The 72,089-nt window shown below is 39.5% G+C and overlaps 3 long non-coding RNA genes across 4 annotated transcripts; 1 reads left to right on the top strand and 2 right to left on the bottom strand.

Annotated features, from left to right (window-relative positions):
• Positions 1-38,515: 38,515 nt before the first annotated feature.
• On the bottom strand, positions 38,516-50,142 carry LOC138885769 (uncharacterized). The gene is made up of 3 exons (XR_011404922.1): positions 49,429-50,142; positions 41,968-42,029; positions 38,516-38,561 (listed from the first exon to the last, which is right to left on the bottom strand). It is a non-coding gene; the product is annotated as an uncharacterized lncRNA (long non-coding RNA).
• LOC104247245 (uncharacterized) lies at positions 45,394-71,459 on the top strand. Of its 2 annotated transcripts, none has more exons than XR_011404921.1 (3): positions 45,394-45,686; positions 46,457-46,502; positions 71,152-71,459. It is a non-coding gene; the product is annotated as an uncharacterized lncRNA (long non-coding RNA). The 2 variants fall into 2 exon arrangements; XR_716152.2 differs by lacking the exon at positions 71,152-71,459 and adding an exon at positions 63,386-63,688 and having other exon boundaries at positions 45,400-45,686.
• Positions 50,702-59,420, bottom strand: LOC104247247 (uncharacterized). The gene is made up of 2 exons (XR_716154.2): positions 58,923-59,420; positions 50,702-51,124 (listed from the first exon to the last, which is right to left on the bottom strand). It is a non-coding gene; the product is annotated as an uncharacterized lncRNA (long non-coding RNA).
• Positions 71,460-72,089: the final 630 nt, after the last annotated feature.

Below are 72,089 nucleotides of genomic sequence, written 5' to 3'. Positions count from 1 at the left end.
GCTCCTAAGTTCCAAATCACCTCTTGAAGCTATCCAACCATCAAAACTCACATCCGAGCCTTTTGACACATAAGTCAACATCTGGTTAACTTTTCCAACTTAAACTTCCTCAAAAGAGACTAAGTGTCTCAAACCTTACCAAAATCTCTCTGAACCCGAGCCAACCAACGCGATAACACAAAATACAGCTGAACAAGGAAATAAAAAGCAGAAATGGGGGAAACGGAGCGATAACTCATGAAACGACTGGCCGGGTCGTTACAATTACGAATTGTTTTTAAAAAAAGTGACATACACAGACAAAAAGTGAACAATAATCAAATGGAAAGTCAAATAGTATTTGGTTCAAAGTCCATACAATTAGGTTGTCGATTTTTGGTAAAATCTTATTTGATTTTGAAATTTTAATTTTTTGACCTTTTTACATTGTTTAAATAAGAAAGCACTTAATAATCAAAATTTTGGTATATTTTAAACTCCTAAGAATTCATTAGGAAAAATAATTAAATGACAATTGTGTCCCATTTAAAATCTAACTTTTGAGGGTAAAAAAAAGTGAACGATATTTCGTAAGGAGCTTCGTGCTTTTAATATAACTAGTTACTATGTACGTGAAAGAACAATTTGGTAAGAACTTATTTACAAGATGATATAATCATTGTAACGTAATTAACGTGAAAAAAATACAACAATCATTTAAACGCTAAAAATTAATGTTATTACATAGATAGAATACTTGAATTCAAAATTATATCGCCTTAACCTACAAAGATGATCAATTTAGTTAAGTTAAATGATATTCTATTTATGGTGTATAAATATTCAGTGTGGTAGTATCATATCTAATACTTCTTTATAGAGGACGTTTTTGGTGTATGTTTCCTTCTATAACTTTGGCTTATCCATCTCAAAAGTAAAATATAAAGTTGTCCATCTTTGAATCACCTCCAAAAAGGATTACTTTTTCACTATTGTACTTTGACATATTTGTGAGCGTTGTCTCAATTATTTATAAAATTATGTCAAATTTAAGTTATGTCGTATATAACCCGAGTAAACTTATTACTACTTTATCACATTCAAAGCAATAAAATATTAATCATAAACGTGTTTTGATAAATCAAGTCCATGATTAGTTAAGATTTTAGAGAAATATAAATATTTTTAACTGTTGCAAAAAATAATAGCAGATAATTTTTTTCCGTATATATGTGTATTATATATAGTATACATATTTTACATACTTTTTAGGAGAAATATACATTTTTTTTACCAAGTTATGGCACATGAGCATCTAATGAAAATAAACCAATTAAAGAAAAAAATTGTTAAACTTCGATATATTGGAAACTTGGACGAACTTGTTTTAGGAAGCCTAATATAGACTAACATCAATCGATTTTCGTTGAGAAATTGCTAAAGGAATCGATTACTCATACTGAAGTAAAAATAAATAAATTAAAGATCACAATCTCACCACTTTTTTATCATGTAAAATAAAAATATTCATCTAACCTATTATTTTAACACTTTAAAATTAGATTTATATTTTAAAAAATTATCATTTAATTATTTTCTTATTATTTAATATTTTAAAAATTAACTCAATTTGTTTGAAATATGTAGTAACTCCTAATATTTAGGTAAAAGATACAAACTTAATTTAGTTGTAGCTTTATATGTATTAAATAAAAATTAAGATTTTAAAGAATAGTAAGAATTTCAACTTTGTTAAAAATTTTATAGATGTTTTTTGTATGTAGTACTAAAATTTTCTTTATCACGTAATTTTCTTTATCACATGCCTTGTTATAAAAGAATTATAGTTAGGAACAATACTTTTCGAATTCAAGTAGGATCAACATTGTAGGGTCGGGTATATGTATAGTTTAAATAGAAGAATTCTATCATTAGGTAATTAACAATTAGATCCTTAAACTATACAAATATTTAAGGATATAAAAGTTGATCAATATTTCAAGGATATTTTATTCATTCAACATTTAGCATAAATTATTCGTGCTTTTATAATAACTAGTTACTATAACGTGTAACGACCCGACTGGTCGTTTTGAGCTTTTGTACTTTGATCGCCAGTTCTCGGGCATGACTAGCCCCATGTGATGTATTATGATTTATGTAAATTATCGTTTTTGGTTTTCAGGGTAATCGGAATGAATTTGAAAGAACAGTTCTCAGTTTGAAGCTTAAAATTTGAAAGGTTTGACCAAATTTTGAATTGTTAGTATATGATCTCGGATTTGAAATTTTGGTTATTTGGTTAGCTCCGTTAGGTGATTTGGGACTTAGGAGAGTAATCGGAATGTATTTTGGAGGTCCGTGGAAGGTTTAGGCTTTAATTGGCGAAATTGGAATTTTGGCGTTTTCCGGTTGATAGGTGAGATTTTGATATAGGGGTCGAAATAGAATTTTGAAAGTTGGAGTAGGTCCGTTATTTTATTTGTGATGTGTGTGCAAAATTTCAGGTCATTTGGACGAAGTTTGATAGACTTTTTATCGAAAGCGGGATTTGAAGGTTTTTGAAATTCTTAAGCTTGAATCCGATGTGATTTTGGTGTTTTGATATTGTTTTGAGCGTTTCGAAGGTTGGAACAAGTTTGAATAAGGTTATAGGATATGTTAGCATGTTTGGTTGAGGTCCTGAGGGCCTCGAGTTTAGGGTGGTTGAACGGATCATTTCATGTTGATGGAAGTTGTAGAAAAACTGTTGTTGGAGTTGCAGGTTTTTGACCTTCGCGCTCGCGATGGATGTCCTGCGATCGCGAAAGGTTAGGAGGTGAGGCAGTTCAATTTGGCCTTCGCAATCGTGAAGGTGGTCCTACATTCGCGAAGTTTGAGGCTCGTGGTCATCGCATTCGCGTGGGTTTAGCCGCTTTCGCGTAGAGGAACGGTGAGCAGCTGGGTCCGGGTCAGTTTATTTTTCGCGTTCGCGAGTGGGTGGTCGTGTTCGCGGTGTGTTGTGAAGCTAAGGGCTCGCGTTCGCGATGAAGGGAAATGGTCAACTTAAGTTTGTGCTTCGCGAACGCGAGGCGTTGACCGCATTCGCGAAGAAGGATTTTGATAAGCTGGGCAGAATGATTTAAAGGGCCATATCCGCGATTTTTAGTCCAAGTTTCACCATTGTTGGGCGATTTTTGAGATTTTTGAGGAAGATTGAAGAAGGAATCAAGAAGAAACACTTGGAGGTAAGATTTATGGACTCAATACTCAATCCTAATGTGATTTCTTCCTAATTAATCATGGAATTTATGGAAATTAAGCTTAAAAATTGGAGGTTAGGGCTTGGAAATTGGAGACCTAAATCTAAAGATTTGAGGGGTCATTTGTGGTCAGATTTTGATATATTTGATATGTATGAACTTCTAAGAGTGTAGGGATTCTAGTTTTGTGATTTTTATCGGAATCTGAGACGTGGGCCCGGGGGTCGGGTTGGGCAAATTTTGGATTTGTGATGTAAATTGGTTATTTTCGAGTGGGCTTATTTTTCTTAGCATATTTTATGGTATAAATCTATTTTCGGATAGATTTGGAGCATCCGGAGGGCTGATTCGTGAGGCAAAGGCATCGCGGGCTAGAGTTTAGATCGGATAGAAGTAAGTAACGATTTTAAATGTATGTCCTGAGGCTATGAAACCCCGGACTTCACATCGTGCTGCTACTTAACGTGACGCACACACTAGATGACGAGCGTGGGGTCATGCACTATTGGGGATTGTGACTTAGTCCGTCCCGAATGGCTATTTTACCGCGTATTTGATTGAAAATTATTTGCTATCATCATGTTTTGGGTTGAATGCCATATTTGGGCCTCGTGCCAACTGTTTTGGACCCTTAGGGGATTTTTACTACTATTTGTCACTGTTTTGACTTTATACTTGTACTCAATCATGCCATATTCTACTGTTTTCATAATCCAACCATGTTTACTCTATTTTGGCATCTTAAATGATATTATGAGCTGAGCATCATATTTTACTGTTCCCGAGTGGATTTTAGAGATTTTTGACTGAGTAGGGTCAAGGGCCTGGGCTGTGAGGTTATTATGGGATCGGGCTGCATGTCGCAGCGGTATTAAAATGATTCATGATTATGAGGTCGAGGGCCTGAGTTGTACGCCATAAGGTGTCTTGATATGAGGCCGAGAGCCTGTTTGATTATGCCACGAGATGGCTTGTCATTGCACTTGGGCCGTAAGGGGCCCCTCCCTGAGTCTGTACCCCCTAATGAGTGCGGGTACCCAGTGTGAGATGTGATATAGCCCGAGAGGCTGATGTTGTTCCATGTTATTGCCTGAGGGGCGGTTCTTGATTTATGTTGTGCTCGAGGGGCTGATTACGAGTGATTGTGAGGTAGCCCTAGGGGCTGGTTCTGTTAATATTATGCCCGAGGGGCGGTTTATGGTACATGTTTTGCCCGAGGGACTGTTTACATTTCTATCTTGTTTACTCACTATTTTATCACTCGTTTGAAACTATTGAAAAATTGTTTTAAAATGTTTTACCGATACTGAGCATGATTTACGAAGTAAATGATTTCTGTACTGTGTTGGAAATATCCTACATTTGTTGTAGCGTTTTGAAGAGGCTTACGTATTTTTTTACTGCTCAACTTTCATTTACTTTATTTACTTACTGAGTTGACGTACTCACATTACTCCCGGCACCTTGTGTGCAAATTTAGGAAATTCTGAACCCGGTAGCGGGTATTGATTGTTCAGTGGTAGAGTCATCGGAGTTAGCAAGGTAGTTGTCCGACGTTCGCAGCATTGCCTTTCTCCCTCTTGTCTTCCTTGCATTGTATTTAGGATATTTTTGGACTCTTTGTTGTATTCAGACCTTAGTAGATGCTCGTGACTTGTGACACCCTGATGTCGGGCTTGTGTATTTATTCTGCACTATTCATTTAGACTTCCATTATGAGATATTTGATTAATTAAAGACTTAAAGATGACTTTTATTGATAAATGGTTAATTCGAGAGTTGTGTCGGCTGGCCTAGTTTCACGATAGGCGCCATCATGATCGGGTCGGTTTTAAGGTCGTGACAAATTGGTATTAGAACCTAGGTTACATAGGTTTCATGAGTCATGAGTAGGTTTAGTAGAGTCTCACGGATCGGTACGGAGACGTCTGTACTTATCCTCGGAAGGGTGCATAACCTTTATGAAAAACTTCACATTCTTTAATTTTTATCGTACGTCCTTGATTCAACTTGGAATATAACTCATTGGATTCCTTCCATGCATTCGTATGTGCGCATAAGCGCTCCGTATCAGATATGCATTAATGGTTTGTGATTCCCTGATCGAGGGGCAAGATGTGATATTTGTGTGTTGATGTTGGGCCAGTCTGGAGGACTTGAGGCTGGTTTTTACCTATAGCTTGAGCACAGAGGTGTTGATTGTTTGAGCACTTGCTTTTGGATTTGTATGTATGATAGTGTCCCTATTAGTGGGAGTGATGACTAGGTAGCTATGTGATGATGTGTGATGTGACTGTAAGATGTGTTCATATGAATTGAATGAGACGAGAAGGGTTTGCTTAAGGACAGAAAGAACTATTTGGTACTTGATTTCCATTTTGATTCGATGTATGGCACTGAGTTATGGGAGTGTGAAGAATATTTTCATGTTTTTTATTGGGGAGTGAATTAAATTTCATGTTGCGATATGAGTTTGGACTCAGGAAGATTAAGTTGTTGCGTAATGTTTATGATGGTGGAAGGGTATAAGGAGATGTTAGCTGAGGCGAAGCAGGTGGGTTATCTCCTGTGGAGTGTTCTAAAGTTTATGTGACCCTTATGTTGTTTGTTGGAAGATCTTTGTTAACCAGTGAAAAATGTATGTTGTAATTTGAATTTGGGTCGCTTAAGAGAGTGAGCTTGACTGTTACGAGGGTGAATGCGAGATTTGCAGAAGAATTGAAGTACTAGATGGTTTGTGTTGCACGAGCTTATGAAGGATTGAGTTTAATCTCACTATGGTATTATAGCAGTAATAGAGCATACGCATTGTGAGTTATTATGTGTTTTGATCTGTGGTGTCGAGCCAAGTGGGGGAGTTTGCTATTGACTAGTTGATTGCACATTTGTGTACTATATTGGTTCCAGTTTGGAGCGTATTGGCAAATTAGTTATGGCTTACGGAGAATGAGGCCAAGGATGGCTCGAGTAAAAGAAGTTTCAATAAAGGTTATGTTATGCTTTATGGGCGTATGAGAATCACAGATTTACTTGAGTTGTTATTGGTAAAGGATGTACGATGCAAAGAATAGGAAGTTGCTTGGTTGCATTAAGGTGAGGTTACATTATGCGGTGTCGGAGTGCCAATGGAGCATAGGTCGTCCGGTTCGTTTGATCGGTCTAATTGTGGTTTGAGTAGAGTGGATGACTCTCGAGAATGGTTCTAATGGGCTCAAGATTTTACGTGTAATAATTGGAGAATTTCAAGTTGTATATTTGGCTAGCAACTGAGATTTGCATTAGAGGGTGTCGAGACTTATGGCATTTCTATAAAAATTATGGTATAATATATATCAATATCAGGAAGGTGGAGGTAATGGCTTCGGATTCGCAGGAAGTCTCTTCGGGGTAAAAATTTTGAATGTGGTGCTTTTGGAAACATTTAAAAGAGTATTCAGCAGCTTGTGATCCTTAGACAATGTGGTTTTGTGCCTGGGTGTTACAACCTATATCCACACATGTTAGTTCATGCCATATATTAGTTAACATAAATCTAAGAAGGAATTACCTTTGAGATGATAAGAAGTTAATCTTATTGGTCTTAAGTGATACAAGGGTGTATAAGGGTGATTAACAAGTATAAGAAGTTAAACGAATCAAGGATATTGTAACTCGTATTTTCAGGTAAATCTAGCGGTGCTTAATACACTCAAGAGGTCATGTATTAAGGTATTTTAATCATATAATATCTGTATCATAAGTCTTGAAGTCAAACGAGTTATGAAACAAAAGTCGACAAACGTTGTCGCAACTTAGGTTCATAATTTTACTTAAACATTAGGTTAAATATTTCTAAGTTTTTCTCCTAATTTATAAGGAATTACGGGGTGTTCTACGCGCCAAATTAAAGATCTATGAGTCTAGTTTCCAACTCATTAAACCGTTTTTCAATACGATCTTGGACTATAGAGATATTCATATTTTCACAAGCCTGCGCAGATTGGTAGATGACAAGTAGGTGCATCACCTACTTGCCAAAATGATAGGACAAAATTAAAAGACCTAAGTCTGCCAAGAGAGGACTTTTAAGGGGTTATTAACTCAGTTATTTCATCCATTTTTCAGACCCTCAAAACCAAAGTTAACCCCTGCAACTCCTCCCCAAAAATCCCACACAAACCCTAATCGATTTTCCCTCTCTTTCAAGTTCTATTTGAAGGTAAAACCTAGAGTTTGAAGAACCAAGGGAAGGGCTGAGTTATCCAACAAGTAAGGTAAGTTACTGCCATCTTTCATACATTTTTCTCTGCTGTGAATTCATGGTAATTCGTTCTATACATGTAAGAACTCACGGGACGGTGATCGGAAGCCGTGAGTTCGAGTTATTCACTTGTAGCGGACTGTTTTGTGGACTGTTTTGTGTTGCTATTGGGCTGCGTGTTTTACTACTATTTTGTGGAGTTTTGGAGGTGGAAGGGTGTGGAGAAACACCATATATATGTAGGGTTGTGGGCTGATAGTTATTCATAACATTTCCGGGTCGTTTGACACGACTACGGTGGCCGTCGTATGTATGATGTAATTAGGTTGTGCGTGGACTATTTTGGGAGGCTCAATATGTTTATTATTGATGTTGTTTGGGCTGTTTGGTGATTGTTTTGAATGGTGTGAAGTCATATATATAGGGGAGGTGTTGTCCGTTTCAACGTAAAATAGGTTGTGGTCGATACATAATAGTTATGACGCTTAAATGAAAACGATAGTATCGTTTCTTCTATTGTAGACTAAGGAGTTGTGACAATTGCATAGCTTGTGATTGGGGCAGTATATACAAGGTATGTGAGGCTATCCCTTTTCTTCTTTTGCACGACTCTGATTGTACATAATGTAATGAACGAGCTTCCAAAGATACTCTACTCTTAGAAGCTAGCAGTACTTACATTGCTTTCCCTCTTATGGAACGATTGATGTTAATGTTGCTTCTCTTATTCTTATGTTATCAATGTTGTTGGTACTTCATGATTCTTATAAGGTTCGTAATGAAGAGTTGGTCCTAATAATGTGTACAGAAGATACCGACCTTACGTCACTCCGAAAGGTTTAGAATGTGATTCCATGAATTGAGCATGCATTATATATATGTATCTATTTTACTCTACTAAGCCGCGCTATAGTCGGCCAGGTACGGCACCTATTGTGCAACCACTGATCAGTTGGGTTTTACCGAGCTCCACGTGGCCGGGTACGATTCTACTGAGCCTTATTACGGTCGTGTACGTTTTTACCGAGCCTATTATGGTTGGGTACGATATGATGATGATGATGCTCACATAGGCATATGTTTTAAAAGTTTATGTATACATACATATGTATCATGCATTTCATGTTAGTAGCCCTCAGAGGTACTCAGATGTTCCAGGTTGTATATTCTCTATCCCTTCTTACATTACTGTTCGTATTTATGGTTCCCTGCCTTACATACTCAGTACTTTATTCGTACTGACATCCTTTTGTTTGTGGACGCTGCATGTCGTGCTGTAGGCCCTAATAGACAAGCAGGTGCAGCTCCCCTACTACAGTAGGTTGTCCAGTTCATCAGTGATTGGCGAGATCCCTTCTCCGGACTTGCCGTGGTCTTGGTATGTATTTTGTTATAGACATTATGGGTATGTCGGGGCCCTGTTCCGGCTATGTTGCAGCACTTATGTTCATTTATAGGCTCATAGACAAGTGTCGACTCATGTATAGTCTGGTATGCCTTGTCGACTGGTTTTTGTTGTATAGTCTTTCATGGTAGCGTGGTAGCTCGTACCTTATATGTAGTTTCTTGATTGTTTGGACATCCCCTGCTATGTATATGCATGCCATCATATTTAATTGTTGGTTATCCATGATCCATGTCTACCATTTATATTGATCTCGTCAACCCTAAAAGATAATAAAAAAAAAAGTTAGATAAAATGTATGTTGGTGCTCGGCAAGTATGGTCGGGTGCTAGTCATGGCCCTCCAGTTTGGGTCGTGACAAACTTGGTATCAGAGCAAGTCTGTCCTAGGGATTGTCTATGAGTCGTGTCTAGTAGAGTCTTTATTATGGATATGTAGTGTGCCACATTTATAATCAGGAGGCTACATGACATCTAGGGTTGTTACCTTCTTCCTGAATCTAGATCGTGCGCAGAGTTGAGTCGTAAGTGTTCGTCTCTAATATTCACCTTGTTTTCTTTCAGCGATGCCTTCGACTAGGAAGCAAACAATTAGTAGACGGTTTGATACAGCTGCGGGAGAGGGTACCAGTCAGGTGCCCCAAGCTAGAGCAGGTCAAAGTGAGGCTTAGAGTGAGATGTCGTCTCATACCTCATCTACCCCGTCTCCTCCAGAGGATATTAGAAGGCACCCAGCACCTCCAGTTCCTCTGTCTGGCACTGCAGACCAGGATATGTGGAGTGCTTTGCAGTTATTGACTAGCTTGGTAGCTGCTCATGCTCAGAGGCAGAATACAGGTGCTGCTGATAAACCAGTTAGTATGAGAGTTCGTGATTTTATTAATTTAGACCCTCTAGTGTTTACCGGAGCAGACCCCAAGGAGGACCCGTAGACTTTTATTGACCAAGTTCATCGTACACTGTGGGTTATGCATGTTAGTGATACAGAGGCAGTAGAGTTGGCTTCTTATCGGCTACAGGATTTAGCGATTCTCTGGTATGATAGTTGGGAGAGATCAAGGGGTCTGAACGCTCCTCCAGTTGTGTGGAAGGAATTTTTTGAGGCCTTTCTTTGTCACTACTTGCCAGTTGAGATACGACGAGCTAGAGCTGATAAGTTCTTGAACCTTAGACAAGGTAATATAAGTGTGCGAGAGTACAGTATGCAGTTCGATTCTTTAGCAAGGTATGCTCCCCATATGGTGGCCGAGGTGAATGATCGGGTGCATTTGTTCGTGAACGGATTGGGACCACATCTGATAAATGAGTGCACGACAGCCTCCTTGGTGGAGGGCATGGATATTTCCCGTATTCAGGCTTATGCCTAGACCATAGAGGATCGTAAGCGCCAGTAGAGGGCAGATAGGGAGCAGGATAGGGGCCAGCATAAGAGGGCGAGATTTGCAAGGTATTCTAATGACTTTAGAGGCAGCGTCAGGCCCCAGTCTTCGAGGAGTTTGGCGCCACCTGTAGCTAGTGCTCCTCCACAGTTTCAGGACTCGATATGATTGATTTACCTGTTCTGGTCCAGGTCAGAGTTTGCAGGCATCAGGCTCGCAACATCACAGGGATACTAGTCAGACGAGACCCACAATACCACGTTGTGATAAGTGCGGGAAGGCCCACTTTGGACTATGCCGTTGAGGTTCTGATGCATGTTATTCTTGCGGACAGCCTGGCCATATGATGTGGGATTGTCCTAACAGGGGAGGTGATGGTATGGCTCAGCCAACTGCATCTGTGTCTGCTTCTTCTTCATCAGTTCGACCTCCACCACGGGGTTTTCAGCAGTCGACAGGTCGTGGTAAAGGTAGAGGTGCAGTGATGAGTTTGAGTGGTGGTCAAAATTGAACCTATGCTCTAGTAGGTCGACAGGATCTCGAGTCGTCTCCAGATGTTGTTAAAAGTATAGTATCTGTGTTTTCTTATGATGTATATGCACTGATTGATCCGGGATCTACATTATCATATGTTACACCCTTTGTGGCTAATAAGTTTGGCATTAAACCTGAATTGATAAGTAAACCCCTTGCGGTATCTACTTCGATAGGAGATTCAGTGATTGCTAGAAGGGTATATAGAGGTTGCAACTGTGATGATTTGTAGCCGTCAAACCTCGGAAAATTTATTTGAGTTAGAAATGGTTGATTTTGATGTGATAATGGGAATAGACCGGTTGGCCTCATGCTATGGAAATGTTGACTGTCGTACGAAGATGGTTAGGTTTCAATTTCCTGGTGAACCCATCATTGAATGGAAAGGGAATATTGCTACACCAAAAGGTAGGTTTATTTCCTATCTTAAGGCAAGGAAAATGATCTCAAAAGGTTACATTTATCATTTCGTTCACGTTAGGGATGCGGAGGCGAAACCGCCTACTTTACAATCAATCCCCATGGTCAACGAATTCCAAGATGTTTACCCAGATGAACTCCCAGGCCTTCCTCCTGAAAGGGAGATTGAGTTTAGCATTGATGTGTTGCCTGACACTCAACCGATCTCTATCCCTCCATACAGAATGGCCCCGGTAGAGTTGCGAGAGTTGAAGGTGCAGTTGAAGGACTTGCTGGATAAGGGATTCATTAGACCTAGCACTTCACCTTGGGGTGCATTAGTCCTATTCGTGCGGAAGAAAGAGGGGTCGTTACGGATGTGTATCGACTATCGACAGTTGAATAAGTTTACTATACAGAACAAGTATCCACTTCCAAGAATTGATGACCTGTTTGACCAACTCCAGGGTGCCAAGTATTTCTCCAAGATTGATTTACGTTCAAGGTATCATCAGGTGAGGGTTAAGGAGAAGGATATTCCAAAGACGGCCTTCCGGACAAGATACGGGCACTTTGAGTTCTTGGTGATGTCGTTCGGTCTAACAAATGCCCCAACAGCTTTTATGGATCTCATGAATACTATATTTATGCCCTATCTTGATGTGTTCGTGATTGTATTCATTGATGACATTCTAGTATATTCTCGTTCGGAGGCGGAACATGCGGGCCACTTGCGGATAATATTACAGACGCTTTAGGATCGTAAGTTATATGCTAAGCTCTCCAAATGTGAATTTTGGATAAACTCAGTAGCGTTTCTTGGCCATGTGATATCTGACGAGGGTATTAGTGTCGACAATCAGAAGATTGATGCAGTAAAGAATTGGCTGAGACCTACAACACCATCAAAAGTCTGCAGCTTCCTAGGGCTAGCAGGATATTATAGGCAGTTTGTAGAAGGGCTTTCCTCTATATCATCACCATTGACTAAGTTAAGACAGAAAGCTACCAAGTTCTAGTGGTCTGACACTTGTGAACGTAGTTTTCAGGAGCTGATGAATCGATTGGCATTCGCACCAGTGCTCACTCTCCCTGAAGGAACAGAAGGTTATGTGGTATGTTCTGATGCCTCAGCTATAGGTTTGGGGTGCGTATTGATGCAGCGTGGGAAGGTGATTGCTTAGGCATCAAGACAATTGAAGAATCATGAAAAGAATTATCCAACCCATGATTTGGAATTGGCTGCAGTAATATATGCTTTGAATATATGGCGGCACTACTTATACGGCGTCCATGTTGACATCTACACAGATCACAAGAGTTTACAATACATCTTCAAGCAGAAAGGGTTGAATTTGAGGCAGCGTAGGTGGCTTGAATTACTGAAAGACTACGACGTCGAGATATTATATCATCCCGGTAAAGCCAATGTTGTGGCAGACGCTCTCAGCCGTAAATCAATGGGAAGCTTAGTACATATTGAGGCAGGTAGATGGGGGTTGACTAAAGAGCTTCATCAACTAGCCAATATAAGAATCAGATTGTTAGACTCTGATGATGGAGGTGTTACTGTACATAATACATCAGCATCATCTTTGGTAGCTGAGGTAAAAGCACGGCAATATGAAGATCCTATCTTAGTACGATTAATAGAGAGCATTCAGCAGTGTAAAAGTATGGCTTTTGAGATCGGAAGAGATGGGGCACTGAGATACCAGGGCCGATTATGTGTGCCTAATGTGGCAGGGTTGCGAGAGAAGATTATGAATGAGATTCATCAATCCCGATATTCCATCCATCCCGGCTCGACAAAGATGTATCATGATGTCAAGGAGCAGTATTGGTGGGATAACATGAAGAAGTCTATTGCAGAATTTGTAGCCCAGTGTCCCAATTGTCAACAAGTAAAGATAGAACATCAGAAACCCGGTGGATTGCTTCAGAATATAGAGATTCCGACCTGGAAATGGGAGGTGATTAATATGGACTTCATTATTGGATTACCTCGCTCTTATCATAAGTTTGACTCCATCTGGGTGATAATTGATCGACTTACAAAATGTGCCCATTTTCTGCCAGTTAAGACAACTTACACGGCTGAAGATTATGCGAAGTTGTATATCAAGGAGATTGTTAGGCTTCATGGTGTGCCGGTATCTATTATATCAGACCGAGGAGCTCAATTTACAGCTAACTTTTGGAGGTCTTTTCAGAAGGGTTTAGGCACATAAGTGAATCTCAGCACTGCATTTCATCCGCAGATTGACGGATAGGCTGAACGTACCATTCAGACACTGGAAGATATGCTACGAGCATGTGTTCTAGATTTTAAGGGAAATTGGGATGACCATCTTCCACTCATAGAATTCGCCTACAATAATAGCTACCATTCCAGTATTAAAATGGCCCCATACGAGGCACTATACGGGAGAAGATGTAGATCACCAGTTGGATGGTTCGAAGTCGGTGAAACAGAATTATATGGGCCAGATTTGATTCACCAAGCTATTGAGAAGGTGAAAGTGATACAGGAGCGATTGAGGACGGCACAAAGCAGGCAAAAATCTTATTCTGATGTCCGACGTCGTGATCTAGAGTTTGAGGTTGGTGATTGGGTTTTCCTGAGGATCTCACCAATGAAGGGTATTATGCGTTTTGGGAAGAAAGGTAAGCTGAGTCCAAGGTATATCGGGCCGTATAAAATTCTTCGACGGATTGGACAGGTTGCTTATGAGTTAGAATTGCCATCCGAATTGGAATTTGTCCACCCGGTATTCCATGTATCTATGTTGAGAAAATGTATTGGAGACCCTTCTCGAGTCGTCCCTATCAAAGATGTACAAGTTACAGAGGACCTATCATATGAAGAAGTGCCAGTGGCGATATTAGATCGGCAAGTCCGCAAGCTGAGAACAAAAGATGTAGCTTCCGTCAAAGTATTGTGGAGGAACAAAAATATGGAAGAAATGACATGGGAAGCAGAAGAGGAGATGAAGTCTAAATACCCTTACTTATTCCAGAATGAAGATAACAAGGATGCTGGTGGAAGACAGGATACATTGGAAGGTGAAACGGCTCTATGAGGTAAGCAATAACTTGAGAAAACTCTTCCTTAATACAAAATGGAGATATGCAGATAATGTACATGTCCATAATGCTTTGCATACTCTTGTAAGGCCATACATTGAGTTAACCACTTGCAAGTTTGTCCTCTATTTATGGGAGAAACTTGGCTGGAATCCACGATGATTTAAACTCCCCATGAACCCTTACATTTGAGGACGAATGTTCCTAAGGGGGGAAGGGTGTTACAACCCATATCCACATGCGTTAGTTCATGCCATATATTAGTTAACATAAATCCAAGAAGGAATTACCTTTGAGATGATAAGAAGTTAATCCTATTGGTCTTAAGTGATACAAGGGTGTATAAGGGTGATTAACAAGTATTAGAAGTTAAACGAATCAAGGATGTTGTAACTCATATTTTCAGGTAAACCTAGAGGTTCTTAATACACTCAAGAGGTCATGTATTAAGGTGTTTGAATCATATAATATCCGTATCATAAGTCTTGAAGTCAAACGAGTTATGAAACAAAAGTCGACAAACGTTGTCGCAACTTAGGTTCATAATTTTACTTAAACATTAGGTTAAATGTTTCTAAGCTTTTCTCCTAATTTACAAGGGATTATGGGGTGATCTACCCACAAAATTAAATATCTATGAGTCTAGTTTCCAAAGCATTAAACCATTTGTCAATACGATCTCGGAGTATAGAGATATTCATATTTTCGCAAGCCTGCGCAGATTGGTAGATGACAAGTAGGTGCATCACCTACTTGCCAAAATGATAGGACAAAATTAAAAGACCTAAGTCGGCCAAGAGAGGACTTTTAAGGGGTTATGAACTCAGTTATTTCATCCATATTTCAGACCCTCAAAACCAAAGTTAACCCCTGCAACTCCTCCCCAAAAATCCCACACAAACCCTAATCGATTTTCCCTCTCTTTCAAGTTCTATTTGAAGGTAAAACCTAGAGTTTGAAGAACCAAGGGAAGGGCTGAGTTATCCAACAAGTAAGGTAAGTTACTGCCATCTTTCATACATTTTTCTCTGCTGTGAATTCATGGTAATTCGTTCTATACATGTAAGAACTCACGGGACGGTGATCGGAAGCCGTGAGTTCGAGTTATTCACTTGTAGCGGACTGTTTTGTGGACTGTTTTGTGTTGCTATTGGGCTGTGTGTTTTACTACTATTTTGTGGAGTTTTGGAGGTGGAAGGGTGTTGATAAACACCATATATATGTAGGTTTGTGGGATGATAGTTATTCATAACATTTCCGGGTCGTTTGACACGACTACGGTGGTCGTCGTATGTATGATGTAATTAGGTTGTGCGTGGACTGCTTTGGGAGGCTCAATATGTTTATTATTGATGTTGTTTGGGCTGTTTGGTGATTGTTTTGAATGGTGTGAAGTCATATATATAGGGGAGGTGTTGTCCATTTCAATGTAAAATAGGTTGTGGTCGATACATAATAGTTATGATGCTTAAATGATAACGATAGTATCGTTTCTCCTATTGTAGACTAAGGAGTTGTGACAATTGCATAGCTTGTGATTGGGGCAGTATATACAAGGTATGTGAGGCTATCCCTTTTCTTCTTTTGCACGACTTCAATTGTACATAATGTAATGAACGAGCTTCCAAAGATACTCTACTCTTAGAAGCTAGCAGTACTTACATTGCTTTCCCTCTTATGGAACGATTGATGTTAATGTTGCTTCTCTTATTCTTCTGTTATCAATGTTGTTGGTACTTCCTGATTCTTATAAGGTTCGTAATGAAGAGTTGGTCCTAATAACGTGTACAGAAGATATCGACCTTACATCACTCCGAAAGGTTTAGAATGTGATTCCATGAGTCGAGCATGCATTATATATATGTATCTAGTTTACTCTACCAAGCCGCGCTATAGTCAGCCGGGTACGGCACCTATTGTGCAACCACTGATCAGTTGGGTTTTACCGAGCTCCACGTGGCCGGGTACGATTCTACCGAGCCTTATGACGACCGGGTTCGTTTTTACCGAGCCTATTATGGCTGGGTACGATATGATGATGATGATGCCCACAGAGGTGTATGTTTTAAAATTTTATGTATACATACATATGTATCATGCATTTCATGTTAGTAGCCCTCAGAGGTACTCAGATGTTCCAGGTTGTATATTTTTTATCCCTGCTTACATTACTGTTCATATTTATGGTTCCCTGCCTTACATACTCAGTACTTTATTTGTACTGACGTCCTTTTATTTGTGGATGCTGCATGTCGTGCTGCAGGCCCTAATAGACAGGCAGGTGCAGCTCCCCCACCACAGTAGGTTGTCTAGTTCAGCAATGATTGGCAAGATCCCTTCTCCAGACTTGTCGTGGTCTTGGTATGCATTTTGTTATAGACATTATGGGTATGTCGGGGCCCTGTTCCGGCTATGTTACAGCACTTATGTTCATTTAGAGGCTCATAGACAAGTGTCGACTCATGTATAGTCTGGTATGCCTTGTCGGCTGGTTTTTGTTGTATAGTCTTTCATGGTAGCGTGGTAGCTCATACCTTATATGTAGTTTCTTGATTGTCTGGTCATCCCCTCCTATGTATGTTCATGCCATCATATTTTATTGTTGGTTGTCCATGATCCATGTCTACCATTTATATTGATCTTGTCAACCCTAAAAGATAATTAAAAAAAAGTTAGATAAAATGTATGTTAGTGCTCGACAAGATGGTCGGGTGCTAGTCATGGCCCTCCAGTTTGGGTCGTGACACTGGGTCTCGTGTGGTGAGTCTAGGTTGAGGAATTTTGGTATTATAGAAAAAAGAAGTATCAAGTTGAAGGTAAATTAGAAGGAACTTGGATAGATGGGATAGCTTGATAGTAGGTCGGATCGTCATGGTAAGGATATGATTAGTTCTTTATATGCTTACGAAGTAATGAGTTCTACAGGTGTTTTGCGGCAATGCTCTTAGGTTTAATGGCCTGCGTAGCTTGGTTGAGTTAGAGGGATTCATTCCTGACAATTTAGTTTTGTCCAAATGGAATTCGGAGAGTTCTTGATGGTTTCTACCACGGTTAGAGATGCATATTTTCTATGAGCATGAGGAGCAAGGGATGTGTAGTGAATTTTCTTCTAGATAGGATCAATGGACCGCGTATATCGGTCTTGTGTGGTAACTATTGGAGGTTTGGAGACCTGAGTGGATCCTTATTGCTTAGTAGGCTAGATTTTGGTGTGATATTGAGTGTGGATTGGTTGTCTCCGTATCCTGTTAATCTGGACTGTTGCGCTAAGGCGGCGATGTTGGCTATGCCGGGAATACCACGAATTTAGTGGTGAGGTTCGACGGATTATGTTCCCAGTAGAGTGTTTTCATTTTTGAAGACCCAGCGAATGGTTGGGAATGATTGTCTTTCTTATTTGTCCTTCGTGATGGATGTCAGTGAAGAGACTCCTACCATTGATTCAGTTTTGATGATGAGGGGTTTTTCGAATGTGTTTCCTACTGCCGTACATGTCGCCGGATGGGGTTGTTGATTTTAGTATTGATTTGGTGTCGGGTACCAAAGTGTATGGCACCAGCGGAGTTAAATAAGTTGAAGGAACAGCTTCTGGAATTCCTTGGTAAGGGGTCCATTGGTAGGCCAATATAGATGCGTGTTCTACATCGAGTCGGCTTGGTTGACTCTGAGTTGTATTGTTGAGGGGTGTGTTGATTCGATTGTTATTAAGGTTATTAGTGATCTGGGGAGATCTATGAGTTACCCTTCCGTGTTGCGAGGTGTTAGGATTTGTTGGTTATAGGCACATGTGGTGCGGTTTCTGCTGGGGTCTCTCAGTGGAATTCGAGCGGGAAGAGTATAGGGTATTGCTCGGCGGATGGCGTATCGATTGTGTCCTTTCGAGTTTGCGTAATGTTATGTCAATTGCTTCGCAGTGGTTATGATGATTTGTTTTGGTTCTAGATATCAAATTGCGTGCGGTTGTTGATTTTGACCATAGATACTTGAGGTGTTTCATGTGGACCAGTATTTGGTAAGGGTCGCGTATTGCAGTGAAGTTATGTGGAGGTATGACCCTTCGGGTTAGATCCGTGTGTTCTGTTTCTATGATGTGTAATGGGTCCCCATTATTGTGACGTGGCGATACTGGTGAGCTTGCGGTACAGCTTTCTCATTTGAGTCATTTCCATGATTGGAGTATGTTCGGAATGTTTCTTATTGGTGCGCAAATTGCACGAGTTGTGGCTTTAGTTTGTATTGATGTGTCATGTCACCAGAGTAGTTGTGGTTGATTAGATGAGATCGTTGGGATCTATAACAAATACAAACGGGTTAGATTTCAGCATGTTGGAAGGATAATATTGATGTTCGTCTTAGAAATTGCCATGGTCCTTGCCAAAAGAGAAGGGGCTTCACGAATGGTTGATCTGAGGAGTGGTTATGACTTTCTACGTGTTTCATTTATGATTTACAGTTTACAAAAGGGTTGGAATGAGGCTTTATTTGATAAAAGGCTTATTATCGAAATTCGGATGTTTTGAGCAACTGTTGTGATTAGAAGTTATCGCTACAAGTGTTTGAGTTATGTGGTATGTCATGTAATTGCACCTGAGGTTGAAGGTATGGGTTATTATAGCTGGTTCAGGCTTATTCAGAGTATAGATGTGAGATTCTGATTTGGTAGATGGTTTCAGAAGGGAAATATGGTTCTAAGGTTTATGGGCTAGGTTGGATTGTGAAATTTTAGTTACATTTGGTTATTGGACCTATATGAGATAGGGTGACATATGATCACCCCCAGGTATGTGCATGGTAAGGTGACACAATGATTTGATGGTTTTCGAAACAACTCTGGCACATTCGAGGATGAAGGTATGTTTAAGTGGGGGAGGATGTAACGACCTGACCGGTCATTTTAAGATTTTGCACTTTGCTCGCTAGTTCTCGGGCATGACTAGCCCCGTGTAATGTATTATGACTTATGTAAATCACCGGTTTTGGTTTTCAGGGTAATCAGAATGAATTTGAAAGAACATTTCTTAGTTTGAAGCTTAAAATTTGAAAGCTTTGACCAAATTTTGACTTGTTAGTATATGATCTCGGATTGGAATTTTTGTTATTTGATTAGCTCCGTTAGGTAATTTGGTATTTAGGAGCGTGAGTGAAATGTATTTTGGAGGTTTGTGGAAGGTCTAGGCTTGAATTGACGAAATTGGAATTTTTGCGTTTTGCGGTTGATAGGTGAGATTTTGATATAGGAGTCGGAATGGAATTTCGTAAGTTGGAGTGGGTCCGTTATGTCATTTGTGATGTGTGTGCAAATGTTTATGTCATTCGGACGCAGTTTGATAGACGTTTTGATCGAAAGCGGGATTTGAAGGTTTTTGGAATTCTTAGGCTTGAATCCGATGTGATTTTGGTGTTTTGATGTTGTTTTGAGCGTTCCGAAGGTTGGAATAAATTTGAATGATGCTATGGGATATGTTAGCATGTTTGGTTGAGGTCCCAAGGGCCTCGGGTGAGTTTCGGGTGGTTGAATGGATCATTCCATGTTGATGGAAATTGCAGAAAAACTGATGTTGGTGTTGCAGGTTTTTGACCTTCGCGTTCGCGATGGATGTCCCGCGATCGTGAAGGGTTAGGAGGTGAGGCAGTGCAATTTGGCCTTCGTGATCGCAAAGGTGGTCCTGCATTCTCGAAGGGATAAGGCTCGTGGTCATTGCGTTCGTGTGAGTATAGCCGTGTTCGTGTAGAGGAATGGTGAGCAGCTGAGTCCGCGTCAGTTTATTCTTCGCGTGTGCGAGTGGATGGTCATGTTCACAATGTGTTGTGAAGCTAACGTTCGCTTGCATTTGGTCACGTTTGCGATGAAGGGAAATTGTCAACTTAAGTTTGTCCTTCGCGAACGCGAGGCGTTGATCGCGTTCGCGAAGAAAGATTTTGAATAGCTGGGCAGAATAATTTAAAAGGCCATATCCGAGATTTTTTGTCCAAGTTTCACCATTGTTGGGCGATTTTAGACCTTTTAGAGAAAGATTAAAGAATGAATCAAGGGAAAACACTTGGAGGTAAGATTTATGGACTCAATACTCAATCCTAATGTGATTTCTACCTAATTAATCATGGAATTTGTGGAAATTAAGCTTAAAAATTTGAGGTTAGGGCTTGGAAATTGGAGACCTAAATCTAAGAATTTGAGGGGTCATTTGTGGTTGGATATTGATGTATTTGATATGTATGAACTCCTGAGAGTGTAAGGATTCTAGTTTTGTAATTTTTATTGGAATCCAAGACGTGGGCCCGGGGGTCTGGTTTGGCCAATTTCAGAATTTGTGATGTAAATTGGTTATTTTCGAGTGGGCTTTTTTCCCTTAGCATATTTTAATGGTATAAATCTATTTTTGGACACATTTGGAGCATCCGGAGGGCTGATTCGAGAGGCAAAGGCATCACGGACTAGAGTTTGGACCGGATAGAAGTAAGTAATGATTGTAAATGTTTGTCCTGAGGGTATGAAACCTCAGACTTCACATCGTGGTGCTACTTTAAGGTGACGCACATGCTAGATGATGAGCGTGGGGTCGTGCACTGTTGGGGATTGTGACTTAGTCCATCCCGAATGACTGTTTCACTGCATATTTGATTGAAAATTGTTTGCTATCATCATGTTTTGAGCTGAATGTCATATTTGGGCCTCGTGCCAACTATTTTAGACCCTTAGAAGATTTTTATTACTATTCCTTACTATTTTGACTTTATACTTGTACTCAGTCATGCCATATTCTACTATTTTCATAACTCGGCCATGTTTACTCTATTTTGGTATCTTAAATGATATTGTGAGCTTAGCATCATATTTTACTGTACCCGAGTGGCTTTTAGAGATTTCTGACTGAGTAGGGCCAAGGGCCTGGGTTGTGAGGTTATTATGCATCGGGCTGCACGCCGCAGCGGTATTGAGCTGATTCATGATTATAAGGTCGAGGGCCTGAGTTATACACCATAAGGTGGCTTGATATGAGGCCGAAAGCCAGTGTTATTATGCCACGAGATGGCTTGTTATTGCGCTTGGGCCGTAAAGGGCCCCTCCCGTAGTCTGTAACTCCTAGTGAGCGCGGCTACCCAGTGTGAGATATGATATAGCCCGAGGGGCTGATGTTGTTCCATGTTATTACCTGAGGGGTGATTCTTGATTTATGTTATGCCCGAGGGGCTGATTACGAGTGATTGTGAGGTAGCCCGAGGGGCTGGTTCTATTGATATTATGCCCGAAGGGCGGTTTATGGTACATGTTTTTCCCGAGGGGTTGTTTACATTTCTATCATGTTTACTCACTATTTTATCACTCGTTTGAAACTATTGAAAAACTATTTTAAAAAGTTTTACTGAAACTGAGCATGATTTACGAAGTAAATGATTTCTGTACTGTGTTGGAAATATCCTACATGTGTTGTAGCGTTTTGTAGTGGCTTACGTGTTTTCTTACTGCTCAGCTTTCATTTACTTTTATTACTTACTGAGTTGGCGTACTCACATTACTCCCTGCACCTTATATGCAGATTCAGGAAATTCTCAACCTGGTAGCGGGTATTGATTGTTCAGTGGCCGAGTCATCAGAGTTAGCAAGGTAGCTCTCTGACATTCGCAGCACTGACTTTCTCCCTCTTTTCTTCCTTGCATTGTATTTAGGATATTTTTAGACTCTTCGTTGTATTCAGACCTTAGTAAATGCTCGTGACTTGTGACACCCCAATGTCGGGCTTGTGTATTTATTCCGCACTGTCCATTTAGACTTTTATTATGAGATATTTTATTAATTAAAGACTTAAAAATGACTTTTATTGATAAATGGTTAATTTGGGAGTTGTGTCGGTTGGCCTAGTTTCATGATAAGTGCCATCACGATCGGGTCGGTTTTAGGGTCATGACAAGTTGGTATAGGAGCCTAGGTTACATAGGTCTCACGAGTCATTAGCAGGTTTAGTAGAGTCTCACGGATCGATACGGAGACATCTGTACTTATCCTCGGGAGGCTGCAGAACCTTTAGGTAAAAACTTCACATTCTTGAATTCTTATCGTGCGTCCTTGATTCAGCTTGAAATATAACTCTTTGAATTCCTTCCATACGTTCGTATGCGCGCATGACCGCTCTGTATCAGATATGCAATGATGGCTTGTGATTACCTGATCGAGGGGCGAGATGTGATCTCTGTGTGTTGATATTGGGCCAGTTTGGAGGACTTGAGGTCGGGTTTTTGCCTATAGCTTGAGCACATAGGCGTTGATTGTGTGAGCATGTGCTTTTGGATTTGTATGTTCGATTGTGTCCCTATTAGTGGGAGTGATGACTGGGTATCTATGTGATGATGTGTGATGTGACTGCAAGATGTGTTCATATGAATTGAATGAGACGAGAAGAATCTGCTTGAGGACATAAAGAACTATTTGGTACATGATTTCTATCTTGATTCGATGTATGACCCTGAGTTATGGGAGTGCGAAGAATCTTTTCATGGTTATAGTTGGGGAGTGAAGTAAATTTCATGTTGCGATATGAGTTCAGACTCAGGAAGATTAAGTTGTTGCGTAATGTTTATGACGGTGGAAGGGTATAAGGAGATGTTAGCTGAGGCGAAGCAAGTGGGTTATCTCATGCGGAGTGTTCTGAAGTTTGTGTGACCCTTATGTTATTTGTTGGAAGATCTCTGTTAACCAGTGAAAAATATGTGTTGTAATTTGAATTTGGGGTCGCTTAAGAGAGTAGGCTTCACTATTACGAGGGTGAATGCAAGATTTGTAGAAGAATTGAAGTACTAGATGGTATGTGTTGCACGAGCTTATGAAGGATTGAGTTTAATCTCACTATGGTATTATGGCAGTAATAGAGCATATGCATTGTGAGTTATTGTATGTTTTGATCTGTGGCGTTGAGCCAAGTGGGGGAGTTTGCTATTGATTAGTTGATTGCATGGTTGTGTACTATGTTGGTTCCAGTTTGAAGCATATTGGAGAATCAGTTATGGCTTACGGAGAATGAGATCGAGGATGTCTCGAGTAAAAGAAATTTCAATAAAGGTTATGTCATGCTTTATGGGTGTTTGAGAATCACGGAATGACTTGAGTTGTTATTGGTAAAGGATGTACGTTGCATAGAATAGGAAGTTGCTTAGTTGCATTAAGGTGAGGTTACATTCTGCGGTGTCGGAGTGCCAATGGAGCACAGGTCATCCGGTTCGTTTGATTGGTCTAATTGCGGTTTGAGTAGAGTGGATGACTCTCGAGAATAGTTCTAATGGGCTCAAGATTTTATGTGTAATAATTGGAGAATTTCAAGTTGTATAATTGGATAGCAACTGAGATTTGCATTGGAGGGTGTCGAGACTTGTGGCATTTCTATAACAATTATGGAATTCTATATATCAGTATCAGGAAGGTGGAGGTAATGGCTTCGGATTTGCAAAAAGTATTTTGAATGTGGTTCTTTTGGAAACATTTAAGAGAGTATTCAGCAGCTTGTGAGCCTTAGACTGTGTAGCTTTATGCTTGGGTCTCGTGTGGTGAATCTGGGTTGAGGAATTTTGGTGTTATAGCAAAAGGAAGTATCAAGTTGAAGGTAAATTAGAAGGAACTTGGATAGATGGGATAGCTTGATAGTAGGCCGTATCGGCATGGTAAGGATATGATTAGTTCTTTGGATGCTTACAAAGTAATGAGTTTCTATAGGTGTTTCGCGATAATGCTCTTGGGTTTTAATGGCCTGCGTAGCTTGGTTGAGTTAGAGGGATTAAGACCTAACAGTTTAGTTTTGTGCAAATGGAATTCGGAGAGTTCTTGATGGTTTCTACCACGGTTAGAGATGCATATTTTCTACGAGCGTGAGGATCATGGAATGTGTAGTGAATTTTCTTCTAGATGGGATCAATGGAATGTTTTTGGGTAGTTGTGTACATAGTTGCTTGTGGCTCGGAAGGGATATGAAGTTTTCATGGTTATATTAGGATGGTATGGTATATGCGGTATGTTGTGTAGGATTGAGATTTAAGTGTGTAGGGTTACGGTTCAGTTCTGAAAGGAAGGTCATAAAATTCTTGTGCAGCACGGGCAGCTTCAGATGATTAGGGAAGTGACATTACTAATTGGTGTGGCTTGATGAGGGTATACATTTTAGAAAAGGGGCAATGTGATTGAGTTAATGATACTTCATTAGTATTGCGGCACTCTCTTGTTGGATCGACTGCTGATATTCGAGTTTGCTTGGTGGCACGGAAGAATTATAGAAGTACCTTTCGTAGGATGATTGGGTATTAGAGGTGTGTTCTATATTCGGATGGTAGAGTTGGGATCGGATATGGTGATATTCGCGTGCTGTATGGATTTGGAGACTGGGAGTTCTCATAAACATGTTAGGTCGTGGTTGTGGACCGCGTATATCGGTCTTGTGTGGTAACTATTGGAGGTTTGGAGACTTGAGTGGATCCTTATTGCTTAGTATGCTAGATTTTGGTATGATATTGGGTATGGACTGGTTGTCTCCATGTCGTGTTAATCTGGACTGTTGCGCTAAGGCGGCGATGTTGGCTATGCCGAGAATGCCATGAATTGAGTGGTGAGGTTCAACGGATTATGTTCCCAGTAGGGTGGTTTCATTTCTGAAGACCCATCAAATGTCTGGGAAGGGTTGTCTTTCTTATTTGGCCTTCGTGATGGATATCAGTGCAGAGACTCCTACCATTGATTCAGATTCGGTGATGAGGGGGTTTTTGGATGTGTTTCCTGCTGTCGGGCATGTCGCCGGATGGGGTTATTGATTTTGGTATCGATTTGGTGCTGGACACCGTTGCGTATGGCACCAACGGAGTTAAATGAGTTGAAGGAACAGCTTCTGGAATTCCTTGGTAAGAGGTTCATTGGTAGGCCGATATGGATACGTGTTCTACATCGAGTCGGCATGGCTGACTCAGAGTTATATTGTTGAGGGGTGTGTTGATTCGATTGTTATTAAGATTATTAGTGATCTGGGGAGATCTATGAGTTACCCTTCCGTGTTGCGAGGCGTTAGGATTTGTTGGTTATAGGAACATGTGGTACGGTCTTTGTTGGGGTCTCTCAGTGGAATTCGAGCGGGAAGTGTATTAGGTATTGCTCGGCAGATGGCGTATCGATTGTGTCCTTTCGGGTTTGCGTAATGTTATGTCAATTACTTCGCGGTGGTTATGATGATTTGCTTTGGTTCTAGACATCAAATTGCGCGCGGTTGTTGATTTTGAGCATAGTGACTTGAGGTGTTTCATGTGGACCAGTGTTTGGATAGGGTCGTGTATTGCAGTGAAGTTATATGGAGGTATGACCCTTTGAGTTAAATTCGTGTGTTCTGTTTCTACGATGTGTGACCGGTCCCCAGCATTGTGATGTGGCAGTAATAGTGAGCTTGCGGTACAACTCTCTCATTTGAGTCATTTCCATGATTGGAGTATGTTCGGATTGTTGTTTAATAGTGCGCGGATTGCACGAGTTGTGGCTTTAGTTTGTATTGATGTGTCATGTCACCAGAGTAGTTGTGTTGGATTAGATGAGATCGTTGGGATCTATAACGAATACAAATGGGTTCGATTTCACCATGTTGGAAGGATAATATTGATATTCGGCTTAGAAATTGCCATTGTCCTTGCAAAAGAGAAATGGCTTCACGAATGGTTGATCTGAGGAGTGGTTATGACTTTCTACGTGTTTCATTTATCATTTACAGTATACAGAAGTTTTGGAATGAGGCTTTATTTGATAAAAGGCTTATTATCGAAATTCGGATGTTTTGAGCAACTGTTGTGATTAGAAGTTATCGCTACAAGTGTTTGAGTTATGTGATATGTCATGTAATTGCACCTGAGGTTGCAGGTATGGGTTATTACAGCTAGTTCAGGCTTATTTAGAGTATAGATGAGAGATTCTGATCTGGTAGATTGTTTCAGAAGTGGAAATGTGGTTCTAATGTTTATGGGCTAGGTTGGATTGTAAAATTTCAATTACATTGTGTAATCGGACCTATATGAGATAGGGTGATGTAGGATCACCCCCGGGTATGTGCATGATAAGGTTACACAGCGATTTGATGGTTTTTGGAACAACTTTGGCACGTTCGAGGACAAACGTATATTTAAGTGGGGGAGGATGTAATGACCCCGGCCGGTCGTTTTGAGATTTTGCACTTCTCTCACCAGTTCTCACGAATGACTAGCCTCGTGTGATGTATTATGACTTATGTAAATTGTCGGTTTTGGTTTTCAGGGTAATCGGAATGAATTTGAAACAACTGTTCTCGGTTTGAAGCTTAAAATTTGAAAGGTTTGACCAAGTTTTGACTTGTTAGTATATGATCTCGGATTGTGATTTGGTTAGCTCCGTTAGGTGATTTGGTTAGCTCCGTTAGGTGATTTGGGACTTGGAGCGATCGGAATGTATTTTAGAGGTCTGTGGAAGGTTTAGGCTTGAATTGGCGAAATTGGAATTTTGGCATTTTTCGGTTGATAGGTGAGATTTTGATATAGGGGTCGGAATGAAATTCCAGAAGTTGGAGTAGGTCCATTGTGTTATTTTTGATGTGTGTGCAAAATTTCAGGTCATTCAGATGGAGTTTGATAGACTTTTTGATCGAAAGCGGTATTTGAAGGTTTTTGAAATTTTTAGGCTTGAATCCGATGTGATTTTGGTGTTTTGATGTTGCTTTGAGCGTTCCGAAGGTTGAACAAGTTTGAATGAGGTTATGGAATATGTTAGCATGTTTGGTTGAGGTCCCAAGGGCCTCGAGTAAGTTTCAGGTGGTTGAACGGATCATTTCATGTTGATAGAAATTGTAGAAAAATTGTTGTTGGTGTTGGAGGTTTTTGACCTTCGCGTTCGCGATGGATGACCCGCGACCACGAAGGGTTAGGAAGTGAGTCGGTGGAATTTGGCCTTCACGTTCGCGAAGGGGGTCCCGTGTTCGCGAAGGGTTGAGGCTCGTGGTCATTGCATTCGCGTGGGTTTAGCCGCGTTCGTGTAGAGGAACGGTGAACAGCTGGGTCCGAGTCAGTTTATTCTTTGCGTTCGCGAGTGGATGGTCATGTTCGCGGTGTGTTGTGAAGCTAAGGGTTCGCGTTCGCGTGCATTTGGTCGCGTTCGCGATGAAGGGAAATGGTCAAGTTAAGTTTGTGCTAAGCCAATGCGAGGCGTTGACCGCGTTTGCGAAGAGGGATTTTGAATAGCTGGGCAGAATGATTTAAAAGGCCATATCCGCGATTTTTAGTCCAAGTTTCACCATTGTTGGGTGATTTTAGAGCTTTTTGAAGAAAATTGAAGAAGGAATCAAGGGGAAACACTTGGAGGTAAGATTTATGGAATCAATACTCAATCCTAATGTGATTTCTACCTAATTAATTATATAATTTGTGGAAATTAAGCTTAAAAATTGGAGGTTAGGTTTTGGAAATTGGAGACTTAAATCTAAGGATTTGAGGGGTCATTTGTGGTCGGATTTTGATGTATTTGATATGTATGAACTCGTGAGAGTGTAAGGATTCTAGTTTTGTAATTTTTATCGGAATACGAGACGTGGGACCGGGGGTCGGGTTTGGCCAATTTCGGAATTTGTAATGTAAATTGGTTATTTTTAAGTGGGTTTTGTTTTCTTAGCATATTTTTATGGTATAAATCTTTTTTGGATAGATTTGGAACATCTTGAGGGCCGATTCAAGAGGCAAAGGCATCGCAGGCTAGAGTTTGGACTGAATATAGGTAAGTAATGATTGTAAATGTTTGTCCTGAGGGTATGAAACCCCAAACTTCACATCGTGGTGCTACTTTGAGGTGACACACATGCTAGATGACGAGCTTGGGGTCGTGCACTGTTAGGATTGTGACTTAGTCCGTCCCGAATGACTGTTTTACTACGTATTTGATTGAAAATTGTTTGCTATCGTTATGTTTTGCGTTGAATGCCATATTTGGGCCTATATTCTACTATTTTCATAACTCAGTCATGTTTACTCTGTTTTGGCATCTTAAATGATATTGTGAGCTGAGTATCATATTTTACTATGCCCGAATGGCTTTTAGAGATTTCTGACTGAGTAGGGTCGAGGGCTTGGGTTGTGAGGTTATTATGGGATTGGGCTATGCGCCGCAACGGTATTGAGCTGATTCATAATTATGAGGCCGAGGGCCTGAGTTGTACTCCACAAGGTGCTTGATATGAGGCCGATAGCCTATTTGATTATGCCACGAGATGACTTGTTATTGCGCTTGGGTCGTAAGGGGCCCTTCCCGGAGTCTGTACAACCCAGTAAGCGTGGGTACCGAGTGTGAGATGTGATATTGCCCGAGAGGCTGATGTTGTTCCATGTTATTACCTGAGGGGCTGATTACGAGTGATTGTGAGGTAGCCCTAGGGGCTGGTTCTATTGATATTATGTCCGAGGGGCGGTTTATGGTACATGGTACATGTTTTGCCCGAGGGGCTATTTACGTTTCTATCATGTTTACTCACTGTTTTCTCACTCGTTTGAAACTATTGAAAAATTATTTTAAAAGGTTTTACCGAAACTGAGTATGATTTACGAAGTAAATGATTTCTGTACTGTGTTGGAAATATCCTGCATTTGTTGTAGCGTTTTGAAGTGGCTTACGTGTTTTCTTACTGCTCAACTTTCATTTACTTTTATTACTTACTGAGTTGGCATACTCACATTACTCCCTGCACCTTGTGTGTAGATTCAGTAAATTCTAAACCCGGTAGCGGGTGGTGATTGTTCAGTGGCAGAGTTATCGGAGTTAGCAAGGTAGCTGCCCGACGTTCGCAGCACTGCCTTTCTCCATCTTGTCTTCCTTGCATTGTATTTAGGATATTTTAGACTCTTTGTTGTATTCAGATCTTAGTAGATGTTCATGACTTGTGACACCCTGATGTCGGGCTTGTGTATTTATTCTGCACTGTTCATTTAGACTTTCATTATGAGATATTTGATTAATTAAAGACTTAAAATGACTTTTATTGATAGATGGTTAATTCGGGGGTTGTATCGGCTGACCTAGTTTCATGATAGGCGCCATCACGACCGGGTCGATTTTAGGGTCGTGACAGTACTTGCGTTGCGCGTAAATCTTTAGTCAAAACTTTGATATGAAAGAACAACTAACTAAATTTAATAACAAATTATTTACAAGATGATATAATCAATGTTACTTTATCATAATCAAAGCAATAAAATATTAATTATACAAATGTTATGATAAATCAAGTCCATGATTAAAGATTTTGAGAAGTATATATTTTCAATTGCTTCTAAAAATAATAGCATATAAATATTTTTTTTGGTATATATGTGAATGTATATAGTATACATATTTCACATACTATATGGCTAACTAATATAATTATTATGACAAAGCGATTAATTTTGTATTTTGCCCTGGATTTAAGTATTGTATACTCTATGTTATTTAATAAATTACAAGGGATTTCGATTTTTGTACATTTTTCACTCAAAATGATCACCTTGCTCCTTAAAATATAATAAAAATAGTCACAACCATGCAAGAAAAACAATTACTTGTAACACCTATTAAGATGAATTTTTAAAAAATATATAACGTAACATTGTTGAGAAGGTTTTTCACAATCTTTTGAACATATGTAAGAATAATAAAATACATGATTAATCACATAATTGCGTCGAGTTCGTACCGTTTTACTTGAAAATATTATCGGAAATTACGAAGAAGTATAGGATAATTTTGAAACTCATTTCAATCGTTTGAGTTAAAACAATTTAATACTTTTGGATAAATCTCCACTATTTAATATTACTCTAATACTCTAAAATATTCCTCAATAAATTAGTACCTTAAATAGTACAAACATTTATTTTATAAAAAAAATATTTATTATCTAGAATTGTCACGACCCGATCCCCGAACCCGGTCGTGATGGCACCTCTCGTGAAGACAAGGCCAGCCAGACCAAAACGGAACACCTCTTTTAAACAGTTAATCATCATAAACAGTAATAACATATAATATAATGCTCATAAATTGCGGAATTTAATGATAATAACAGCAGGAACTATCCCGACACAGCCCAAACCAGGGTGTCACAAGTCATGAGCTACTACAGAATCTACTATAGGTCTACAAAGTACGGAATCCGTTACAACAATTTGAAAAAAACATAAATGATAGAGGATAAGAGAGTCAAGGGGTTCCGGACGTCAACAGCTACCTCGTAACTCCAAATCACTGCCTAGCCTGGAAGGAATCAGCGCTCAGGTGCGGACTCTGCTATACCTGAATCTGCACACATGGTGCAGGTAGTAATGTGAGTACTCCGACTCAGTGAGTAATAATTACAAATAATGGCTGAAAGTATGAAAACACGTAAAGACACAAAGCAATTCCATATCAAGCAGTAAAATCACTTAAAGCAGTAAATCAGTGAAGAAATCAAATGATATTCCTTTTTAAAACAAGTAAAAACAGGTTATTTAACAGGTAATTAACAAGTAGAAATCTGCCCCTCGGCACAGTATCAATCGCTCAGCATAGTATCAGCCCCTCGGGCTCACTCTCTGTACAGTATCAGCCCCTCGGGCTACCTCACAATCACTCTGCATAATGGTCAGCCATTGTTACCTGACCAAATTGCATCAAACAGTGTCATTGTTACCACTGTTTCAAATCACATGGGTACCCGCGCTTTCTGTGGGTGTGCAGACTCCGGAGGGGCCCCTTACGGCCCAAGTGCTATATCACGCCACCTCGTGGCATCATCACTAAACATATCCTCACATCACTCAAGCCACTGCATGGCATAAATAGTATCTCAGGCCTTCGGCCTCATATCACTCAGCATATCCTCACATATGGCCCTCGGCCTTACTCAGTCCAGAAATCATCATAAGCCCCTTGGGCATTAGTAAATCAGTAGTTCTCAACCCAAAACATGATGTAGAAATATCATCTAAGTTTCAAATCTCAGTAAAAGTGGCTGAGTTTGTAAAACAGTAGATATCAACAGGACTGAGTTCAAATAATAAGTCAAGCAGTAAGGAAACAGTGATAAAAATCCCCGAAGGGTCCAAATAGTTGACACGAAGCCCATTTATGGCAATCAGCCCAAATCATGATGGTAACAAATGAATTTCAGTCAAATATTCGGTAAATTCATCAATCGGGATGGACCAAGTCACAATCCCCAGTAGTGAAGACCCCACGCTCATCATCCAGCGCGTATCTTGCCTCAATATAGCACTACGATGTGCAATCCGGGGTTTCAAACCCTCAGAACATCATTTACAACCATTACTCACCTCGAACTGGCTAATTCTCTAGCTCACGACGCCTTTTCCCCTTGAATTGGCCTCCACGCGCGTCGAATCTATCCAAATCAGAACGAATACGTCACAATATGCTAAGGGAACAAAGCCCAAGCTAAAACATTCGAAAAATATCAAAAATCTCGAAATTGGCAAAACCCAAGTCCCGGTCCCACATCTCAGAATCGGGTAAAATTTATATTTTCAGAATTCTCATACCCTCACGAGTCTAACCATACCAAAATTATCCAATTCTGATACCATTTGGTCCTTCAAATCATCATTTTACATTTTTGAAAGGTTCCACAATTTCCTTCCCAAATTCCATCTCAAATCACGAATTAAATGATGAATCCAGTGATAGATTCATGTACTCTAACAAAATCTGAGTTAGAATCACTTACCCCGACCAATTTCTTGAAAAACCTTCGAAAAATCGCCAAAATTCAAGCTCTCTAGGTCGAAATATCAAATAAAACCCAAAACCTCGTATTTATAGAGTACCCCTCGGATTCTGACACCGCTGACCGCACAAAAATGACCGCGGTCCGCACAAAACCAGCGGGTTCCGCGCAAAAACGACCGCGGCCGTGCAGGTCTTGCTCTGCAGGGACAGTCTTTAGTATTTTGGCCATAACTTTTGCTACAAATGTCCAAATTGCGATATCTTTACCTTTCTGGAAACTAGACACGAAGGGCTACAACTTTTATTTTTGAATCACCTCAACCCTCTGAAATGGGGGAAATGGGGCTAACCGAACCACCTCCCAAAGCTAACCGAACCATCGGAACTCACATCCGAACCCTCTAACACATAAGTCAATATCCGGTTGACTTTTCCAACTTAAGTCTTCTTAAAAGAGACTAAGTGTCTCATTTCTTACCAAATCCTCTCCGAACTCGAACTAATCATCTCGATCACATAAAACACGGATAACGAAGCGTAAAGAAGCTGAAATGGGGGGAAATGGGGCGATAACTCATGAGACGACTGGCCGGGTCGTCACATCCTCCCCAACTTAAACAAACATTTGTCCTCGAACGAGCCAAGAAACATACCTGAAGACTCAAACAGATGAGGATATCTGCTCCGTATCTCCCACTCGGTCTCCTAGGTGGCCTCCTCCACGGGCCGACCTCTCCACTGCACCTTCACTGAAGCTATATCCTTTGACCTCAACTTCCGAACCTAGCGACCCAAAATAGCTACTGGCTCCACATCAAAGGTCAAATCGGCATCCAACTGAACCGTGCTGAAGTACAAAATATGAGACGGATCCCCAATATACTTCTAGAGCATAGAAATATGAAATACCGGATGCACACTCGACAGGCTGGGTGGTAAAGCAAGCTCATAATCCACCTCCCCAATCCTCCGAAGCACCTCAAAAGGCCCAATGAACCGAGGACTCAACTTTCCTTTCTTCCCAAATCTAATAACACCCTTCATGGGCGAAACCTTCAGCAGGACCTTCTCACCGGCCATGTAGGACACATCTCGAACCTTCCGGTCTGCATAACTCTTCTGACGTGACTGCGATGTACGAAGCCTCTCCTGAATCACCTTCACCTTCTCTAAGGCATTCTGAACCAAATCTGTCCCTAATAGTCTAGCCTCGCCGGGCTCGAACCAACCAACTGGAGATCTACACCGCCTCTCGTACAAAGCCTCATATGGAGCAATGAATACTCGACTGGTAGCTGTTGTTGTAAGCAAACTCTGCAAGTGGTAGAAACTTATCCCATGAACCTCCAAAGTCAATAACACAAGCACGCAACATGTCCTCTAATATTTGAATAGTATGATCGGACTGTCCGTCCGTCTGAAGATGAAACGTTGTGCTCAACTCTACCTGAGTACCCAACTCTCTCTGCACGGCTCTCCAGAACTGCGAAGTAAATTGAGTACCTCTATCTGAGATGATAGAAATAGGAACGCCATGCAACCGAACAATCTCGCGAATATAAATCCATGCCAACCGCTCTGAAGAATAGGTAGTACACACAGGAATGAAGTGCGCAGACTTGGTCAGTCGATCCACAATCACCCAAATAGCATCGAACTCCTTCAAAGTTTGAGGAAGTCCAACCACAAAGTCCATAGTGATTCTCTCCCACTTCCACTCGGGAATAACCATCTGCTGAAACAAGCCACCCGGTCTCTGATGCTCATACTTCACCTATTGACAGTTGAGACACCGAGCTACAAATCCCACAATATCTTTCTTCATTCTCCTCCACCAATAGTGCTGCCTCAAATCCTGATACATCTTCGCGGCACCCGGATGAATGGAATACCGCGAGCTGTGGGCCTCCTCCAGAATTAGCTCTCTAAGCCCATCCACATTGGGCACACAAATCCGGCCCTGCATCCTCAACACACCATCATCACCGACGGTCACATCTCTGGCATCATCATGCTGGACTCTATCCTAAGGACAAGCAAATGCGGATCATCATAATATCGCTCTCTGATGCGATCATATAAGGAAGACCGAGAAACCACACAAGCCAACACCCGACTGGGCTCTGAAATATCCAACCTCACGAACCGATTGGCCAAGGCCTGAACATCAACCGCAAGAGGTCTCTCCCCAACTGGAATATATGCCAAACTCTCCATACTCACTGCCTTTCGGCTCAAGCATCGGCCACCACATTGGCCTTTCCCGGATGGTACAATATAGTGATATCATAATCCTTAAGCAACTCCAACCATCTCCGCTGCCTCAAATTAAGATCCTTTTGCTTGAACAAATGCTGAAGACTGCGATGATCAGTGAACACCTCACAAGATACGCCATACAAGTAATGCTTCCAAATCTTCAATGCGTGAACTATGGCAGCCAACTCCAAATCATGAACGGGGTAGTTCTTCTCATGGGGATTCAACTGCTGAGAAGCATAAGCAATAACTCTACCCTCCTGCATCAACACACAACCAATCCCAACTCTTGAAGTATCACAGTACACAGTATATGAACCTGAAGCTGATGGCAAAACCAACACTGAAGCTGTGGTCAAGGCTGTCTTGAGCTTCTGAAAGCTCTCCTCACACTCGTCCGACCATACGAATAGAGCACCCTTCTGAGTCAACTTGGTCAAGGGCGATGCTATGGATGAAAATCCCTGAACAAACCAGCGATAATAGCCTGTTAACCCAAGAAAGCTACGAATCTCTGTGGCTGAGGACGGTCGGGGCCAACTCTGAACCGCCTCTATCTTCTTTGGATCAACCTGTATACCCTCGCTGGACACCATGTGCCCCAAGAAAGCCACTGAAGTGAGCCAAAACTCACACTTGGAGAAATTTGCATAAAGTTTCTCTTCCCTCAGTCTCTGCAACACAAGTCTCAAATGCTCTGCGTGCTCCTCCTGACTATGCGAGTACACCAGAATATCATCAATGAATACAATAACGAACGAATCCAGATAAGGCCGAAATACACTGTTCATCAAATGCATGAATGTTGTTGGGGAATTGGTTAGCCCGAAGGACATAACAAGAAACTAATAATGACCATAGTTGGTCCTGAAAGCGTCTTAAGAATATTTGAATCCCTGATCTTCAATTGGTGATAACCCGAATGGAGATCAATCTTGGAGAACAACCTCGCTCCCTGAAGCTGATCAAATAAATCATCAATGCGAGGTAAAGGATACTTGTTCTTGATTGTTACTTTGTTCAATTGCCTATAATCAATGCATATTCTCATCGTGCCATCCTTCTTCTTCACAAACAAAACTGGTGCACCCCAAGGGGACACACTAGGCCGAATGAACCCCTTATCTAGGAGTTCTTGAAGTTGTTCTTTCAATTCCTTCAACTCTGCTAGTGCCACACGATATGGCAGAATAGAAATGGGCTGAGTGCCCGGCACCAGGTCAATACCAAAATCAATATCCCTGTCCGGCAGCATGCCCGGCAGGTCTGCAGGAAAAATATCGGGAAAATCCCTCACAACTGGGACAGAATCAATACTAGGAGTCTCACCTCCAACGTCCCTCACAAATGCTAGATATGAAAGGCAACCCTTCCCAACCATACGATGGGCCTTCAAGAAAGAGATCACTCTACTAGGGATATAATCAGCCACACCACGCCACTCGATATGCGGTACACCCGGCATAGCCAAAGTGACTGTCTTAGCATGATAGTCTAGAATAGCACGACACGGAGATAGCCAATCCATACCCAAAATGACATCAAAATCCACCATGTTCAATAGCAATAGATCCACTCGGGTCTCCAGACCCCCAATAGTCACCACACATGACCGGTACACACGGTCTACAACAACAGTATTGCCCATTGGGGTAGATACATGAATAGGTAAAGCAAGAAACTCATGGGGCGTACCCAAATAACGAGCAAAGTATGATGACACATAAGAAAAGGTGGAACCGGGATCAAATAATACCGAGGCATCTCTGTGGCAGACTGGAACAATATAGCTCTTAACCGTGCAATCAACTTAATTAATAGCAAACTCCCCAACTTGGATCAAAGCCAAATAACAAAACGCACTCAATAAATCATAACGCACATACTCTATTGTTGTTGTAATACCATAGTGAGATTGAACTCACTCCTTCATAAGCTTGTGGAAACACAAATCATTTGGAATTTTAACTCTTCTACAGTTCTTGCATTAACTCACACAATAGTTAAGCCCACTCTCTAGGCAGCACAATTTAGATTTCAACGCATATTCTTCACTTGTAAATGAGATCTTCTAATAGACAACATAAGGATCACACCACCTTAGAACACTCCGCAGGATATAACCCACATATTTTGCCTCCAATTAACATTTTGTATACCTTCCATTGTCATACACATTACACAGTCACTTAATCTTCCTGAGTCTAAACTCATACCGTAACATGAAATTTACTTCACTCCAAATAGGAGACATGAAAAGATTATTCACGCGCCCATAACTCGGGGCTACACATCCAATTACAATGGAAATCAAACACTTAATGGTTCATATATCATCCAGCAGACTTTCCTCACCACTTCCGAGTCATATAGATACATCTCACAGCACTAACATACTCATCACGTAGCTATCCAGCCGTCATTCAAACCAATAGGGGCAATACCGAACATATAAGTTCAAAACACTTGCTCACACAATCAACACCTCGGTGCTCAAGCCATAGGCAAAGATCCGACCTCAAGTCCTCCAGACCGGCCCAACATCAACTCATAGAGATCACATCTCGCCCCTCGATCGGGGAATCACAAGTCATTGATGCACATCTGATACTGAGCGCTTATACACGCATACGAACACGTGGAAGGAATTTCAAGAGTTACTTTTCAAGCTGAATCAAGGACGCACGATAAGAATTCAAGAATGTGAAGTTCTTTTCTAAAGGTTCTGCAGCCTCTCGAGGATAAATACAGACGTCTCCGTACCAATCCGCGAGACTCTACTAAACCTGCTCATGACTCGTAAGACCTAAGTAACCTAGGCTCTGATACCAACTTGTCACGACCCAATCCCCGAACCTGGTCATGATGGCGCCTCTCGTGAAGACAAGGCCAGCTAAACCAAAATGGAACACCTCTTTTAAACAGTTAATCATCATAAACAGTAATAACATATAATATAATGCTCATAAATTGCGAAATTTAACGATAATAACAGTAGGAACCATCCCGACACAGCCCAAACTGAGGTGTCACAAGTCATGAGCTGCTACAGAATCTACTATAGGTCTACAAAGTACGGAATCCGATACAACAGTTTGAAGAAAACATAAATGATAGAGGATAAGAGAGTCAAGGGGCTGCCGACGTCAACAGCTACCTCGTAACTCCAAATCACTGCCTAGCCTGGAAGGAATCAACGCTCAGGTGCGGACTCTGCTCTACCTGAATCTGCACACATGGTGCAGGGAGTAATGTAGTACTCCGACTCAGTGAGTAATAATTACAAATAATGGCTGAAAGTATGAAAACACGTAAAGGCACAAAACAATTCCATATCAAGCAGTAAAATCACTTAAAGCAGTAAATCAGTGAAGAAATCAAATGATATTCCTTTTTAAAACAAATAAAAACAGGTAATTTAACAGGTAATTAACAAGTAGAAATCTGCCCCTCGGCACAGTATTAATCGGTCAGCATAGTATCAGCCCCTCGGGCTCACTCTCTATACAGTATCAGGCCCTCGGGCTACCTCACAATCACTCTGCATAATGGTCAGCCATTGTTACCTGACCAAATTGCATCAAACAGTGTCATTGTTACCACTATTTCAAATCACATGGGTACTCGCGCTCACTGTGGGTGTGCAGACTCCGGAGGGGCCCCTTACGGCCCAAGCGCTATATCAAGCCACCTCGTGGCATCATCACTAAACATATCCTCACATCACTCAAGCCACCGCATGGCATAAATAGTATCTCAAGCCCTCGGCCTCATATCACTCAACATATCCTCACATATGGCCCTCGGCCTCACTCAGTCCAGAAATCATCATAAGCCCCTTGGGCATTAGTAAAACAGTAGTTCTCAGCCCAAAACATGATGTAGAAATATCATTTAAGTTTCAAATCTGAGTAAAAGTGACTGAGTTTGTAAAACAGTAGATATCAACAGGACTGAGTTCAAATAATAAGTCAAGTAGTAAGGAAACAGTGATAAAAATCCCCGAAGGGTCCAAATAGTTGACACGAAGCCCATTTATGGCAATCAGCCCAAATCATGATGTAACAAATGAATTTCAGTCAAATATTCGGTAAAATCATCAATCGGGATGGACCAAGTCACAATCCCCAGTAGTGAAGACCCCACGCTCATCATCTAGCGTGTATCTTGCCTCAATATAGCACTCCGTTGTGCAATCCGGGGTTTCAAACCCTCAGAACATCATTTACAACCATTACTCACCTCGAACTGGCTAATTCTCTAGCTCACGACGCCTTTTCCCCTTGAATGGGCCTCCACGCGCGTCGAATCTATCCAAAATCAGAACGAATACATCACAATATGCTAAGGGAACAAAGCCCAAGCAAAAACATTCGAAAATATCAAAAATATCGAAATTAGCAAAACTTGAGCCCGGACCCACGTCTCGGAATCGGGTAAAATTTACATTTTTAGAATCTTCATACCCTCACGAGTCTAACCATACCAAAATTATCCAATTCCGATACCATTTGGTCCTTCAAATCATTATTTTACATTTTTAAAAAGTTCCACAATTTCCTTCCCAAATTCCATCTCAAATCACGAATTAAATGATGAATTTAGTGATAGATTCATGTACTCTAACCAAATCTGAGTTAGAATCACTTACCCAGACCAATTTCTTGAAAAACCTTCGAAAAATCGCTAAAATCCGAGCTCTCTAGGTCAAAATATCAAATAAAACCCAAAACCTCGTATTTATAGAGTACCCATCAGATTCCGACACCGCTGACCGCACAAAAATGACCGCGGTCCGCGCAAAACCAGCAGGGTCCTCGCAAAAACGACCGCGGTCGCGCAGGTCTTGCTCTGTAGGGACAGGCTTTAGTATTTTTGCCATAACTTTCGCTACAGATGTCCAAATTGCAATATCTTTACCTTTCTGGAAACTAGCCACGAATGGCTACAACTTTTGTTTTTGAATCACCTTAAAATTCCTTGTGAATCAAAAGATATGAGCTTCCGAAGTAGGACCAGCAACCTACAGTCTTCACTACCGCGGCCACTTTGACGCGGCCAGCACTAGGTCAGTGCGCCCAACGCGAAAAGGAGCGCGGTCCGCCCCAAAACTGCTGCTCCCTCCATTTTTCTAAGTTCTGGGTGTCCGTACTCGCTCAAAACTCACCCAAAACACACCCGAGGCCCCCGGAACCTCAACCAAAGCACCAACGTATCCTAAACATTATTCAACCTCGTTCCAATCATCAAAACACCTCGACTAACACCAAAATCATCAAATCACATTGAATTCAAGCCTATGAATCTCAAGAACTTTCAAATTCCATTTTTGATCAAAAACCCAACCAAACCACGTTCGAATGACCTCAAATTTTGCAGACAAGTCCAAAATAACATAACGAAGCTATAGAAACTCTCGAAATTCCATTCCGACTATCGGATCAAAATCTTACTTATCAACCGGAATTCGCCAAAATACTAACTTCGCCAATTCAAGCCTAATTCTACACCGTACCTCCAAAACCACTTCCGATCACTCTCCTTAAGTCACAAATCACCTCTTGAAGCTAACCAAACCATCGAAACTCACATCCGAACCCTCTAACACATAAGTCAACATCCAGTTGACTTTTCCAACTTAAGCCTTCTTAAAAGAGACTAAGTGTCTCATTTCTTACCAAATCCTCTCCGAACTCGAACTAATCATCTCGATCACATAAAGCACGGATAACGAAGCATAAAGAAGCTGAAATGGGGGAAATGGGGCAGTAACTCATGAGACGACTGGCCGAGTCGTCACAAGAATAAGGTAAATATGAAAAAGATAGATAATTTGAAAAACAAAACTTAAATTCATAAACTCAATATCTTTAGAACAATACACAAAGATAAAATCAATACCTTATATTATACAAGCTTCCTATTTGTTTGGAAAGTTCCAATTGATTTTCACATTCTATATGAACATTGTAATATGTTTTTATTTTTGTAATAGAGCCATTCAATCATTGTGTTTCACTTACTTTAAACTGTTTTTAAGTAATCATCACGCATAATATATTAATAATAATATTCTAAATATTTTGCTTTTTATTTTAATATAATTTGCTGTAACATTAAATTGGAAATAATTTATGGCACATGAGCATCTAATAATAAACCAATCAAAGGAAAAATTTGTTAAACTTCGATATATAGAAGACTTGAACGAACTTGTTCTAGGAAACAATCTAACATATATCCATCGATTATCTTTGAGAAATTTGTAAAGGAATCAATTACTCATACTGAAGTAAAAATAAATATATTAAAGAGAACAATCTCATTTGTATTATTAGAACCACCTTATTACCAAGTAAAAGAAAAATGTTCATATAAACTTGTCCCTATATTTTTTATCATTTAAAAGTAGATGTTATATTTTAAAAGATTATAATTTAATTATATTTTTATCATTTAATATTTTAAAAATTAACTTAATTTATTATGTAATAACTCCTCATACTTAGGCCACATAATATATTATATAATTTAGTTTTACCTTTATATGAACAATAAAAATTAACTTTAAAGTATAGTAAGAATTTTTCAATGTGTTTAAATGCTAAAAATGTTTTTAGAACATAGTACTAAAATTTTCATTTAGTACGTTCCTTGTTTACTTATTATAGAGAATTGTAATTAGGAACAATAGTTCTTTTTGATAGAAAATTATGGACATGCTTTTCTTATTCAAGTAGGATCGACGTGGTAGGGTCGGCAATATGTGTAGTTTAAATCGAAGAAGAATTCTATGATTAGGTAATTTACTATTAAATCCTTAAATTATACAAATATTTAAGGGCATAAAAGTCGATTAATATTCCAGGGATATTTTAGTCGTTCAACATTTAACATAAATTATTCATACTTTTATAATAATATATACTAGCTTCTATACTCATGCGTTGCACGAATATATCATGTCACGTATTACATAATTTGTACAAAAAATAGTAAAATTTTAATTACATATGTATTCTAATAGTATCATTGGTCAAAGCAATATAATGGACCTAATTAATGTATCTAATTAATTATCACTATTATTAAACTAATTTTCAAAACGCAATTGGCCATTGGTTTCTAATTTTACAATTGTAGTCAAACAATAGTTATTGGTTGAATTCAAAGTCTTGGATATTGGGTAAAATTTTATATAAGACAATCTTACCAACATGAAATTGTCTTTAAAGAAAACTTTTAACTTTGAAAGAGCATAGAAGTCTATCAACAATGTTAGAGTGCTTGATCTACTAATATGAAGATCAACTTTTTAGGGCAGAAGGAGATTAACTTGTACAATTAATCTAAAAGACTATATAGTATATCTCCTACAAATAATGTACAAAAGACGAAAGAAATAACCGAATATTTTAGACATGGATGCATAAACTAAAGAGTAACAAAAGCTAGAGACATTAAAAATTAAATCAATCAAAATAAGTTTTTAATTTCCTCAAGAAGCAATGGCAGGAACGATCAAGACTATATATATTGTATCTCTTACAAATAATATACAAAGTACAAAAGAACAAACAAGTTGACTTGGTAAAAGTCAAACTTCACCTCCTCTGGACATTGCATTGACTATTGAAGTACAATGCATTGATCGTGGTAAAGAATCTTGAGAAGAATATATGTACTAAATTTTCAAAGCATGGATAAAATTTTTACCTGTAAATTTTGCATTACAATTTGAGACCAGTTTGCTCCGCCACTGCCGCACGATACCCTGACTATAATAATACAAAGCACAAAAAGTTATAAAAAGAACTTAGGATTTCTAGTCAAGTTGAGAATCTTATAATTGGCAATCCTCTCCTAATCAAATTGGTGTCCTACAACGAAAAAGATCCCATAAAGATAACCTCTTAATTGTTTGCAAGATCCTAATATTACCAATGTATCCAATATCGAGTTTATTCTTTGAATGAATTGTTCAGCTTTGAAAGGGTATAAAAGTTCGTCAAGTTTTCGAGGATATTTTCGTCGTTCAACATTTAGTGTTTGAATATTCGTGCTTTTATAATACGTGTCTCGCACATAAATTTTTAGTCAGTTATGTGAAAGAACAACCGGGAATAACCTTTAAAATTTCATTACTATTACCCCAAACGGTTTGTTTATTATAGTTTTCAAGAAACTATATTGTATTTGTATTTGATTCTATTTTCGTTAATGTTGGGTGCATTTATACATTATGTCCTTTTCCTTGATGATTTACACAAAACTAACTCTAAAAATTTTGTCGATTTTTATAACCTTCAAAAGTTAACTAATTTCTTAACTAAGATGATTATTTGTTGGATAAATTAAAATTATACTCCAATATTTAAGACCTTACACTAATATTTACTTATCTAGTATTTTGAAAACAACTAAGTTTTTGTGTCTATATGCCTTCCAGGTGCGGCTAATATTTCCCAAACCGAAAAATTGAGAACACAACACTTTTGCTTGTTCAAAATAAATAAATAAAAATTATATATACGGACAACATAAGCTTCAAATTGTTCTTCTCCTAGCCAGATTGGAATGGTTCTAGAATTTCAACATAAGTAGAAGTTCTTGTCCTTGTGAGATTGGACTGGCATTAAAATTTCAATACAAGTAGAAAGGAATATAGTATATAGCTAAGAAGTTCGAACTTAATGGGTATTATTATCTGAAATCTTACAGTTTTATCTAACATTGAATTGTTTCGTTTAAGAACAAATTGATCTTTTAAAGGGCATAAATGTCGATCAATATTTTGGGGATATTTTTGTCGGTCAATATTTAGCGTTTGACATTCGTGTGTTTATAATAATACTAGCTTCTATGTACGTGTTTTGCACGTAAATCTTTAGTCTATCATGTATATGAAGGAACAATACATTAAATTTACGGGAAACTTATATACAAGAATACCGAATAAAGCCATTAATGTGGGAAAAATGCAACAGTATCCTCAATGGAAACATGCATATCACATGTATTCTGTGTCAACAGTTATCTTTGTGGGAAAAAATGATACATGTAATTTTATACTCTCATTCATATTATGAATAATTGAATACACTTGTTTGATCTTTAAAATACAAACTACTAAAGCGCATGAAAAATTACTGCTAGTCATTAAAATTTGTTATGAACATTGACTATTCTAGAATAACTCAAGAAGAATTTTAAGTGTAATATTGAAAGACTTGCTTTAGTTTCTAATAGTATAAACCGATGTCTCTTATCGGATCACAAAATCAAAAGAACTATAATGTCCATACAACTCCCTACTCATGTTTACAAATTACAATTTGCTTTGTGTGTGTAAATGTTGGAACTTTTCACCCAAATATCTCATGCCTCTTAAGAAAGAACAAAATCCATTACTGCGGGTTATCATACAAGGAAAAACTAAAGTAACTCCTTTTTGCCAACACCAATGTAGAACGAAAGTAAGTTAAAAGGCAATTTCTTTTAAATTTTAGGCAAAACCTTTCTGTAAACAAACATTTAAGCCGTAGTTTTGGCATTGGATTGGAGTTCTAACACAAATAAGACCGTTAGTTTAGTGCTTTAGTTTACAAAGACTTGAATTCTACAACTAATGAATTGTTTTTACGTTTCTGGACATTAATGTTGAAGACATAATTTAAATATGAAGGGTCAAAAAATCGGTCAATATTTCGGAGATATTTTTGTCCGTATAACATTCGTACTTTTATAGATAGATAGATAGATAAATAGATAGAGAATAGATAGATAAATAGATAGATAGATAGATATAGATAGATATAGATAGATAAATAGTATAACATTCGTACTTTTTTTAAGTATCATTTAAATTTTTTTTTATATAAATTCACGTATATTTCCTTCGAGAGAAAGCGAACATGGAATTTTGAATTGCTTTACCAAATTCAAATATGTTCTTGCCCTTTTGTTTTTTGAGTTTAATATGTATTGATAATTATATCAAATCTCTATGTATTTAGATCGGGACAAAGAATTCCAAGCTGCCAACAAATCTTCCAAAGATTTCTTGAGAAAAAAGACCCCAAAAAAAGGAATTAATTGAATATTCAACATATCTCAGGTGCTATCGGTGAAACTCAATATATATGTGCGTAATTTGTAGGACTACGTACAATAAAAAAATGTTATAAATTAATTGTTTGATTTATATAAGGTAATATTTTAATCAATTTTAAAGTCCTAAATATTAGTATTTCTTATCTAGTGCAATAAGGAAAGACTTTATGACCAAAATTTTAGTTAATTTTAAAGTCCTAAAAACTAGGAAATTAACTTGTATTACAATTTCATCCAATATAAAATTCAATTTTAAGGGGTAAAAAAAGTGAACGACATTTCGCTAAGTAGTTTTGTGCTTTTAATATAATATATATAGAGAGATGAAAGGCACACCTCAATATGTTCCAAAGGTACACAATAACTGATGCCATAGCACAGTCCTACTAAGAAAAGAACAACGATTCAGTAACTAAAGGAGATCTTGAGGATTTAATTATTTCATATGGCTCCAAATCATTTATTTGTTGGACTCGGCGATTTCACTTCACTCACTATTTTCTACCATTCTTCCACTAAATTACATACAAACACAAAGAATCTTGAACGTGCATTATGGATGTTTTGCTTTGATAATAGGCAACACACATTATTTTATGCCTTACTTGCTACTAATTTCATTGGTCGCAAGTGCCATTGCCTATTTTCTTACTGAATTTCAAAACGGATTTGACCATTTCATCTACTTTACTTTGGTCATTTTCACTTGTATGATGATAGTCGAAAGCCTAATGATAAACGTTGCAACTCTCAGGTCTAATTTTCTCATGGGCATTGTAATAGGTGCAGCAATAGAAAGACTAATGATATTAAGCGGTGGTTTTTTTCAATTACCTAATGAATTGCCTAAACTTATTTGGAAGTATCCATTGTACAACCTTTCCTTCCAAAAGTATGCTTACCAAGGTATATGTATTAGACTCCTTTTGTAACAATGTACCACAACCTTCCAGTAACACTGATCATTAATTAATATAGACTAATCTATGGTTGGCCAAAAAAAAAAAAGTTACAACCGGAAAAAAAAAGAGAAAAAGGGTAGCATAGAAATTCTATGCCCTCTTAGGTTATAACTAATAATAAGTTCTGAAATGTTGAGCCAGTAAAACCGCAGCCTCCTCGAGACTCTCTACCCTCACTCAGCCAATTTTAACACTACAATTCCCCATTAATCTCTGGTGAAAACAAACCGGCGTCGAAGAAAAGATTCTCTTGCGATGGCAATGGCAGCGCGAGTTAGATCCACGCTCCCTCTCCTCCGCAGAGCCCTTTGCTCTGATTCAAGATCCGCTCTTTTTCCCGCCCTCCTCTCCAATCCTGAGGTATTCATTGTTATCAGATATGAGACCTAATTTTGGTCTTTGATATTTCTGATTTGTTTGTATTTGCTGGGTTTTGCTTTGATCTATATTTTGATTTTAGGTTCTTGAAATGATTTTTGACTTGAAATTCGATTTTTTTGATTTATATGAAATGGCTGAATGTTGTTATTGTGTTATACTCCCTCCATTTCAATTTATGTGAACCCATTTGACTGGGTACGGAGTTTAAGAAAAGAGATACTTTTGATCTTGTGGAGTAAAATGAGTTACATATATTTTGTGTGGTTATAAATCATTGTGTAAAGGTAAACTGTTTCCAAATAAGGAAAGGGGCCATTCTTTTTGGCACGGACTAAAAAAGAAATAGATTCACATAAATTGAAACGGAGGGAGTATATATATGCGCGCGCCCCGTCAGAACAAACCGTAGTACGTGGAAACCTTTGTAGAAGTTTTTTTCATTCTTTTAAAATTGAAAATGATATTGAAGAAAATAGATTTAGTTTTTGCAGCTTAGGGTCGACTATTTTGGTGCGATTCTCGTATTGGATATCCTGTTGTAACCATTGGTAGTTCTATTTTATTTACACGCGAACTACTTGAAAAGTGAAATCTTTGGATGTGCACATTGCAAAAGCACATTCAATTTGAAGTTTTGCTGAATCGCTTTTCTTTTCACAGGACTATTAAAAGTGTCCATTCTGTTGCAATCTGGTAAAGTGCCCCGTTTTATTTATTTTTTTAATATATGGTTGTCATGTTTTTTACAGTTGTCAAGGAATTATGACTGCCCCAGCCAAAGAGCAAAAAGTTAAGGTTAGTAATCCTATGAGATTGTAGTTGTATTTGTATGTTCAATATTTGTTTCTGAGATAGTGGTGAATGTTCTGAAGTTTCAAGTTGAATCCTTCAATATGCCACTTATTGCCGCCAAAAGCATATCATTCCTACCCTGAATTAAATGAATATAAAACCAACTAGGTCTATCAAATCCTCAAATTGGTATCTGCATCTTTGATTTCAAATCTAAGTTGGAGCCCTTCGGCTTTTCTTTAATTTATTAGAGAAGTTATTGATATCTTCGAGCAAAATTCAAACCCTTTCTTTTTGAAGGTTAGATGTAAATCCACACTGTATATTGTCATTTGACACCAACTTGGTGTCTGTTGGTTAGAATTCATCTGAATTAGCAAATATTGAGCTCACTTGTATTAATAGGGTAAAGTATCTCGCATGTAAAATTACTGACCTTTTTTTCAAATGAAGGATGAACATAACTTTTTTTGGCACGCTGCTCATTTTTGTTAAATTAAGGCCTTCATGTAACGACCCGATCGGCCGTTTTGAGTATTTGTACTTCGCTCGCCAGTTCTCGGGCATGACTAGCCAGCCCTGTGTGATGTATTATGACTTATGTAAATCGTTAGTTTTGGTTTTCAGGATAATCGGAATAGATTTGGAAGAACAATTCTCAGTTTGAAGCTTTAAATTTGAAAGGTTTGACCAAGTTTTGACTTCTTAGTATTCGATCTCGGATTTGGATTTTTATGATTGGTTAGCTCCTTTAGGTGATTTTGGACTTGGGAGCATGTCCGGAATGTGATTTAGAGGTTCGTGGTAGATTTAGGTTTGATTTGGCAAAATTAGAAATTTGGAGTTTTTGGTCGGCAGTGGAAATCTTGATATCGGGGTCGGAATGAAATTTCGGAAGTTGGAGTAGGTTTGTAGTGTCATTTGTGATGTGTGTACAAAATTTCAGGTCATTCGGAGTTGATTTGATAGATTTTGGTGTCGTTTGTGGAATTTGAAATTTTTTAGGTTTTTTAGGTTTGAATTCGAGATTGATTGGACGTTTTGGTATTGTTTTGAGTGATTCGAAGGCTCGACTAAGTTTGAATGATGTTATGAGATGTGTTGGCATTTTGGTTGAGGTCCCGAGGCCTTGGGTGAGTTTCGGGAGGTTATCGAATCAAATTCTTAGTTTTGAGAGTTGCAGACTTTGCTGGTTTTTGGTTGCAGAGGTTTGTTCATCGCGTTCAAAGAGAGTGTCTCGCGTTCGCGAAGAGTGTCTTCTGTGGTGGTGGGTTTATTCTATGCGTTTGCAAAGGGTAGAACGCAAACGCGAAGGGTAAGGCAGTGTGTGCATCGCGAACACATGAGTGCGGTCGCGTTCGCAAAGAGGAGTGAGGCAGTTGGGGACCCCAGATCTTTGGTCTACGCGTTCGCGAGGTGAGGCCCACGTTCGTAAAGGAATGAGCTGGTTAAGCATCGCATTCGCGAAGCAGTTGTTGCGCTCGCTAAAGGTTAGGTAGAGAGGCAGTTTGAGTTGGCCTATGCTGTCACACTTCCTTTTTACACTATCCGAGGGTATAAAGGGAGTTTTTTCAATTTAATTGACATTATTCGAAATGAAATTATTTTATTTAATTTTTTCAGAGTCACCACTTGGTATAGTTTATTTGGTGTGCCAAGTACCCGGTTTATTTAAAATCCCAAATCGAGAAATTTTTTATTTTTTAAAGTGTGTGAACCAGAAATTCTAGATAAGGAATTCTGTTAACTCGGGAGAAGGTGTTAGGCATTCCCGGGTTCCGTGGTTCTAGCACGGTCGCTTAAACTGTTAAAAATGGCCTATTATTTGATTAACTACATGTTTTAACCTATTGTGCATTTTTAGCTTTTGTAAACTCTTTAGTTATTTTTTAGGAAAATTCAATATTATTTAAAACACGTCTTAAATCACGCTACATGAAATGCAATAGTGATTCGCAACACGCTTTATTTAACATTGTTGAAAATTAAAATTGGGTCACATGAAATATACAATTAGAAAAAAATCACAACTACGTCACGGGAATCATACTCGTAGTTATGATGAATTATTTAAGTAACGCGCCCAAAGCAACTACGAAGATTCAATTTTCAATAGTAATATTTGCGAGGTTCATGAATGATTTAATTTATTTATGGCACACCTCAAACCTTTTTCTATAAGTGTTAGTTCCTGAATCTAATCTTATGAAGACCATGGATTATAAATTTTGCTTGGCATGACACGCCTCAATTTATTTCAAAGGGTTTTATTATTTGAAGTTGTTATGATCGGGTTATATGAAATACACCCCAAATTGAGATTCACTTATCGTAATTATGCCACGGGAATCGTACTCATGACCACGATAATTTATTATTGATCGCGCCTAAAGCAAGCTACGATATTCTAGACTGATTGTTTTCCTAAAGTTTGAGATTATAAAAGGCCATATGCATGGAAATTATTATGGAAAAAAAGTATAACTGTAAGAGAATTATCTACATTGCAAATCATAGGTGGGTTAATAGCGGTGGAGTTTCTGAGTTGGGCCAGCTCTGTAGGCCCAAATCTGCTTCCTTTCCTAAGAATTGGAATCAAACCCACCTCTCATTGTTCTTCACATTACAGTTATGTACTTATGTTATTCAATATTTATCCAACAAACTAAAGTAATGATAGCTAGGATATTGTTAATTCATGAACCAAGAAACTACAACGATAGATCTGGACAGTAAAACATCAACTAAGGAACCAAACATAACGTCATTTTTCAAGAAGTAAAAAAAACAGAAAGGGCTAAAAGTATCAAATCTTCAAGGTAGCAATATATGTTATTCCTGATTTTAATGTTTAATCAAACAATTAATGACCTTAAAATTTCAATAAATCATGAAGACAATATCTGAAGAAGAAAAACAAACAAAATACCTCTAGTGAATCAACTTCATTCTCAAAACCACGGTGACCTTGACGACCTTCACGGGCTGAACTCAAATTAAGAGAACAATTGAGCTGCTGCGTTTTATGGTAAAAGAGAGCTCGTCGGAAGTGGTGAAACTTCGACGAACCTCGGACAGCTCCTCAAAATTGTTTTGGGAATTTGAGACAGTGGTCTCTTTTTCTTTTGTAATCGACGCTGCCTTTTTTTCCCGTTTAGGTCCCTATTTTTGGTTCCCAATCAGATTCCCTTCTCAATTTTGTTAGATCATTGTCTAACAAAAGCCTTAGGCTCCGTTCTCTTTCTTCTTAGGAATTAGGATTTTCTCTTTAGTTTTTCTGCTACGCCGTTTTTCTTTTCTTTTTTTTTGTTTTTCTATGGGTCCTGCCTCTACAAATATAATCGCTCCTTCAGACGAGAGTTCTTTCTTTTAGCTAGATTGAGGAAATGTCTTCATTTTTGTGTGAGAGACAATGGATCTGTAGAAGATCAAGCAAAACGGCTAATAGGGGAAATTGGGGTCCAGCTATTTTTAGGTCTTAGCTTTATTTTATAGGGATTAGGTTAGGTCAAATGGGGAATGAGTATGGGTTCAATATTTTGGGCTTGGGTAATTTGGTATTTTTGGGCTCCAAGTTAAGCTGGCCCAAACGAAATTGAAAGACCAAATCTACTTCTTTTCTTTGTTTTTCTTTTGATTTCAGAAATCTAATTGAATTAATTAAACAAGCTAAATAAAATTCTGCTCTAGCTTAAATTAATTTGTAAAGTTCATCTTACTTATTTTACTAATTTAACACTAATTAATTTAAAAATAAAAGTTAAAATGCGGACATGCCTATTGTAGCAATATTTTTGTGATTTTTGTTTAATGAATGAAATTAAATTATGAAATTAAATTCCTAAATGCAAATTGGACCTAAAATGACATGAAATTGAAATATGATATTTTTATCATTTTTCTATAATTTTAAAATATTAAAAATGCAACTAAATAAAGAAAAAAAAATTTAAAATCCCTTAAAAAATTATTTTTGATTTATTTTTAGGAGTTATTTTCATGTAGAACAAAAATTAGGTGCCCACAGCTGCCCCTCTTTGCTCGAAAATCAGAAGAATTTTCGGGCAAAGATAAAGTGAACAATTACGAACAATTTTTGCCCATTTGAAACTCTATTTGGAAGCATTTTGAAAAAGTTTGACCGAACCTTACTTCGGAGGTTGTCTACATATCCTTGGCTTTAAAGGAATCAGGTCAGTGTATTCTGGAAGGATGATGGAGTGATGCGTTCGAGAGTCGATTGAGTTTCCGTCGAGATTCCGGTCCTCGGTCCTGTTATTACATCAAAAATGAAAAAGACTAACTAAGCTTATGAGGTACGAGTTACAAGATTCCTATTTATGAGTTTTCTGAAGCTTGATCTTGAGTCTTGGTTGGTTCTTGCTGCAGACTCTGATCTGATTCTTGATGTTCGTTAGCTGCGAATGTTGGTTCATTTTTCTTCAGCTCTTCGGATCAAGGCGGGACATGCAAAACTCGTAACTTCAATCATATCTTGAGCAGTTTGCATCTTTTCTTCGCTTTTGCACTTGAAGTTCACTTCTTTTCTTGTTCTTTCTTTTCTTTTATTCTGGATTGAGAAATCTTCTTACGCTCATCTCGAATCCTGTGCCTTGAAGTATAACCTGCTAAGACACCAAAACAAACAAACGAACGAAATTTTTCTGCCCCAGTTTTCACTATGAAAATTTCGCGAGTTATTGTAACAAAATCTAAACTATTTCTTTATTGAAAGCAATTAAAATCGGGATTGTGTATTCCTGAGGAAAAGAGATTAGGGAGTGGAGGCCCTATATCTAAAATAAAATCAAAAGGGGATCGGATATCCTAAGTTGGAAAGATTACCAGGTTATGCTAGCATCAACTAAGGAATGAGACCCTATGCCGGAAAAGATTACCAGGTTATGCTGGCATCAGCTAGGGAGTGAGATCCTATATTGGAAAGGATTACCATGTTATGCTGACATCAGCTAGGGAATGTGATCATATGTTGGAAGAGATTAACAGGTTATGTTAGAAAAATGATCGGGTTATGCCGGAAAGGTCCTCGGGTTATGCTGGAAAAAAAAGTCCTCAGGTTATGCCGGGGAGGTCCATGGGTTATGCCGGGAAAGGTCATCGGGTTATGCTGGAAAAGAAAAAGGTTCTCGGGTTAAGCTGGGGAGGTCCACGAGTTATGCCGGTAAAGAAAAAGTTCATCGGGTTATGCTGGAAAAGAAAAAGGTCTTTGGGTTATGCCGGGGGTGTCCATCGGTTATGCCGGAAAAGAAAAAAGTTCTTGGGTTATGTCAGAAAAAGTCATCGGGTTATGCCGAAAAAGAAAAAGATCCTCTGGTTATGCCGGGGAGGTCCACGGGTTATGTCGGAAAAGAAAAGTGTCCTCTGGTTATGCTAAGAAGGTCATCGGGTTATGTCGGAAAAGAAAAAGGTCTTTGGGTTATGCCGGGAAAGGTTATCGGGTTATGCTGGCAAAGTCATCGGATTATGCCGAGAAAAGGTCCTCGGGTTATGTCGGGGATCAATTAGGGAGTGGAACCCTATATTGGAAAAGACTACCAGGTTATGCTGGCAGCGACTAGGGAATGAGACCATATGTTGGAAGAGATTACCAGGTTATGCTGGCATCAGCTAGGGAGTGGGACCCTATGCTACCATGATTTGAATTTTCTTCTTCTTATATTTTAAGAAAATGAGTAAAAATGCAGGAAAGAATTCGGAAGAGACTTCCCTTTTGGATTGATTATTGTTGCAAAGTTGTTTCTAGCCCTTGCGCAGTTTCTTTTTGGTTGCACATGCTTCTTGCAAGATTGTTTTGGATGGCACCTGTTTCATGTTTTCAAACAAAGAATGATTGTTAATTTGAAACGGCGGGTTGGTTTTGTGGCCTTGATTGTTTCAATCACTTGATTCTCAGCGCGACTTCTTTGATGAAGATCTCAATTGCAACTGGTCGTTTCCTGGGGACCGATTTCATTTCAGGCCCTGGAGAACCTATGGTTTTTTCTAGACTTTGTCATGATGGTTGGTCAGTGGAACTCAACCTTTTCGACTTTATTTTGCCTTTGTAGGCCTTTCCTTTCTGACTTCCTTCTCTCTTTTTTTTTCTTCGGAGCATCGGAGAACTTTTTGGCTTCTCAAACTTGCTGCAACGGCTAGTCGCGTGGGACTTACCTTTTCCAACTTTATTTCGCCTTCGTAGGCCTTTCATTTCTGGATTCTTTCTTCTAACTTCAATTTCAGAACATTTGGGTGCCTTGGCTTTTCAAACCTTTGCCGAGACGGTTAGTCACGTGGGACTCAACCTTTTCAACTTCATTTGCCTTTATAGGCACTTCAATTTGACTTTCTCCTTCCAAGAGTTTTGATTTCGAAGCATCGGCCGCCATGGCTGGTCGAGGTCGATTTGATGCCCCTGATGAGGCTGGGTGCCTTTTCGCATATTAGCTTGTATCAAATGAGAACCGTGTAAATCAGTCTTACCATCTTTTCTTTGTCTTAGTTTCGGAACAGAGTTAGACCGAAAGGGATTCAAAGAAAATAAACAAAGGAATTGAGAGTGAGTTTAAACAAGATGTGTCCCTTTCGGGGAAAGGAAAGAAAGACTTATCTGGAGTACATGCGGACTTTAATGAACATGACATGCCTTTTAGACTGGATGCCTGATCTGTGTAAACTGTCCGACTCTCAGAAATTCATCCCAACTTTTGCCTCAAAATCGAGAAATCTTGCCAGGACTCTGTGGATGTCGATGGCTGTGAGGATCTTCTTTTCGATTAGTGGTGCCCTTTGCGGGTTTTCACTAGCTGGCCACTCTCATTTCTCTTCTCACCATTGCCTTATAGTGCTCTTTGCAAGTTTTCACTAACAAGACTCTCTTATTTCTAGTTTCTTTGCTTACTGTCACCTCACGGTGCCCGTGTGGGTTTTCACCAATAAGACTCTCTCATTTTATTTCTCTGCTTACCATTGCCTTACGGTGCTCGTATGGGTTTTCACCAATAAGACTCTCATTTTATTTCTCTCATTTTTTGTATTAGATCCAAGTAACTGTATCCTCCAATTTTGAACATCTTTTACCGATTGATCGGAAGGACTTGAAAGAATTTGGGGTAAAAAGAATTTGGATTGAATTACAACTTTGGAATCTTTCAGGCGAAACAATTGCCGAACCATTATAACTTCTGCCCCAGTTTCAACTTTGGGGGGAATGTGGATTTTTGTTTTGGTGTGACCGAACCCCAGAGAGAGGCTGCCTATGTATCCTTTCGGAATCAAGTCGAACATAGTTCATGAAATTTTGTTTTTTATTTTCTTTTCTTCTTTTTTCTGTTTTGTTTTGTTCTCTTTCTTTTTCCTTTCTTTTTTTTCATTTCATTTCTTTGTATTTTCTTCCTCTCTTTTTTTTGTATCTTTCTTTTTCTTCTCCTTTTTTGATTTTTTCCCTTTTTTTAATTTATTAGTTTTTTTTCAATAACATTTTCAGGTTCCAAAAGGGGTAATCAAAGAAGAGTAACCGGCTCAAAGGGTTTGCAAATGGTTGGTAGTGTTTGGGTAGTGAGAAAGAAAGTCTTCTTAATCTCAACCGGAGAACATTAATGCTATATAGAGGATCCAACATAGTACCTTTTGATTGCATTTGCATTGGCAATTGTTTCAAGGACATAAGCATCATCTTGAAGGGGATAACAGTGTGGTGGGACCATAGAAGGCACACATGACTAGCTGAATGACCTACGGGCCCCCTCGAGCTTGAAACCATCATAGCTCCCTCCTCATTCCCATTTGTGTTCATCAAACCCTCTGAACCATTTTGAACATCTGGTGATGTGGCTTTAAAAGCAGCATGACTCAAGATTCGGCCCGTTTTTAGACCGTTTTCAACCATTTCCCCAATTTTGATAGCCTCGGTGAACGGCTTACCCACAACAGACATCATGTTCTGGAAGTAGTCAGCCTCTTGGGCCTACAGAAAGACTATGGCCATTTCAGTTTTGTCCATTGAAGGCTTTACCTTGGCAGCTCGATCACGCCATTTGACAGCATATTCGCGGAAGCTTTCCGCGGTTTTCTTTTTCAAATTGGACAAGGAGTTTTTGTCGGGAGCGATGTCCACATTATATTGGAATTGGCGAACAAAATCTCGAGCCATATCGTTCCACACGTGCCAATGGGTAATTTCTTGATCCGTATACCACTCAGAAGCGATTCTGGTGAGGCTTTCCCCAAAATAGGCCATTAGCAACTCCTCTTTTCCACCAGCACCCCTCAACTGGTTATAATATCATTTTAGATGAGTGACCAGGTCTTTGTGCCCGTCATACTTTTCAAATTTTGGCATCTTGAAGTTAGCTGGCAAGTGGACATGGGGAAACATATAGAGGTCAGAGTATGAGATACTCTTCTTACCACTTAGACCTTGCATGTTTTTCAGGCTTTGTTCCAGGCTCTTCATCTTCCGTGGCATTTCCTCTTGCTCGGGATTTTTCACAACCTTTTCTTGCTCCACCGAGAGGTCATATTGTGGAGGTTGAGTGAAAGAGTACGGGGTCACATATGTAATTTCTGGTTAAAGCTGTGGACCCTAAAAGATGAACATTGGAAGTGGTGCCCTCGAAGCCGGTGCTTGGGGGAGAACCACAGAAGGCATGCCAGGATCATTGGAAGGCATTGGAGGATGCCCGTATGGGATGAGCGGGTTGGACACATGGGTGTTTGTAACCTCACCTGACCTGGGGATCAACTCAGGGATTGCACTTGGAGGTTCCCTACCATTAGACCAGGCGTCCCACATTTCCAATATGCGGAGATGCAACATCTTATTCTCTTCAGCGGCTGCTGATTCTAGCTGCAGAACAGCCGATGCCGAGCTATCCTCAGGACCGATGATTGGTGGATTGCTTGCGGTGGCCATCTGTTCCTTTGAATCTTGTGAAAGAGGAGAGGCTAGACTACCAACAAAACCAACCACCAAAACCTGACTAATTTGCACACTAAACAACCTTGTTAGTTTTGAGACACTTAACATATAGGAAATCGCACATTTGGATGCAATGCACCTAAATAGTTAAACGTTTCTACCATGTGTTTGAACGGTTGCATGTTTCATCCCGGCCTTAAACTAACTCTCTTTTTCACTCAAATATCTCTTTTCTTTTATTTCTGCTTCTTTTTAATCACTCTTGATTTTTTATTTTTGCCGCTCTTTTATTTTTTGGCACTCTAGTTTCTTTTTTTTTATTTTTGTCACTCTTTAATTTCTTTGTCACTCTCTTCCCTTTTTTCACTCTTTTCTTTCTCCTTGTTTTTTACTCAATTTTTCTTTCTCTTTTTTTTCAGTTTATTTTTCACTCAATTAATCCTATGGCTATGATCGAATTCGATGGGGATTGTCTACGTATCATAACGCCGAATGAATCAGATCTTGCGTATTTCAGGAAGATCGAGAATGGAGTAAATAAACTAACTCATTTTTTTGTTTAATTTGTTTATAAAACTCAAACCATGAAAGCTTTAAAAAAAAGAAAAACATATTTTTTTGAAATTTTTTTTCCGAAAGAAATGCTTTAAAAGAAAAAAGACATATTTTTTTGATTTTTATTTTTATGTTTGATTTTTTAAAGATAGACTTCTAAAAATTCACTCCTCTTTTGATTTGAACTTTGGAAATTTTAAATGTAAAAAGAAAATAATTTTGTTTGAACTTTCATTTGTTTTCTCTTTTCCTAAAGAAGAAAGAAAAAATATTTTTGGATTTTGGATGTTGTCTGTTAAATTTTCGAAAGAGGGATTTTTAAGAAAAAAAAAATTGGATTTTAGAGTTTTTATTTATTTACAAAACACTTCTAAACAAAAGCGAAAATATTTTGGACTAAAATTTTTCAATTTTTTTTTTAATGAAAGACCTTTTTTTTTTTTGAATGAAAGACTTTAAACTAGGAAAAAGTTTTTTATCTTTTTTTTTAAAAAACTTTTTGGGAAAAATACTTCAAAATAAATGAAACTCGTATTTTGGATTTTGATTTTTGATTGATTTTTTTTAATTTCTTTTTTCCATATAAAAGATTTCAGAAAGAAGGAAACTACTTTTTTGAGTTTAAAAACTTTTTTTTTTTTTGAATTTTCTAAGGAAAGATTTCTAAAGAAGGAACTAAAGGAAAATATTTTTGGATTTTTTTAAAATTGGGGTCGGAACCGATGAGGTTTGTCTACGTATCTCACTTCCGGTGAGAATCAGACCCGCGTAGTTCGGTCAGTTTTGACGGAACACGGAAAACATGGCACTTGAAATTTTTTGGCTCATTTTGAAATGACCTTGTCTCATTCTTGGTTTTTTTCATCAATTTTTTTATTTTCTTTTTTTTGTTGATTTTCTTTCCTTATTCTAGAAGCCGATTAACATGCAAGCCGAATCAAACAAATGTGCAAGTAGCCCGTAAGATGCATCAGGATGGTCTTTTTAATATTTGGGTACACCTGTCCTAGACGGACACAATCCCTGTGTTGAGTCCCCAAAGTCGGATGCACGTGATGCAAACAAACGTACCTACTAGGGATTCGACATGAGGCTGTGTTATTCTAAGTTTAAAAACCTGGGTGTATTATTCTAAACCTGGCTTACCCGAGCGGACAGCTCGAGCCGAGGACGGGGGGAGGGAGGGGAGGGTAGCGTACCGGGAATACAGAAGCTTCGCTGCCTTTGCAACTTGTCTGAACCTCATTCTAAAATTGGGACAATGACTCTAACAGAAAAGAAGTCACACGAAGTGCATACTTCCCAGATGATTTAGAAGACTCAGAGAGAGGAGGCTTTCGTAGCAATTTCTATATAGTCCAAACAATATCAAAGCTGTAAAAAGCGGCAATTAGCACATTATGTTCAACATGTAAAAATCAGATAAAAACAAGCCAACTATAACAGTTATTCTACGCTCGATTTCTTGAACCCTAAACCAAAGTTTTGGGTTTTGGTCCCCAACAGAGTCGCCAGAGCTGTCACACCTCCTTTTTACACACCCGAGGGTATATAGGAGAATTTTTTCAATTTAAGTGACATTATTCAAAATGGGATTATTTTATTTAATTTCTTTAGAGTTGCCACTTGGGATAGTTTATTTGGTGTCCCAAGTCACCGGTTTATTTTAAATCCAAATCGAGGAAATTTTTATTTTTTAAAGTCTGCGAACCAGAAATTCTTGATAAGAAATTATGTTAACCCGAGATAAGGTGTTAGACATTCCCGGGTTCCGAGGTTCTAGCACGGTCACTTGAACTGTTAAAAATGGCCTATTATCTGATTAACTACATGTTTTAACCTATTGTGCATTTTTAGCTTTTGTAAACGCTTTAGTTATTTTTTAGGAAAATTCAATGCTATTTAAAACACGTCTTAAACCACGCTACATGAAATGCACCCGTGGTGCGCAACACGCTTTATTTAACATTGTTGAAGATTGAAATTGGGTCACATAAAATGTACACCCGAATTTTAATAATTAAAAAAACCACAACTACATCACGGAACCGTACCCGTAGCTATGATGAATTATTTAAGTAACGCGCCCAAAGCAACTATGAAGATTCAATTTTCAATAGCAACATTTGTGAGGGCAACAGATGATTTAATTTATTTATAGCACACCTCAAACCTTTTTCTATAAGTGTTAGTTCCTGAATCTAATCTTATGAAGACCATGGATTATAAATTTTGCTTGGCATGACACGCCTCAATTTATTTCAAAGGGTTTTATTATTCGAAATTGTTATGATCAGGTTATATGAAATGCACCTCCGAATTGAGATTCACGTATCGTAACCATTCCACGGGAACCGTACCCATGACCACGATAATTTATTATTGGTCGCGCCTAAAGCAAGCTACGATGTTCTAGAGTGATTATTTTCCTAAAATTTGAGATTATAGAAGGCCATATGTATGGAAATTATTATGGGAAAAAAGTATAACTTTTCTATTATTACAGTTAGGAGAATTATCTACATTGCAAATCATAGGTGGGTTAATAGCAGTAGAGTTTCTGAGTTGGGCCAGCTCTGTAGGCCCAAATCTGCTTCCTTTCCTAAGAACTGGAATCAAACCCACCTCTCATTGTTCTTCACATTACAGTTATGTACTTATGTGATTCAATATTTATCCAACAAACTAAAGTAATGATAGCTAGCATAATGTTAATTCATGAACCAAGAAACTACAACGATAGATCTAGACAGTAAAACATTAACTAAGGCACCAAACATAATGTCATTTTTCAAGAAGTAAAAAAAAAACAGAAAGGGCCAAAAGTATCAAATCTTCAAAGTAGCAATATATGTTATCCCTAATTTTAATGCTTAATCAAACAATTAATGACCTTAAAATTTCAATAAATCATGAAGACAAGATCTGAAGAAGAAAAACAAATAAAATACCTTTAGTGAATCAACTTTATTCTCAAGACCACGGTGACCTCGACGACCTTCACGGGCTGAACTCAAATTAAGAGAACAATTGAGCTGCTGCGTTTTATGGTGAAAGAGAGCTCGTCAGAAGTGGTGAAACTCCGACGAACCTCTGACGGGTCCTCAAAATTGTTTTGGGAATTTGAGACAGTGGTCTCTTTTCTTTTGGAATCGACGTCGCCTTTTTTTGTTTCGTTTAGATCCCAATTTTGGTTCCCAATCAGATTCCCTTTTCTGCTGCACCGTTTTTCTTTTTTTTTTTTCTTTTTCTATAGGTCTTGCCTCTACAAATATAATCGCTCCTTCAGCTGAGAGTTCTTTCTTTTAGCTAGATTAAGGAAATGTCTCCATTTTTGTGTGAGAGACGATGGATCTGTAGAAGATCAAGCAAAACGGTTGATGGGAAAAGTTGGGGTCCAGCTATTTTTAGGTTTTAACTTTATTTTATAGGGGTATGGATTAAGTTAGGTCAAACGGGGAATCTGTATGTGCTTAATGTTTTGGGCCCGGGTAATTTGGGATTTTTGGGCTCCAAGTTAAGCTGGCCCAGACGAAATTGAAAGACCAAATCTACTTCTTTTCTTTGTTTTTCTTTTGATTTCAGAAATCTAATTGAATTAATTAAACAAGCTAAATAAAATTTTAAATTAGGCTCTAACTTAAATTAATTTATAAAGTTAATCTTACTTATTTTTACTAATTTAACACTTAAAACTAAAAGCTAAAATGCGGACATGACTATTGTAGCAATATTTTTGTGATTTTTGTTTAATGAATGCAATTAAATTATGATATTAAATTCCTAAATGCAAATTGGACCTAAAATGACATGAAATTGAAAAGTGACATTTTTTTATCATTTTTCTATAATTTTAAAATATTAATAATGCATGAAATACAACTAAATAAAGAAAAACTTCTAAAATCCCTTTAAAAAATTTGGTTTATTTTTAGGAGTTATTTTCATGTATGACAAAAATTAGGTACTCACATATACGAACGCAAGAGGGCGGTCCTGTTCGCGATGAAGGGAGCACCTGGGCAGAATATATAAAAACCCATCTTCGCGATTTTTAGCCCATTTCTCACCATTTTTGAACAGATTTGAAGCTTTTTGAGAGGATTGGAAGATGGATTCAAGGGGTAAAAGCTAAAATGAAGCCCATTTCTCACCAATACTTGATTCTATGGTGATTTCTAACTAATTTGACATGAAATTAGTGGGATTTAAAAGTTAAAATTGGAGAATTAGCGATTGTAATTGGAGAGCTTTGATTGGGGATTTGAGGGGCCATTTGAGGTCCGATTTTGATGTTCTTGATATGTATAGACTCGTGGGAGGATAAGGTTCCTGTGATGTGATTTTTATGGAATTACGAGACGTGGGCCCGGGGGTCGGGTTTGGCCAATTTCGAAATTTTTGATGTAATTTGATTATTTTCACGTAGGCTTTGTTCCTTTAGAGTATATTGATGATAACATACTGAGTTTGGTTAGATTCGGGGTATTTGGAGGCCGAATCGAGAGGCAAGGGCAACGCGGGCTAGAGTTTGGCTTGGCTTAAGGTACGTAACACTTCCAAACTTGGTTCTGAGGATTCGAAACCCCGAACTATATGTTCTATGATTACTACTGAGGTGACACAAATGCCAAGTGACGGGCATGTGGGCGTGCACCGTGAGAATTGTGGTCTAGATCATTCCATGGCACCGTTTAGTAACTCTTTCTTGTTGATATCTGTGTTTCTATCATGTGATTAGTAAATGTACTGGAAAAACATGCTAGATATCCGGTTAAGGCTTCACGTCGATACTGTTGAGACCCGAGTGGTCGTTTCTTGCTGTCATCTCATTACATTCATTGATATTCTGTACACAGTCTTGCTCATGCATATCATATCATGTCTCAGTCTCAATTATTATTATTTGGCACATCATATCATAGTTTTGGGCTAGTTTTATAACATTGTGAGCCCGTGTGTGTGAGGCTGGAGAGTGATGACTGAGTGAGGACGAGAGCCTATTTGTGAGTGACAGTTATGGAATCGGGCTGCACGTCGCATTAGATTATTGCTATATGCCTTTGCTGGCTTGCGACAGCACTTGGGTTGTAGGAGCCCTTTCGGAGTCTGTAACACACCCCTAGTGAACACAGTTGATTATATTCAGGATGGATCTTCCCTTGGCATGGAGATCGATCTTCTCCATGAGGCTGGTTGGCATGTTCCTCGGTACTGGATGATTGTTGTCAGTGATGTGTATATATATTTGTGATGACCCAACCGGTCGTCTTAAGAATTAACGCCCGATCCCCTATTAACTGTTTTCCTGTGTTTTTCTGCTATTATGAGTTTCGCAGAGTTTTGGAACACTTAGTCCCTAAATGAGAGCTTAAGTTTTGGAAATTTGATCGTAGTCGGAACAATGTAAAGACGACCTCGGAATGGAATTTTGATGGTTCCATTAGCTTCGTTGGGTAATTTCAGGTTTATGAGCATGTTCGGATTGTATTTTGGAGGTCCGTAGCTAATTTAGGCTTGAAATGCCGAAAGTCGAATTTTTGAAGTTTCCAATTAGATAGTGAGATTTTGATCCGAGGGTCGGAATGGAATTCCGGAAGTTGGAGTTGCTCCGTAGGGTTGAATGTGACGTGTGTGCAAAAGTTCAGGTCATTCGGACAAGGTTTGATAAGATTTTGATCGAAAGCGTATTTTGAGAGTTTTTGACGTTCTTAGGCTTGAATCCGATGCTAAATTGGTGTTTTGATGTTGTTTTGAGCATTCCGAAAGTTGGAACAAGTTTGAATGATGTTTTAGGATTGGTTGGCATATTTGATTGAAGTCCTGGGGGCCTCGGATGAGTTTCGGGTGCGTAACAGAAATTGAATTAGACTTAACAAGAATTTGATTTTGCTGAACCTGTCATAACCACACCTGCGTGTGTGGGACCGCAGGTGCGGCACCACGGAAGCGGCTAGGTGGACGCAGAAGCGAGTTTGGGCCAAAGCTCCAGGACTGTAGGTGCAGCTGGGTTTTCGCAAATGTGGTGCCGCAGATGCGGCCAAGCGACCGCAGAAGCGGACCTAGCCCATTAAGTGGTTTTTGCACCTGCAGGTGCGCTCCTTTGATCTAAGATGCAGTAATCGCTGGGTAGAAATATAAAATTTCGAGGATTTAGTTCAAAACTTGGAAAAATCAAATAGGAACTCGGAGTAGGGCGATTTAGTGGGGTTTTTAAAGAGAAGATCATTGGGTAACAATTCCTTATCCCTTTCTAGTTGTATTCCACCAATATATTGTTGATTTTATCATTTAATTTCAGTTTGGAGAAGAAAATTAAGAAAAAGTTGGAAGAAAGTTCTTAGATCCAGAATTCGAATTTTGATTGGTAATTTGACCTTGGATTTGGATAATTTTGGTATGCATGAACTCCTGAGAGTATGAGGATTCTGAAAATATAAATTTTACCTGATTCCAAGACGTGGACCCGAGGGGCATTTCGGTCATTTTACCTAATTTCGCGTATTAGCTTAGAATTTATTTGTAGAATTAGTTACTTGAAGTGTTATTTAAATTATGCAATTGAATTGAATAGATTTGGGTTATTTGGAGTCGAGTACTCGTGGTAAAAGCATGGTTTCGGGTTGATTTTGAGCTGGTTCGAGCTAAGTTGCTTGCCTAACCTTGTGTGGTAGCATTCCCCTTAGGATTTGGTATTTGTGATAATTGAAATGCCTCGTACGTGAAGTGACGAGTGCGTACTTGTGTTAATTGCTGAAAATCCTATTTTCACTAAAGTAGTTTTAATTGTGTTTTCCTTTTCTGCTTAGCATGTTGTTAGTTTAGATAAGCATGTTTAGTTGACTTAATTGCCTTATTGCTTGAACTACCTTATATGTATTATGTGAAACATATTAAGTTAGAATTACCTGTTTTACTTTGGGACTACGGGACGACATCTCGGTAGATCCCCTGTATGCATTTTATGATTTGAGCTGAGGTGCGGGATACCGAGAGATCCCCAGCACGTGTTTTGAGGATACCAAGAGATCCTCGGGATACCAAGAGATCCCTTGTATATATTGAGGATTCCAAGAGATCCCTAGCATATATTGAGGATACCAAGAGATCCCTGGCGTATATTGAGGGTACTAAGAGATCCTCGGTTATTATCTTTGTGAAAAGTGATATTCTTGGTGATTGTTTTTGTCTCTGTTTCAGTTGTAGTTGTCCTTATTATCCTGTATTAATTCTTATTGTTATCTTTCAACTGTACTGTTGTATCTTATACTTTCTCACCTTATATTTCATTTAATCTTAGTAGGGCCCTGACCTTCCTCGTCACTACCCGATTGAGGTTAGGCTTGGCACTTACTGAGTGCCACTGTGGTGTACTCATGCCCTTTCTGTGCATGTTTTTCATGTCCAAATCCAGGTATATCTACTCAGACTTATCACGCTTGAGACGACGCGCTTGTAGAGACTCCGAGGTATATCTGCCGCGTCCACAGACCAAAGAGTCCCTTTCTACTCTCCCTTTTTAGTATTAGCCCTTCTGTATTTTTTTTCCTCTCCTTTGTTAGATATTCTGGAGTTAGATACTGGTAGACATTCAAAGGCTTGTGATCATGAGATTTCGGGTTTTGGAAAAATGTATTTAGTTTTCGAGAGTCGATATTGTATATGTCGAGCAACACTTTTAAACATGGTTTTATTCCACTATTTTGGGTTTTAATTATTTCTTCTGCAAATTTTGTTTATTTTCCGCATTGTTAGATTTACCTAGTCGTAAAGACTAGGTTTCTTTATGATGGTTCACGGAGGGCGAACCGGGGTCATGACAAATTGATATCAAAGCTCTAGGTTCATAGGAGTCATGAATCACAAGCCGATTTATTAGAGTCTCGCAGATCAGTACGGAGACGTTTGTACTCATCTGCGAGAGGCTATGTAACTGTTAGGAAAATTCCACTTCATTTGATTTTCTTGTCGTGCGAGATTTGATGTCATTCTAAACTTCTGTATTCTATTCTCTTACAAATGGTGAGGATACGTGCTACCCGAGATAATTAGGCACCCGCGCCCCCTACTGCAACCGTCAGAGGTCGGGGCCGGGGTAGAGGTCGAGGACGCGCACGTGGTGCAGCCAGAGCACCTGCGTCAGCTGCCATCGAGGTACCACCAACAGTTCCAACCGAAGTCTAGGCACCTGATACGCCTACTCCTACTACTATTCCAGCACTTCAGGAGACTCTGGCACATTTCATTAGCATGTACACCACTTTGGCTTAGGCAGGGTTGCTTCCCCTTGCTGCAACTATATCTCAGGCCGGGGGAGGAGCACAGAATCCTGCCGTCTGCACTCCTGAGTAGCGAGTGCATGTTGAGCAGGTCCCTGAGATTATTCATGTACAGCCTGCAGTCCGAGATCAGCCCGAGGACAGGGCAGCGGTTTTCGAGGATGAGCAGTTGAGGCTTGAGAGGTTCAAGAAGTACAAGCCTCTTGTATTTAGTGGTCTAGCATTAGATGATGCCGTGTGATTTCTAGATGAGTGTTATCGTATTCTCCGTACCATGGGTACATCAGGATCGAGCGGGGTTTCCTTACTACTTTCCAGCTTCGAGGAGCCGCCTATGTGTGGTGGCACACCTATGAGTTAGACAGTCCGGATGAGGCTGCTTCACTAACTTGGACTTGGTTTTCAGATTTGTTCCTGAGAGAGTATGTTCCTCAGAGCCTCAGACGGTGCTATGACTGTCTTAGAGTATACTGTCTGTTACACTAGTTTTGCTAGACATGCACCAGTGTTGGTTTTTACTATTCGCGAGAGGGTTCTCCGGTTTATTGAGGGGCTTATTTCTAGCATCAGGTCTAGCATGGATCGTGAGTTGGAGATGGATATTTCTTATCAGCAGGTGGTGAGCATTGCTAGGAGGATTGAGGGTATGCATGCTAGGGAGAAAGAGGAAAGGGAGGCCAAGAGGTCTCGATTCGGGCCATTATTCTGGTGCCCGTGCCCTAGCTGTAGATCGTCATGGTAGGGGTTATATGATTCGCCCTGTTCATTCAGCTCTTCCAACAGCCAGTGGTATTCCAGCTCCTCTTAGGCCTCAGGAGCCTTATTATGCACCTTCGGTATCTAGCGCGCCTCCTACGCTGGGTGCTTTCAGAAGTCAGTCCAGCAGACCTGGCCTGAGTCAGTCACAGCCGCCATGTCCTCCCAGAGCTTGTTTTGAGTGTGGTGACACATGCCATGTGGTGAGGGATTGCCCTAAACTTGGGAGAAGTGCGCCTCTACAGACTTCTCAGCCACAGCGTGCCCCGCAGAGTTCTCAGGCTATGGTTATAGCTCCAGTTGCTACCCTACCTGCTCAGCCAGCTAGAGGTGGAGGTCGGGGAGGTAGAGGTCGCCCTAGAGGGGGAGGCCAGGCCCGATACTATGTCCTTTTCTGCCCGTACCAAAGATGTTGCCTTCGATTCTGTCATCACAGGTCTTATACTGGTTTGTCACAGAGACGCATCAGTTCTATTCGATCCAGGCTCCACTTACTCTTATGTGTCTTCTTATTTTGCTCCGCATTTGGGTGTACCTCGGGATTCTTTGAGTTCCCCCGTTTATGTTTTTACTCCTGTGGGAGATTCTCTTGTTGTGGATCGCATTTATCGGTCATGTTTGGTTGCTCTGAGTGGTTTTGAAACCAGAGTCGATTTATTATTGCTCAGCATGGTAGATTTTGATATTATCTTGGGCATGGACTGGTTGTCGCCCCATTATGCTATTCTTGATTGTCACGCCAAAACCGTGACGCTGGCTATGCCAGGTGTATCGCGTGTTGAATGGAGGGGTACTTTAGATCACACTCCTAGTAGAGTTATTTCTTTCCTTAAGGCTCAATGAATGGTTGAAAATGGTGTGACGCATATCTAGCTTATGTGAGAGATGTCAGTATTGATACCCCTTCAGTTGATTTAGTCCCAGTAGTACGGGATTTTTCTGATGTGTTTCCAGCTGATCTTCTAGGCATGCCGCCCGATAGAGATATTGATTTTGGCATTGATCTGTTGTAGGGCACTCAGCCCATTTTTATTCCTCTGTATCGTATGGCTCCTCCTGAGTTGAAGGAGTTGAATGATCAGTTACAGGAATTGCTTGATAAGGGTTTTATTCGGCCCAGTATATCACCGTAGGGTGCTCTTATCTTGTTTGTGAAGAAGAAGGATGGTTCTATGCGTATGTGCATCGATTATCGCCAGTTGAACAAAGTTACTGTGAAGAACCATTATCCTTTGCCTCGTATTGATGATCTGTTTTACCAGCTTCAGGGCGCATGGGTGTTTTCTAAGATTGACTTGCGCTCAGGTTACCATCAGTTGAAGATTCGGGAGCCAGATATCCCGAAGACTGCTTTCAGGGCTTGGTATGGTCATTACGAGTTTCTTATTATGTCATTTGGGCTGACCAATACCCCATCAGCCTTTATGCATTTGATGCACAGTGTGTTCCGGCCATATCTTGAATCATTTGTCATTGTTTTTATTGATGATATTTTGTGTATTCCCGTAGTCGGGAAGATTATATATATATATATATATATATATATATATATATATGTATATATATATATGCTAAGTTCTCAAAATGTGAGTTTTGGTTGGATTTCGTGGCATTCTTATGCAACGTGGTATCGAGTGAGGGTATTCAGGTGGATCCGAAGAAAGTACAGGCAGTGAGAGTTGGCCCAGACCATCCTCAGCTATAGAAATCCGCAGTTTTCTTGGCTTGGCGGGTTACTACAATCGTTTTGTGGAGGGGTTTTCATCGATTGCAGCCCCTATGACCAGACTGACCCAAAAGGGTGCTCCGTTCCAGTAGACGGAAGAGTGTGAGGCGAGCTTTCAGAAGCTCAAGACAACTTTGACTACAACCCCAAATTTGATATTGCTTACAGGTTCGGGGTCTTACACTGTCTATTGTGATGCCTCGAGGATTGGCCTTGGAGCAGTTTTGATGTAGGACGGTAGGGTGATTGCCTACGTGTCCAGACAGTTGAAGGTTCACGAGAAGAATTATCATGTCCACGACCTTGAGTTAGCTGCCATTGTTCACGCCTTGAAGATCTGGAGTCATTATTTGTACGGAGTTCCTTGTGAGATTTATACTGATCATCGGAGCTTGCAGCACCTGTTCAATCAAAAGGATCTAAATTTGCGCCAGAGGAGATGGTTAGAGTTGCTGAAGGATTATGATATTACTATTTTGTATCATCCGGGCAAGGCTAATGTGGTGGCTGATGCCTTGAGTCGTCGGGCAGAGAGTTTGGGGAGTTTGGCTTATTTACCAGCATCGGAGAGGCCTATGGCGATGGATGTTTAGGCCTTAGCCAGCTAGTTTGTGAGATTGGATCTTTCGGAGCCCAGTCGGGTTCTAGCTTGCATGGTTTCTTGGTCCTCCTTATTTGATCGTATCAAGGAGCGTCAGAATGATGACCCTCATTTGCTTGTCCTCAAGGACAAGGTTCAGCATGGTGATGCCAGGGATGTGACTATTGGTAATGACAGGATATTGAGGATGCAGGGTCGGATTTGTGTACCCAATGTGGATGGGCTTCGGGAGTTGATTCTAGAGGAGGCCCACAGTTCGCGGTATTCCATCCATCCGGGTGTCACGAAGATGTAGCAGGATTTGAGGCAGTACTATTGGTGGAGGCGGATGAAAAAGGATATAGTTGGGTTTGTAGCTCGGTGCCTCAATTGTCAGTAGGTGAAGTATGAGCACCAGAGACCGGGTGGGTTGCTTCAGCAGATAGAGATTTCGGAATGGAAGTGGGATCGGATCACCATGGACTTCGTAGTTGGGCTCCCATGGACTTTGAGGAAGTTCGATGTCATTTGGGTAATTGTGGATCGGCTGACCAAGTCCGCACACTTCATTCCTATGAGTACTACCAATTTTTCAGAGCGATTGACGGAGATTTATATCTGGGAGATTGTTCGTCTGTATGGTATTCCTGTGTCCATCATTTCAGATAGAGGTACTCAGTTCACTTCACGATTTTAGAGGGTCGTTCAGCATGAGTTGAGTACTCAGGTGGAGTTGAGTACAACATTTCACCCTCAGACGAACTGACAGTCCTAGTGCACTATTCAGATTCTTGAGGATATGCTCTGTGTGTGTATGTAATTGAGTTTGGAGGGTCTTGGGATCAGTTCTTGCCATTGGCAGAGTTTGCCTACAACAACAGCTATCAGTCCAGCATTCAGAAGACACCGTATGAGGCTTTATATGGTAGGCGGTGTAGATCCCCGGTGGGTTGGTTTGAGCCGGGTGAGGCTAGATTATTGGGCACAGACTTGGTTCAGGATGCTTTGGAGAAGGTTAAAGTGATTCAGGATAGACTTCGTACAGCCCAGTCTAGATAGAAGAGTTACGTAGACCGGAAGGTTCGTGATATTTCCTATATGGTTGGAGGACGGGTTCTGCTTCGGGTTTCACCTATGAAGGGCGTCATGAGATTTGGGAAGAAAGGAAAGTTGAGTCCGAGGTTTATTGGTCCTTTTGAGATATTGCAGCGTGTTGGGGAGGTTGTTTATGAGTTTGTCCTACCTCCCAGCTTGGCAGGAGTTCTTCCGGTATTTCATGTTTCGATGCTCCAGAGGTATCACGATGATTCGTCGCACGTGTTGGATTTTAGTTCAGTCTAGTTGGACAAGTATCTATCTTATATTGAGGAGCCAGTGGCAATATTGGACAGGCACGTTAGAAAGTTGAGGTCAAAGAACATTGCATCGGTGAAAGTTCATTGGGGGGGTTAGCCGGTCGAGGAGGCGACCTGGAGGCCGAGTAGAATATTCGCAGTCATTACCCTCATCTTTTCACTACTTCAGGTATGTCTCTATGCTCGTTCAAGGACAAACGAATGTATAAGTGTAAGAGGATGTGACGACCTGGCCAGTCGTCTTAAGAATTAATACCTCGATCTCCTATTAACTGCTTTTCCAGTGTTTGTTTCTGCTATTGTGAGTTGTCGAGAGGAATTATTTGGAGTTTCGGAGAGTTTTGGGACACTTAGTCCCTAAATGAGAGCTTAAGTTTTGGAAATTTGACCGTGGTCAGAACAGTGTGATGACGGCCTCATAATGGAATTCCGATGGTTTCGTTAGCTCCGTTGGGTGATTTCGGGTTTAGGAGCGTGTTCGGATTGTGTTTTGGAGTTCTGTAGCTAATTTAGGCTTGAAATGCCAAAAGTCGAATTTTTGAAGTTTCTGGTTCGATAGTGAGATTTTGATCCGAGGGTCGGAATAGAATTCTGGAAGTTGAAGTAGCTCCGTAGGGTTGAATGTGACATTTGTGCAAAATTTCAGGTCATTCGAACGAGGTTTGATTGGCTTTTTGATCGAAAGTGTATTTTGAGAGTTTTTGAAGTTTTTAGGCTTGAATCCGATGTTAAATTGGTGTTTTAATGTTGTTTTGAGCGTTCCGAAGGTTAGAACAAGTTTGAATGATATTTTAGGATTGGTTGACATGTTTGAATGAGGTCCGGGGGGCGTTGGATGAGTTTCGGGTGCTTAATGAAAATTGAATTGGACTTAGGAAGAATTTGATTCTGCTGAACCTATCATAACCGCACCTACGTGTGTGGGACCACAGGTGCGGCACTGCAGAAGCGGTTAGGTGGCCGCAGAAGCGAGTTTGGGCCAAAGCTTAAGGACCGCAGGTGCGGCTGGGTTTTTGCTAATGCAGTGCCGCAGATGCGGCCAAGCGACCACAGAAGTGGACCCAACCCGTTAAGTGATTTTCGCACCTGTGATGCCTTCTTCTGCAGGTGCGCTCCCTTGACCGCAGATGCGGTAATCGCTGGGCAGAAATATGAAATTTCGAGGGTTTAGTTCAAAACTTGGAAAAATCGAATTGGAGCTCAGAGTAGGGCGATTCTGTGGAGGTTTTTGAAGAGAAGATCATTGGGTAACAATTCTTTATCCCTTTCTAGTTGTATTCCACTAATCTATTATTGGTTTATCATTTAATTTTGGATTGGGGATGAAAATTGGGGAAAAGTTGGAAGAAAATTCTTAGACCTAAAATTCAAATTTTGATTGGGAATTTGACCTTGGATTTGGATGATTTTGGTATGCATGAACTCATGAGAGTATGAGGATTCTGATAATATAAATTTTACTCGATTCCGTACGTGGGCCCGAGGGGCGTTTTGGTTATTTTACCTAATTTCGCGTATTAGCTTAGAATTTATTTGTGGAATCAGTTATTTGAAGTGTTATTTACATTGTGCAATTGAATTGAATAGATTTGGGCCATTTGGAGTCGAGTACTCGTGGCAAAAGCGTGCTTTCGGGTTGATTTTGAGCTTGTTCGAGGTAAGTGGCTTGCCTAACCTTGTGTGGGGGACATTCCCCTTAGGATTTGGTATTTGTGTTAATTGAAATGCCTTGTACGTGAGGTGACGAGTGCGTACCTGTGCTAATTATTGAAAATCCTGTTTTCACTAAAGTAGCTTTAATTGTATTTTCCTTCCCTGCTTATTCTACTTGAAATTTAACCCTGCTGTTAGCTTAGAAAAGCATGTTTAATTAACTCAATTGCCTTATTGCTTGAACTGTCTTATCTGTATTATATGAAATATGTTAGGTTAGAATTACCTGTTTTACTTTGGTAGGAAATTGAGTTTAATTGAGTATTCTTTGAGTTATTGCTATGTGTTTTACTTTGGGACTACGGGACGGCATCCCGGGAGATCCCCTGTACGTGTTTTATGATTTGAACTGAGGTGCGGGATACCAAGAGATCTCTAGCACGTGTATTGAGGATACCAAGAGATCATCGGGATACCAAGAGATCCCTAGTATATATTGAGAATACCAAGAGATTTTCGGGATACCAAGAGATCCCTAGCATATATTGAGGATACCAAGAGATCCCCGTTATTATCTTTGTGAAGAGTGGTATTCTTGGTGATTGTTTTTGCCTCTGTTTCAGTTGTAGTTATCCTTATTATCCTGTATTAATTCTTATTGTTATCTTTCAATTGTACTGTTGTATCTTATACTGTCGCACCTTATACTTCATTTAATCTCAGTAGGACCCTGACCTTCCTCGTCACTATCCGACCGAGGTTAGGCTTGACACTTACTGAGTACCATTGTGGTGTACTCATGCCTTTTCTGTGCATGTTTTTCATGTGCAGATCCAGGTACCTCCACTCAGACTTATCACACTTAAGATGAGGCGCTTGTAGAGACTCCGAGGTATATCTGTCGCATCTGCAGACCGAAGAGTCCCTTTCTACTCTCCCTTTTTAGTATTAGCCCTTCTGTATTTTTTTTCTTTCCTTTGTTAGATATTATAAAGTTAGATACTAGTAGACATTCAAAGGTTTGTGATCATAAGATTACGGGTTTTGGGAAAATGTATTTAGTTTTCGAGAGTCGATATTATGTATGTCGAGCGACACTTTTAAACACGATTTTATTCCACTATTTCGGTTTTTAATTATTTCTTCTGCAAATTTTGTTTATTTTCCGCGGCTTACCTAGTCGTAGAGACTACGTGCCATCATGATGGTTCATGGAGGGAAAACCGGGGTTGTGACAATATTCTGAGATGGATCTTTCCTGGGCCTTGTGAGCCATACAATACCGAGTGGTTGTGAGGTTGTTATTGTTATTATCTAGAGATGGATCTTCTCCATAGGATGGAATGGCCTTTCTCAGTACTGAGTGACTGCTGTCAGAGATGTATATATTCCGGGATGGATCTTCCCTGGGCCGTATGAGCCATATACAGTACTGAGTGGACGAGTATTTGAGTTTATGGGCACATGAGGCACTCATCATGGTGCATTTCATACAGCATGTGCATTGACATGTAGATATAGTAGAGTCACATTTCTTTACCATGTTCATATCTGCTCTATTCACTGTTTTGAACTGCTTATTTAACTGGAAGCATGCTTACGTTTCTGTACGTTATTACTATTATCTTTGATGAGGTTGAGTTTGTCACTACCTATCAGTCCAAAGGTTGGACTTGTTACTTACTGAGTTGGTGTACTCACGTTATCCTCTGCACCTTGTGTGCAGATTTAGGCATTTCAGATCCAGTGGCGGTGGTTGATTGAGGCTT

Source organism: Nicotiana sylvestris, chromosome 1 (genome assembly GCF_000393655.2).
Source record: "Nicotiana sylvestris chromosome 1, ASM39365v2, whole genome shotgun sequence".
NCBI lineage: Eukaryota > Viridiplantae > Streptophyta > Magnoliopsida > Solanales > Solanaceae > Nicotiana > Nicotiana sylvestris.
The sequence above is the reverse complement of the archived record's forward strand: the minus strand, read 5'-3'. Positions and strand labels throughout refer to the sequence as shown.